Consider the following 72089-nt stretch of genomic DNA (forward strand, 5'->3'; position numbering starts at 1 on the left):
TTCTGTGAAATGGCCCAACGCAAGTATTTTGTTGTTTCATCGCAGCAAAAGACACCAGCTGGGCTTGGGAGCCAGAGTGCAGGCTTATTCTCATGATCTCACCAGACCTGGGGCAGAAGCCATGTTAATGTGATTGTCCACCTGATGGGTATCGTTGTACAAGTCAGTGAGGGGATAAAGGAGATTTCTGAACTTCAGTGTAGGGATTCATCCGTACATCTTCATAATAACACAGTACTATGTACTCACAGTATAATTATGTATTCATAGTATAATTAAACTCCAAAGTGAAATTATGCTGTGAATAATCCTGGCTTCCTACCTGCTGTAGAAGTTGACGTTAATGATTACCATAGCAAGAAACAGCACAACCTGTGAAGCATGATCATGAAATAGCTGTCATAGCCACGTCACTCTCCTCATTCTTTGTGTCTGTTCCAGGAGGGCTGGTGACATCCAAACGTGCCTGAGCAGGGACTTTCACTCTACTCAGGAGCTCATCTTTCCCTGGACAAGCATGGGAGCTGGGGCTGTTGCAGGGAAATGGCTTAGCAGGAGGTCTGCATTTTGCCAATGTTGCTGAGGTTGGTATCCCGAAGTGAGGAAGAGGAGTGTGCTGACCGGGGGGATCTGCCACTGTTTCCATAGAAAATTGATAAATCTTGCGAATCGAACAACTTTCAGTGTGGGTTTTTTAAAGGCATCTTTGAGAGTTACACCACCTACTTTGCATGGCTGTTGAAGAGAGCTAGAGACCAAACTCTTAGATGTATTCTAAAATCTCAGTCTCTGTATCCAAACCCCAAACATTTACTAATTCACCCACTGCCATGGGTTTTACATGACAGAAACACAACTCTGAATAACCCTAACAGGGTGTTCTGCCCATGTAAAGACAATGATAGTTAAATCTTTTTAATTGCATCCTAAAAGCCAGGGTGAGGAGGGATCCCTGCCACGCCACTGAGGCAGCTGAGCTGGGATCTTAGTGATGGGAAATGAGTGTGACTCAGAACATCTGCCCCCAGATTGTCCCAGTGAGATCCAATCTCCTTCCATCCACTCTGCTGGGAGCCCACAACACTCATAACTGAGGAACCCTGGCAAAATGTACAGAGCTAAAGTTAATTTTCCCAGCACCTGCTCCCCTCCCCAGTGGTACCTGGCTGGTGGTGAGTGTTTGACAGCAGGAAAAAGTGTCTTCCAGCCTGGGAGTGCTATGGAACAGCCCAGCTCTGTCAGAGATACTCTCTATCCAGAAAGATGCTAGTACTGAACAGTAACTTGATTCAAGTGATGAAACAAAGTGGGAGTGATTTTACCCTTTCCCTTGCTTTCTACGGAAGGTTGCACTCATACAATGGGAGGGGAAAGCATAGGTGGGCACAGCTGTGGTCAGAATGGTGAGACAGGTTGTGACTGCGCCGTGAGTGCAGCCCGCAAGGAACTCTGCTTACCTCTCCTGGTAAACTCAAACTGCATAAGGAGGAATGGTTCCTGTGCACCTCAGATTTTTCTCCCTCACTCTTTGGAGGAGGATGTGGCCTAGAAACCTCTGGTACACACCATGGGTGAAGGATGTGCACTAGTGCCACTCTGTGAGTCAATGGGGGTGCACAACAGACACTACACTGTTTACCTGTGGTCCATCAGAGGGTGAAAGGTGGACAGGTACCAAAACCCCTTATGTGCCCTCACTCCCGTTGAGCTGGTCTGTATGTGCTTTCCAGCAGGCTGTCCCAGCCTGCCAAGCCACCCATTTATCAGACATCCTCTCCCTGTGGCACTTCCAGCATCCAGGATCAACCACCTAATCCACAAGTGGGTTTGGTTTGCTTCTTCAGGATGCTTTGGAAGTCCACAGAACAAAGATTCACTGACACACACAAACCGGAAACTGGTTTCTTGTGTCCTTAAAAATCTGGGAACACCCTTTCCCACTCAGACAAATATTTAGTAGCTACTTGGGAAACCAGCACGCACTGTCAGGGATTTTCTGGGTGAAGGACAAAGCACAAGGTCAGAGCTGCTCTAGGATGTGGATGGCAGTAGGCTGGTCCAAGCTATGCATAAAGTAAAACGCTTTCATACGGAGACAGACAGGACAGAGTTAGAATTAAAATGTATGGAAAACCTGCTGGATACGTGCTGCCTCCCTCACTTCTTCATGAGCCGCTTCCTACCCCAGGACCTGTTTAGTCCTTCTCCCGAACTTAAATTACAAAGAGAATAAATGAGTACAGAGCAGAAAAGCACAAGGAGGAGAAGAGGGGACATCCTCAACCCCCTTTAATCTCCATCACGCACCTTTTGGAGACAGAGGCTTTTGGCCTAGGTGCCAAACACCCATCCACCAGAGATCTTCAGTTTTGCTCTTGTGCTCTGCTTTGCTGTTAAGGTCTAAAAAGCAGATGCCTTTTGGGAGGCACTATTTTGGGGGGTGGGGGAGGAAGAAGGATTATGACAACACTTCTGCACTTTTTCAGATTGTGCACTTTTTATCCCCCTGCACAGATCAGGCTATAAAATAGAGAAGAGCAGTCCTCAGAGGTAATAAATAGAATATGGATTTGATCCAGCATTTTAAGAAGAGATAGTTACACTTACTGCAATGGAGAACAACAGTGCCAGGATGAGATACAAATAGCTGCAATAATTTTTGTGTTTTTAAGACTTTAGAAGAGAATAATCATAAATCAGGCTTTGAAAACTCAAGTATTTTTACCCATAGAAAACTATTCCACAACAGCAAGAAGACCTGAGGGGAGATCGCACAAGCTGGGTTTGGCTTATAAAGTGAATGTCAAATTTGAGTCTACATCCTCTTACACATACCATCTGCAGATACATTTTCTCCAGTCTGTCTCTGTACTCTGTGTTTAAGGAAAGCAACTGTATAGGAATACTGTGAATTATCCCTGTTGTGTGGAGAGGCTACACCCATCATTTATCTTGTTCACTTTGATCCTTCCTGCTGATCACTGTCTTGGTATGACGGCTCATTCTCAGCTATAGAATCATAGAATGGTTTGGGTTGGAAAGGACCTTAAAGCTTCTCCAGTTCCATCCCACTGCCACTGGCAGGGACCCCTTCCACTAGAGCAGCTTGCTCCAAGCCCCTATGTCCAACCTGGCCTTGAGCACTGCCAGGGATGGGGCAGCCACAGCTTCTCTGGGCACCCTGTGCCAGCGCCTCAGCACCCTCCCAGGGAAGAGCTTCTGCCTCTAGATCTAAAGTGAACTTCCCCTGTTTCAGTTTGAACCTATCACCCCTTGTCCTATCACTGCAGTCCCTGATGAAGAGTCCCTCTCCAGCATCCTTGTAGCCCCCTTCAGACACTGGAAGCTGCTATGAGGTCTCCACGCAGCCTTCTCTTCTCCAGGCTGAACAACCTCAGTGCTCCCAGCGTGCCTCCATTCGGGAGGTGCTCCAGTCCCTGATCATCCTCTTGGCCTCCTCTGGTCTTGCTCCAACAGCCCCATGTCCTTCTTAATTTGGGGCCACCAGAACATGTATTTCTTAAGGCTAATGCTCAGATTGGCATCTAAGGGAGGAGGTATAGCTTTGATTCTCCATTGCTCTGCAGCTGGTTTGGTCACCTCCACCCGTGCAAACTCGCCATGAACCACCACTCAGGCAGAACAGTAAGTGGTTATACGAGGTGCATTGGCAGTGGAGGACAAAATGCTAGGAGCATTTATTTAGCATACCATGAGTGAGTTTTCATTGTTTCTTTTAGAGATGTTCACAAAATTTGGTGCCAAGAGCAAAGAGAAACAAATTTATCACCAGTGGTGGAAAAGGAAAAAAAAAATCACCACTCTGGAAACTCAGTTTTACAAGTTTTTGTAGTATTAAACATCAAGGGATAAAGGGAGCAATATTCATTTTGTTCCTTGCTATGGTGGTGGACATATATTAGCTACTGGAAGCCTCACAGCACTACTTAAGGGATTAAAGACTGTGCATGCAGCTCAGCAGTCACTAAACTATTGCCACCCCTGTGCTGCAGCCAGGCAGTCATTAACATGGTCTTGAATACTGATTGGGATTTTCTGGCAATTATTTTAAATTGAAAAATACCAGTTGATGGAAATCACAAGTGGTTGATCTGAATGTCTTACTGTGGGAGGAAGGGAATTGAAGAGGAACATTTTTGCTTTCAAATTTACTGTGATTAATACTTCAAAAGCAAACATTTTGAAACAACACAAAAATACTTTAAATTTATACACTAAAATATACAAAAAAAAAGTTCAGAAAATTTATTTGGTTGATACAATCTGAATCCTTCTGAGTTTCAGATTTCCCTCTTTCACTCAGTATTAGGATAGGAAAACTCTAAATCAAGGATTGATTGTGGATGGGAAAAAGTTTCCTGCCCACCTCTCTTGGCAAACCACGACTTTTCTATTTTGCTGCTACAACTTCAAAAAGCAACAGGCAATGTCTGGATCAGAGTTTGTCTTCCAGCAAATAAGAAATCCTTCCAGGATATACATTTATTCAGCAGTAGCATGGTCATGGCCATGGGAATGTTTTGAAAGGTGAGGTTTCTGTAATAACTGCTGTGGCTTCTTCACCGTGGGAAGGTAGGCGAGTGATAAACATGCCCTCTTAGTCCCTTCCGCATTTGTGTTTGCTCTTCTGCAGGAGGAAAACATCTTTCTGACTGATTTTCAAATGGGAAAGGGCCATACTATGTGATGCACAGCCATGTGATGCAGCTGTGGGGACTCTCGGCACACTGTGGTTTCAGGTGCTCTCTACCCTCTGTGGTGTCTTGGGTCCATCTTTACCTTCTTCCCTGGTGAAGAAAGAGAGATCCTATGAAAACTAAAATCCAAAATGGCAGCAAAACACCCTTCCTGACAAAGTCTAGAAAACCCATGGAAAAGTGTGCTCAGAGGAGACGACCTCAAACCAGAACTGTGTCTCCACTATCTGCAGAAAAAGGCTGAACTCAGATATCTGGATGAGTCCTGAGAAGACCTCAGCAAGGTTATTATTTCTACTCCCAGAGCTCTTTTGAAACCAAAAACTCTGTTCCCTGATCTGAAAGGACTGAATGAGGACCATCTTTGCTAATCATCTTGCTATGGTGGAGATGGTCCTCACTAGTATAGTCCCAATATGCTTCACTGATCCCATTAGGAAAAATTGAGCAAAGCCTTGGCATCTGCCTTGGGTTGTCATGTAGCATCTATCCTCGCAGTAATCAAAGGCAATGGCCACAGTCATATTGGGAAACTAAAAAATAGCCAAGAATTGCATTCTTTTTGGAGAAGTAGAAACTATACTAGGGGAAAAAGTGGAGAAGGAAAGTTCAACATGGTCCTTTGAGCTCTCTAGTGTCCCTAAAGAGAATGAAAAGACAAGACTTGCTCTTCTGAACAGGCAAGGCCTCTTTGAGGAGATATTTGACCTAATGTTAAATGCCTCCAAAACCCAGTGTGCTCTAGAAATCTCTAGAGCTCTGATTCCGAGCTTGATTCTCAGGTTTTCAGTAATTCGCACAAAACACAACCTGTTTATTTGCAGACCAGGCCTGGAAATGAACATACTATTCGATGAGGATGTTCTAAGTTAGCTCATGTTTGCAAGACACTCTGGAAAGCAGGATCTGTACAGCACAGAGAAATCCGGGTGAGGAAGGACTTCCTTCTTCAAATGGAGCTTGACACCAGCACACCTACCCGGCTGGCTTGGATATCAGGGCTGTTTAGCCAGTTTGCTCATCTGACTGCTGATCAAATCAGCAAAGAGCTGTACCAGGAGATGAAAGGAAGCACAGCTTTATCAGGTGGTTTAATTTCTCCTTACCCATAACCAGTTCATGCATGTGTCTTTGTTCTCCCTCTGCCCCACAAGTGCAGAAAGCATCAGTCCCAGAAAGGTTTAGAAGGGACTTATTTTTTCCCTCTTTTGCCATCCCAGGATTTCAGACTGGGGGGAAAGGAAGAGGGGATGCAGGGTGTCAACAACAATAAGCAGGAGGGGAAAAGATGCCTGGCACTCGGAGAGTTCAGGCTGGGACAGTTTGATCTCTCCCAGAGCACTCTCAGTGCTTGAAGATCACTGCTTTTGACACGTTTCTCCAGCTGCTGAATGAGAGGATTTACTTGGGTGAAATTTAGGCCCGAGGGGGACATGAAAATCATATTCATAATTTGAAGTGACATGTGATTCAGGATTAAAAAGCTGGCTGGCAGAGAAAAGAGCTGAGGTTATCCTTTTGAGCTGTGCTAATGCAGAAAACTGTGTTTTTAATCCTGTTTTAAAAAGGCCTAGAAGGTTTCCAGCTGGGGCAGTTAGAATATAAAGGAGCCATAAAGATGAGGAATCCCTTTTTCAAAAGGAGGGGAAAAAAAGAACCCAAAACAACAACAAAAGATCAAGTTCTGCTTTTGTTTTTCTCTGATAGCAAGTGGTTGAAAGCCAATACAGGAGGGTTTTTTGTAACCACCCTTCCTTTGTCTGACTCCTCAAAACAGCGCATGAATCAAGAGCAGTCAGTGGGACAAGGCAGAGGTGACTGCAGAAGGAGACACTGGTGCTAAGGAGAGGGCTCCGAGGAGCAGGACTGCAGATTTCCTCAATCTGTGCATTCCTCTGGGGAACTGAGGTTCCAGCAGTAGGTTCTCATTTTCCTTCAGTGTCCAGGAGCTCCTTGTCCCCTGCACAAAGAAAGGTGGCCCCATCCTTGAGTTTAGGGTTCTGTAAATAACCTCTACTCCTTCTCACGTCCCTTTTCCCACAAGGATCTTTGTAGCAAGAGAGTGAACCAACATTGCTGCTTATTGTGCTTGTTATATTATGGGTTTAGTTTATCTTTCTCTAGGTCCTTATTTTTATTTTTTGCTTACCAGTTTAGCTCTCTTTCCTTCTTCTCTGACCATACTATTTGACTTGTTTAATTAATTCTCAGTACTCCGGGGCAAGAACTCAGTTTTCAGTATAGCTGAAAAGGGATAGTAAATAACAAATAGGCAGTAAATGATGATCCATATTCCAACGAGTATCTTAAAACATGACATACTGGAAGTTAATAAAATCCATCCCGATACAGTGTGCAGAATGAACGGCAACTTACACAGTCACCAATGAGCATGTTAAAAATGTGTTTTCCTATATTTACCTCAATAGTTTCTGAGTTACTCAGGTTATTTCTTCTGTAATTTTGCAAAACTGTGCTTTACAGAGGAACTTTAGTCTTAGCTGAAACACTGATACACTTGAGTTGATTTGGGTGAGATTTTTTGGCTTTTCTATGTTTTACTATTTCTCCATTTCAAAACATGAGTTTGAATGGAATGAAAAAGCCAAGTCACTGTGCTTCAAAAACTAAAACATTATTTTCCTGATATTCATAGAGGACGTTCACTCTTTCATCTCCTTGAAAAAAGGCCTTTTTAATTGAGATAGCATGTTCTAATAAAAATCACCCCTGACACAAATAAGGCAAACTTCTGCCCAGCTCTGTTCAAAGTCTATCAGTGGAACAAATCACAAGAGACCAAGGTTTCAACTTCCCTGTCCCTCAAGGTACAATTATTTCCTACAGTTCTTTTACCCTCTCTGGTAAACTCCTCAGCTAAGACAAAAAGAAATGATCCAAAGCTAGAGGAAGTCAATGAGAGCTCTTGTATGTATTGACTTTGGGTTTGGAGAAAGCTCGGGATCAATAGGGTGCTATTATTAATCTAATAGCCTATATATAGAATTCAAGTGTGCCATCATATAAGGTCTTTAAATCATCCTGTGGAAGCCAGTAGCAGCTTATTCCATTACATTTTCATGACTAAAAATGAATACTTACTATTTTATCCCTTGTTCACCCTGTTGAGGTGATACAGCTTAGGCAGACACACAGCCCCTCTCTCCAGCATCATCACTGGATGCTTCCATCACCATTTCTATCTCACAGGATTAGCAGTCAGGGCAGAGGGAAAACAACCTCTGTCCCAGAACTGGTTTCACTCGTGAGCTGAATACATCAGACCCTGGATCATTAAAACACCATAAACATGAAACCAAATGATGCTGTTTTTTACTGAGACACTTTTCAGGGTAGAAGATCACTTTCAGTGTGACAGGTCTGGCTGCAGGCCAGTGGACAACGCAATCCTCAGGGCAGTTTCATTACCATCGCTGGGTACACTAAGAGTACATAGTGCATATTGTATGTAATCAGGGGAGCAACTTCTCCCTTGGGTTCTTAATAGATTTTCCTGCCTTAACAGCTTCATTGGTGGTTTTTGTTTGTTTTCTTGCTTCAAGTGTTGGCACATCACAAACCAGATGTATTTGCCAATTGCTATCTGTATCGCTGTCTCCAAAAGAAACTGTTGTGGGGGACTGAAGGAAAATGACTGATTAGGTTGTATAGTCTAATTCTGTGCCAGAAAAAGATAGCATGTACTGCACAATGCTGCATTGACTAAAGAGATTTTACTATAGGTGCTCAGCCAGCAAGGTATAGCTGAAAATGCTGTCCGGGGCACAGCAGAGGAAGTGCTCTCTTCCAGGATGTCTAATTGATTATTTGCATGTATGATTACCACAACTGTGGTCACAATTACAGTAATTATATGGGCAAATGAAACATGCAATTGCATGTGCCTAGTTCTAAAAATCTGGGCAAAGGTAATTGCCAAAGACCACAGGGAGACTGTTCAGAAACAGAGAATGAGCATCATCCCAAGGCCGTGCTGGAGGATGTGCTTGCCTCCTGCCTGGTGCCTTGTGTTTTCTATCTCCTCATTGTCTATCTTGGAGTAAAGTAGGCTGAATGCTGTCCTGAGTACCTCCTCTTGGGCTGTATACCTAACCTAGGTTTCTGAACTGCTTTTGAAACCCAAAACAAAGATTAACAAAAATGAGGCCAGCATCTTTGGATATCGTTGCATGGATCTGCACAGGGAAGACACTATAAATAGGATCATCACACATTATTAACTGCATTCTCTGAGAAACCCAAAACCAGCTGAGGTCATCTTTATTCATAGGAAAAAGTCCTAGGCATATTTGCAGAGCATTTCTCTAGGTTACTCTGGCTAGCATTACTTAACAGTTGTTATTTCACTGTGTGTACGGGAGTTGACTTTATTTCTGACAGCTTCAAAGATGAGATTGAAAAGTTGATTCTAAGATTTAAAGAAGCATCAAAAATTACCTTAAAATAGAAAAAAACCAAAAGCTTAATAAAAGTCAACCATAAGACTTTTTAAGAAAAATATTTTGGGAAATAGACTCACAATTCCATTGGTAAAAATACATTTAACATTTTTATCTTGTTTTTTCATTAATATTATCGGAGTTTATAAAAACTGAATTAAAAATGTGATTTAAAAACCCTTCTTATATTGTGTTGCTGTTGCTGAGAGAAATCATGCAATCATTGCAAAAAAAAATCACACAGACGCACAAACACAATTGTAGACATAGGTTGTGAAAACAACCATGAATCTGTTTGTAGATTGTTTTAAGTGTCCATGGTGATCAGAGTGCAATAAAGCAAAAAAGACCAATGAAAAATGATTGAATAAAAAGCACTCTGCTTTTGTAAGTATACAGTTATAAGACAGACCATTTTTTCTGAGTATGTAATTTTTATTCTGTTTCTTTAATTTACATGAATAATTAAATTATATTCAAGCAATCCTATGCTCCTATGGGTTAGAAGAAAATGTACTATAAAACAAGATCAATGAATTAAATGCTGAAAATCATAATAGGGAGCCTGATTTGGGAGGAATGACTAACCTGATTTTCCGACAAATATTGAAGGAAATACCTGAATGTCAATTTATTTTTCATCCCAAACTTTGAATTATACAAATATCAAAATGAAATCTACAGTGAGGAAAAAGAATATGAGGGGTAAAAGTCTTAGAAGTTCAGATTTTAATCCTAATAATTGAGCTCAGCTTCCAGTGTCAATAATGGTTTCAGAGTGAATGTTTTTAAACAAAATTAGATAATTTGCTGCTCACTTCACAAAATATTGTGCACAGATACTTAAAAACTTAGTAATATGTTATGTGCATACATACACACTTTAATTAGATTAATGAAATGATATTTCATGTGGCCATGAGCCATCAGGTAATGTAGTCTAATGGAGACTTTCAGAAAGCTTTTCTCCTCCTATTGCTTGTTTCTCCACCCACTCATGTCCATCTGGCCAGCAGCACTAGGAAATGTTCTGCATCCCCTTCTGGGCTCAGGGACTTGCCTACAGACAGCTTTTGCAGGGAAATGCAATGTTAAATAACTGGAAAGCTCTTTGATATGAGATCTTGATGGTGCCCTTGAGCACACCCAGGAGTCCCACCAGTGTTGCCTAAGGCTGGACAGCTTGGGCTTTGTCTCTCCAGGGTTTGGGGTGTACCAGTCTGGGTGCCACCTCAAAGATCCTTCTCCAAGCTTCAGGAAGTTCAGACTTTCTCTGGAGAAGTATTGTCCGAGGTGGACTCTTCCCACCTATTTCAGGACAGGATGGATCATGCTTTGGAACTGTTGACCCCTCCTCTTTCGAGTTTGCATAGGTGAATAACTTTAAATAACCTGCAGACAGTGGAGCCAGGGGAGGTGAGTCCCAGCCAGGGATTCTCCTGTCACTCCCCTGCTGAAGCAGCAGTTGGGGTCCCCTGCAGAGACCAGCGCAAGGGGCTGTACCCACCCCTTTGCCCTCCTGTGAAGGAAGGGCTCTGTATGGAGGTTGCAGTTAAGTTACACCGTTCGACGTTAGAACCTGGCCTGGTTTTCTGGCACATGGCTTCTCCATCCAGCCGGAGATATGAGTCACCAGCTAAGCCCTGAAGTTACTAACGCAGCTCCATGTACAATCAAGTTGCATATTTTGCAGCATATTATCCTTTTTGGGTTTGGCAAAGCAAATCATCTCCATCGCAGGCAGAGTAGGAATTAGGATGAGCTTTTCCCAGCTGGACATCTTGTAATCATAGCAGGGATAAAGAGTTCCTTGAGACTCCAGATCTTTCCCTGTCAGGCTCTAAGCCTGTCTCCAGCTCTGTTGAGCTTGTCAGGGTATTTATTTACAAGATTCAGCTAAAAATCTGTCCTGCTAGACTAAGCCAGGCTGTTTCTGCTTGTTCCTTAATCTCCAGGCTGCCTCCCTCCACATGTTAAGGGACACTTAGTTTGTTTAAGGCCTGAGGCAGGCGTAATTACAAAATTTAGGCAGAATCCTCAACTGACCCCAAAGGTCTTCCTCCTCAGACAGAAATCATTTGTCATAATGAGCCTACTCGTAACCTGCTGACCCTGGGAGCTCAATTAATTTCAGGCAGAAAAGCTGTTCACAGCCTCTGGACCCTGCTGCAGGAGGGATTTGCACAGTGGTGTCTCCCACTCACACAAGCCCAAGTGAGCAAATGGGATTAGAAATTTCTCCAGAGAGAACAATGAACAGTGATAGGGCATTGTTGTTAAAGCAGGATGATAAAATGTGGTATTTCTGTGATCGGCTGCAGAGTAAATGTGTGCTTCTTAAAATAACCAATTAAATATGCAGAACAGCAGCTTGTGGGCACATGTCTTAATTTTGTGTGCCTTAAAACTCTTTAAAACATAGTCCTCTCTATTGAGAAGTGGTTCATCAAATGGGCCTGATCTGCCAGCCTGGTAGGTCTATCTGCCAGGGTACATCACTGGGACAGAGGATGGGAGATCCAGTAAGGGCATGGGAGACAATATGAATGGCCCACAGTGGAAATAACTAGCTTGGGCAAAATGCTGCAGCAAAATGGGCAGACTGCTTCCTGCAGGCAGAGCCAGGGCTTTTCTGCATCACACTGCAGTGAGTCAAGCAAACCCAGAACACATTTTGGAGTCGGACTGTTACTAGCTGAACATGAACTGCTTGGATGTGAGCTCTTGTTCTTTCCCAGGTACTGCCATAACCTCTGGATTTTTGTATTGTTTTGCCTAAGCAACAAACAATTACAGCAAAAATAGAGCTTGGATCTCAGTATTTTTATATATGTTTTCTGGTCTTTGTCATCTCAAGTACTTCAAAGGAATGTCTGTGCAGTTCAGCAAGTGAAATTAAAATCTGTCTAAACTACCTAAAATTGGCTTTCTTGTGTAAGATGGGTGTGGGGATGACAGGGAACAGATGAAAAGAGGGTTGAAAGCTTTTAGATCAGTAGATATGCAGTCAGATCCCATAGCAGGCTGTGGTTTTGGTTATATGAGGGGGTTGCACTGGGCTCACTTCTGTTGGAATAGATGTTAGTAGCCATACTAATAAAAATCTGGCATATTCTACCTCTTGGCATGGTCCAGCCAGCCTATTTCATTAAGATGAAAAGCGCAGTCAAGAAGATAATTCAAGAGACATCAGTCATTTTAGACAATGCGAGGCAGTGATTTTTTTGTGACAAATCACTGAACCTGCTTATGCATTTGCGGGAATGCATGTGGCTGGACTGGATAATCCAAGAGGATCTTTCCAACAGCCATAACTATTTGCACTTACATAGCACCTCTTGGCCAAGGATCCTAATGTCTATAAATCTGTAGTCTTGTAGGTGAGAACTCAGTAATGAATTTGAGAGCCATGTAATAAATTGTGTTTATTATGCACTTTCTTTATACAATGCTCATAATAGACTTGCACTAGAAACAACTCCTGGACTGTGCAAGCTCTGTTGTGAGCTCAGCTGCTCTCACCTGAAGCAGCCAGAAAGCTGTCTTAAGGAAATCCCCAGATGGCACAAATTGGCATTTCCTGTTCTTTACCACACAGTCTTTTGGCACAGGAGGAGGTAAGGGGGTAAAGCACAGTGCAGAGTGACTAAGCCATGCCAGTCAGTAGCTGCAAGCACTTTCTTAGGGAAATCCAGTCAAACTTCTTTAAGTTATGCAAGAATGGGCTTTGGATGCTACTGGGCTACAGCCTCTGAGAGCAGGATGGTGGCAGTGGCCTCTCCTTTCTCTTCCTCCCATTTTGCACAGTGAATAGGCTCACCATTTTGGACAGACCCCCTAGGGTTATATGTAGCATATTAAATAGTGCAAGTGTACAACAGCTTCAACACAGACCACTGTCCCTGGCTTGATATATTCCTGTTGTTTAGATTGTTTAACCGATGACACATTTTTTCCCCTGGTTTGTGCACAGCCTGACAACATTCAGAAACTGCTTTTCACCTAAATTGTTGTCTCAAGTGCTTCCACTCCTGAATATCATGGAAGATAAAAATAATGCATGTTGAGTGTGTGTGTGTGTATATATATATGATACATGATTGCTGAGCATTTATGACATTAATCTTCACTCACAAAGACAGAAGAGATAACTCATAAGTTATCCCTCTGCTCAACCATGAATATGAATGTCAGGCTCCTAATGGAGATGTTGTCTAATGAAATATCATGAATTATTGAATCTCCTGAGCCATGTGCAAATTCCATTTCTTCTTCCCTTTTGGGTTCAGATTGGGTATTTTTGAGGTGATGCTATCAGCACTGTGAAGAGCGGATGGAAAGATTCTCAATGTAGCATTAAGTATCTAATCTCCACATTGTGGGATGCCTGGGGGGATGCTGGCTGCCCACTCCCATGGCATCCATAATTAAATGCATTCCAAATTCACATTAAAAACAAATATTTTGGAGACCTCTTCCCTTACGAAGCCAATTCAAAGGTGAAGCTAAGGCTGTAAGAGACAACAGCACGGTCTATAAATCACAGTGGTGTAATTAAATCAATGTAAAGTGGATCAAGTTACTTTGGTGCCAACTCAACACACTTAAAATGGTTTAAGCCTTGTTTAAATAGGTTTAGCTTCATTTAGTAAATTAATATAGACAAGCCAAAAATTCTTTGCAATTTACCATTGCTTCTGGCCTCGTCAGCTTGTATGCCACATTGGCTCGTATCATCTCCAAGACACACTTACCAAGGAGCAACTTATATGCTTATTCTTCCTTCTTGCTTTGATCTACAAGATGGGGAGTTCATGAGCACTACGATTTGCATACAGGGAGAAAGCCCATTCAGCAGTGCTGTGCCTAAGGACAGATGTGCACCTCGGAAACCTTGGTGGAAGCTCCTAGAAGAACTTCCACTTTTCTTCCTAGAAACTCCCAGCTCAGACCAACAGTTGTTACCAGCAACAGTCTTATGTGCTCACTGACCTGCTCATGTTTTACTCCCAGGACCATTTCAGTCTAAATTGCACTTGTTCATGCTATTGAGATCAGAGATTATTGTTAACCTGACACATCTGAACTGAAAGAAGTTAAAATGCCTTCCCACAACCAGCTCTGCCGGCAGACCTAATGCGGCAGAAAGCTCATCAGAAGCAGCTGATGCTGGTACATGAAGTTTCTTCACTCACTTCAGCCTATCCCTCTTTACTTGTCTGCTTGAGAAACACATCATTTAATTTTGCTGAACCCCGTCGTCTCCTGCAGGGCTGATCTCTTGCTTTCAGTGGAGAATTGTAACTTGCTGCAATCCCATCACTGTGCAGAATGTCTTGGTACGTGTAAAACCTGTGACAGATAAAGCTGAAGTTTCAGCTTAAGTCTTTACAAGGTACAGATAAGCAGACAGATGATCATTCAGAGGGCTGTGCGGCTCACAGGGAGTGCTTAGGGACAGTAATCCCCCTAGCCCACCAACACATTATGCAATAGTTGCACTGATACCATCATGCTTATCCTCACATTTGCCCTATGATGTAAAGATCTGTTATTATCCCCACTTACAGCTGCAGCACAAAGGATGAGGGTAGAATAAATGACTTGCCAGAAGGCAGATGGGGAGTCTATGGCACAGAAGATTATAGGAGCCGGGTGACCTGTGTCTTGGTTTGGCTCAATGCCCAGAAAACCTCCTTTTCTTCCTGCAGTTATTGTGCCTTTCTTCTGCAAAATGGAAACCCCTATTGAAATCTCTAGCCCTTTAAGGGTACAGAAAAATAAAATCATCTAATTCTTGGGTTCAGAAAGATACAAAGGAGCACTTACTTACCCTGTAGGCATAGGCATATTGCATGATTGTGCTATATTTAAGAAATGATCCAGCATGAGTAATGCCTGTATTGTGATGTGGTGCAATTTGGGCCAGAACATTACCGCCAGTCTCTTTTTCCCATTGCCATGAGTCAGCTCAGTATTGTATACCCAGGACACTGATGGTGTTAGTGGGTGCTGATCCTGATCCCCTGAAGAAACCTGATGGCTGAGGCACACCATTTGTGTATCAGGTTGCCCTCTCCCTGCAGCAGAGATTTTTAATGACAGAGTGTGAGCTCCATCACATCATCATCATCCACTGACACAGGGGCTGCACTGGGTTGTTAAATTCCTTAAGTATTTATTGAAGCCAGTAGTGCCTCAGGCTCCATCCCCCCTCCACATACCTAGCTGAAAATTACTGCCAGCCTTTGCCACTGACCCTTACAGGAAGCACTGAACAGATCCCCCCTGACAAACACAGAGCAATGGCTCAGCCTTGCCAAATGACCCCAGTGAGGGTGGCTTGACACTGTAGGCAAGGATTGATTGCAGGTAGCAGGTGAGACCCTTTCACTTGACAGCCTCTGGGACCTGGCCAAACGCTCCATGCTTCGGGCAAGACACACCGTGCATGGGGATAGGAGCCCCAGCTACTTTTATTAGGGCTGTCTGGCCACTCATGTTTTTAGGCTTATAATTGCTGGGTGCGTTGATGCTTTTCCTTGAGCGCAGTTACTGGGGAGCAGCAGAAGTGTTCTGTGCTTCTCTGGGCAAAAATGGAAAATGAGCGCAATCCCTCTGCTTATCACCCCCCTCCTCCCTGACTGCCTCTGCTGCGACTCCATCGATCTCTCATGAAGATACTCCCCATTTACACCACCGTCCAGAAAGAGAGAATTTGATTTGAGGTAATTGTTGTCCGATGCAGTCAATCGGGCCTCTATCCAGTGCTTTATGGGAGCAATATTACAGCGGTAGTGATTCTGCTGTTGCAGTGGATTGCATCAATATACGCTGGAACTGATGTGTTAAGATCAGGAAAGTGACATTTACTGCGGTAAAGGGAGTACGTATTTGGCCCCAAATTTAGCTGGGAGTCGAGAGACATAATTCTATCTTCAGCTGGAATCATTTATCCCAGCTCTGGCTTTTGCCAAGATAAATAAGCGCTTCTTCATTCTCACATGTTAATGCTGTTCTGATGAGCAAAGGGTTCGTTTATTTTTTAATCGCTGTTTGAATTAAGCTGGTGAAATCAGGGAGAAACCCAAACTGTAGGGACCCGAGTTTGCTTGATACAGTTCTTTATCTGCTCTCTGGAGGCTAATGGGGGGGGTGTGGGGGGGTGTGTGTGTGTACATTTCTTCCTAATCTATATTAAAATTAGATGGAGGACAAAGAAAAAGAGAGAAAGAAAATGCTTGGTCTAAATCTGGTTGAGGTTCTGAATCCCAAATCAAAGGAGTGAGGCATCCTCTGCAATAAATGTTTTATGAAGAGCACACACAGCATGGTAATGCCCACAGAAATCTGACAGTTTTCTCTGCTTTCCCTCTCTCTGCTCTACTTTCCCATCTGTGCCTGAGGTCACACAATTGAGCCTTGTTGCTCCTGTCCTTGCCTGTGGTCCCTGATTCATCATTTTTCAGACATCACTTCGCTCTGTCTGGAAGAAACAAGCAGGAGAGACACAACTTTCCCCTATCTCCTTGTCTCTGTTTGTATTTCTGCTTCCAATTTACTTGCTGCTTTTTCCCTTTGTTCGCCGTGGTTTTCCCTTTGTGTTTCTTTTCTCTGCTACCTTTTCATTGTTTAGTGTCGCTTGGGTGGAAAATGGCCTCACAGTGTGTTGGGAAGGAGGAATCCTCATACTGAGCAAGCCTCACTTTTGCAAAAGTCTGTACATTTCCCCATGGTAGGAAATTTGTGGGTTTGAGGTGCCTGGAAATACCCTCAAGAGTTCAAATGCCTCTTGAAACAGGGCCTATAGCTACCCCCCATGTGTTTGGTTTTGCTCACGGTAAAACTTTGGAGAGGGAACAGCTCACTGCTTCTGTGGACCTCCAGTGTATCATTATCCAGCAATCTCCTGACTTTGTTTAGGCATCTGGAGCAAGCCTTGGCTTTGTTGGCTTTTAACATGCTTTTCTAGGCCCAGAAACACTGTTTTGTTTCTTTTTTTTCAACACAAAGAATAGCAAAGGATGGAGAATTGCCCCATCCCTGGGTAGGTGGGTCCTGTGATGAATTGTCTTTCCTGTCAGAAATGTGCTTCTGTTTCCCTGCTGGAGTAGGCCAAGTCATAGTTATTACTTTTAATTTTAATTCAGCTTTATAGGAACCCTTTCATCACAGCTAATTGAAAAAGATGAGGACTCTTCCAAGTTTCTTCCCTCAGCCACTTAACCCCGCAGTGTAGAGTGGCAGAGCACAGAGAGGGCTCTCCATTGCAGTTCTGCCCTTTCTGGAGTTTTGCTTTCACTCTTCCCCTTTTCTGCATCAGAGGAGGATACAGATTGCACAGACCAAGTTGCATATAAACGCCTTTGCAATAAACCTACCTCTGCCACCAGGCCAGGAAATCTCATGTTGTAAATATTCCCTCAGCATGGCAGGGTCCTGAGTCACTGCCTGACCTTGGCTCCCTCCCCAGGCCCCCAGCCCAATTCACATTAGTTCCACAGTAAGCTAATGCAGCCTTCTGGACATATATTTGCAAAGAAATAGAAATGTAAACTCAGTGTATTTACTGCAAATGACACGAGTATAAAGCTGAGTAGAGAAATTAGCCAGGAAAAAAGAAAGATGCATCCTCCAGGAATCAGATCATATTTGACTCTATAACTGGATCAGACAACCACAGCCAACAAAACTGCAGAAATCCATTGTGCACTGAAGAGCTGTAAGATACGGACCTGTGGCTGCTCTACCCAGCCTCTCCTGCGTACTCTCTCCTTGGCCTCTGAAACATGCATTGTGCTGTCCTTCAATTTGGAGCTAAATGAGTTTTAAAGAGAATGCAGTGTGAGTATGCTTGTCCCAAACATTGCCATGCTAGAAATGGCATGTTATTATGAAAGCTGACTTTCAACACGTGAGCAAGGTCTGGGGCAGCCTGTCCAAACGATTTATTGACGGGTCAACATCTCCACAGCTGGCACTGCAGAGCGGAGATTCTCAGGCTATTGAATATTTTATATGCACTTGATGAATTACATTTTTGCATGAATTATACCAAAAGGATCAACTAATATCAGCCTGTGTTAGGTTCTTGTCTCTGCCTTGAGATCTGCTCTGTGAGACTGCATCTCTCAGCTTTTCAGCTCTATTTCCCAGTGTGAGACATTGATTTTTCCATTCCTCTGTACTTTGTCTCACCTGCTCAGATTAGTCTGGGCTTTGACAATGTTTTATATAAATATCAGCAAGATGTTGTCCTGTGGTCTGTCTCAACCTCCAAAAAACCCACAACAAAATCCCAGTAATACCTATGAAGGGATATTTTTTGCCATCTTAGGGATTGTTTCGTTTCTGGCTTGTGTTACTCATTATTCTTCATAGGAAATCAGTGCCTTAGCTAACAAAGAAGTTGCAAAGATTTTCATTTTTAGTTTTGTTGTAATTAATAAAAGCCATACTATATATATGAGCAGCTCTCTTCAGTGAGCTGAAAATGTGATTGCAGTAGGAGCTCACAAGGCCATGGGCTGAAGAAGCCAATAAACTGGGATATGAGGATGGAGGAATCTGAAAAGTGGAAAAGTGGAAGGAAAGCAGTGCTTGCTGAAACAGAGAAGAAAAATGTTTGTCCATTCTTTGCACTGAGACCGATGAGAACCCCTAATATTTATCTGCAAGTCAAATGGGCTTTGCAATCAAAAAAATGAGAAAGTCCTTGCAACCACAATGGACTGAAAACCCCAAAACAGGGTTAGGACTGGGCACTGAAAACGCACCATGCCATGAGGTAATGCTCACAGAGGTTTCCTCAGAAGTGTCTTTTAAAGTCATTGTCTGTGAGAGGGAATAGTGAGCATTATGGAAGGTGAAAAAGTACAGGAAAGGATATAGGAAGAGTGGAATGTAGGTATTCAGGAGGTGGGAAAAGAGGAGATATGATCACTCAGGAACTGCAGATATAAGGAGAAAATTTGTCAATTGACGCAAAACAGTAAAAGGAATAAAACTGAGATGAATCACAGAGAAGCCGGGCACAGATTAAATAAAACAGTGTAAAAATTTTAAGAAGATTTGAGGGAGTTTTGACCTAAATGGGAATCGGTGAGAAGGCTGAAGGGAAGCCTGAACCATCCTAATTCTTCTCTCTGCTTCTGGGCTTCTACAATAAGCTGACTACAGATGGGTTCCTACAACATGTGGGTATTGGTTTTCTCTGGAATTTATGAGATTTTCGACTTACTGTCAGAGCACGATTTCCCTGTGCTTTTTATAATTTCTTATTTTTTACTTTTTCTCAGAGCTGACTGGGTGCATGAAGGGCACATAAAGGTTTATTGAGTAAAAGCCCTAAATGCTTGCAAACTTTTACTATTCTTCCAGGGCCTATAAATATTTTTCTCAATCCTTCTCTTCAAGGCAATAAAAAATTAGTTTAGAGGTTAGCTGTGGGACACTTGACATGAGTCTGGCTCTAATCTCATTTTGAGGTTAAGGAAAGAAGTAGAACTGAAACAGCCCAGGCTGCCAAAGTATTGAAGTAGGTATTAACATGCTGCTGTCTATAGGCCATCCATAACTGTGACATAGCAAGTTGTATAGATGGTGAAGAGACCAAGTGCATTAGATAGGCACTGCCCTCTCTCACAGGCATTGCTGAGGTTTGCATTTTCAGTGGAGTGGTCTCCTTTTTAAAGAGCATGTCTTGTACCCCAAAACGTGGCCACACTCTGAACAAACCTCACAGAATTGAGTGCCAGTTGCTGGGTGTCTGGGGTGCAACTGAGGAGTCTGAGGTTCAGACACTCAGCTTTGGAGCCAGGGATTATTTTCTGAGTGCAAAGATACACAAAAATGAAGTTTAAAAAAACAAAAAATTATTAAAATTTCCTCTACTTATTCCACTAGCAAGCCAGGTCTTACTACTCCAAATATTGAGAGTATAAGGAGGTACCTTCACACCAAGACTATCTTAGTCAGGTTGATAACAACCTGATTCCTAGATTTTCACTTCTGTTTGGCCCCTAGGTATCTGTACAGTTTGCTCCGAGCCTTCAGATAGGGCTCTGCTTAGCTGTGCGTCCTTACGGCAAATTTAGGAGATATTAGGAAAGCACCTGAGGATAATTAGTCCATGACCAAAAGGTACAGATCCATTGCACAAGACCCTTCACTTCCATATGAGGGATTTATGTGATGGATATCCATGTGGCATCTCATAACCACTCCCCATGTAGCTGTGCTAATTCCTTGTCAGTGTACAGCAAATGAATTAATGCATGTTGACTTACAACTGCGTGAAAGCTGTTCCTGGCCCTAGAGCAGACATCTCTGTCTCCTTTCCCTTTCCCCTCCCTCTGGGTCTATCTCTTCTTGGTTTGCAGCCCTAACCTGGCAGAACAGGAACTGTCCTTTCTGTCTGGCAGGTAACCAGCGATACCAGAGCTCTGGCAGCAGTAACGGTGTCTGCCACTGCCTGTGGGGCAGGAGGCTTCACTCGGGTGCCTCCAAGAGAGGGGACTACGCTCAGGACCGGGATGTGCCCGTTGGAAGTGAGCTCAGCTTTCCCTGGTGCGTAAGTCAGCAAGTCCACCACCCACGCAGGAAGCAGAGCTCTGCAGCAGCGCAGCCGTGTGAATCTCAGCAGTTCTGGTCTGCGAGGGTACATAGGAAAGCACTGTTGGTGTCAGTTTTCCTGGACTATCCCAGCTCGTGAAAACCGAAGGCAGGCACTGACGTTCCTGCTCCGGAGCGGCTGGTGCTGGAATGTCTGCAGCTTCCCCTTTCGTCAGCGTTTCACAAAAGGACCATGAAAACAGGAGAATTTCATGGGAAAGCTCCTGAGGCCTCTCAGTCTGGAGGTGGTGGGAGGCTTGCAACAACATTCATTCATCTAAAATATTGTTTTGGAGGTAAACCCATTTCCTATGTAGATGTCTACACTGAGGCAGAAAGAGGAGAAAAGTGTCTACCTCACAGGGGGCTTTTAATATAAGAAAGCCCATTTTTAGCGAGAAAAAATCCAGTTATCTTTGAGTACCATGCATTCCTCTAGGAAAGCTGATGTAAACACACGTAGCTGTTAAACATTTAATGAGATCCCACCAGTATGTGTTGTGCATTTATCTAATGAGATCACACAGGTTCTCCTCTCAGCACCTCTTCCTATACTGAAATCAGGCACCTTCCCCGCTTCAGCTAGGCCCCCAGATTAATATTGCCTTGACGTAATTGTTCATTCAACACGACTGCTAATTTGTCAGTGGAGCTATCCCAGAGTCTTGCTCCAAGAGATATGAAAACAATAACCTTGTGACCAAGAGACAGGCTTAATGTTTTCACTGCTAAACTGTTGAAAGGGTGTTTTATGTGAAGGAGAAGGGAATGAGTCATCCAGCAAGGGGGTACAGGGCTAGTACTTGTGAAATGAAAGGAGTAAAAAAAAAAACACCCAAGTTATCCCTCTTCCCTAATACAAATCAGAGAATTGATAGGGGAGAAAAAAAGCAAATATATATAAACTGCACCAGAGGTATGCATCAATCTGCACATCAAATTAGTTCTGGGCATTATTATTAAAGGTCTGCTCACAAGCACACCTATGCGCACACTTTGGCGCACAGGAATGCATCTTTGAAGCACTGATGTGCAGCTTCCAAATAATTACCTTTTAATAAAAAAATGTGCCATTCCATTAATGACAACTGGGATTCAATCAAAACCAACTGCTGCTAAAAACTAAAAATCATATTTCAAAGAAGCATTGAAGGTCAGCCCATGGTTCTCACTAAACTGTGTGTCTCTGATTCCTGCTGGGTAGCCCAATGGGCTGGCTTAACACAGCCTGGCCTCTGAACTCAGCCATACAAGTCTTGGTTCCCTAAAACAGCACCCTCACTATATCAGATTTTCAAAGCTACACATATTCTGCACAACATAAAATATCCTCTCCTTTCTCTGCCCCATTTGTCTGTGGTACATTTGTATGCCCCATCTCCCTATTTTTTATAAATGTTGTTGGAGTCTTTTGTGTGTGTATCCCTTTCAACATCTGCAAAAGAAATCATTTCTCTCAGAAACAGTGTAAGGATTGGGGAGTATACACAATAGCTGGAAATACTGTTTAAGACCCAGAGGGGAGAACTTTTTTTCTGCTATGAAAATGTGCTTTTGCAATGCAACACAATACTCAAATTTAGGTCCTTTCCCTCTTAGGCCCCCCATTCTCCCCCAAGAAAAAAAATGCAGAAGGTGGAACAGGCTCATCTAAAGCAAAATATACTTGAGAGAACAGATGTGGCAAAACAAACCCCGTAGGTTTCCATGAAGAGCTGCCAAAAATAACATTGGCTCGGCAGGCATGTGATCTTCAGAGGAGTTTGCTACTTGAATGAGTCAGAATGGTGATTCCATTTTTACCTCATCAGTGAATAGGAAACACATTCTCCTTGAGCACCAAATTCTCCTGCAATGGCCCACTCACCCTGGATTATATCATTAGGCTTTGCAGGTGCTGAGACAAAGTGGAAAGTGTGTAATGGTTTCCTCTAGTTTGGGAAGTTGTGCTTAATTGAGGCAAAACCCAAAAGGTCATCTACAAGTATATGGGAAAGCAGCTACCTGTGTATGCATATCTGAAATGAGGAGCTGGAAGAGGAAGGGGGAAGTAATCTAAAATATCCTTTTCCATAAAGAAAGAATTGGGCTCTGCCCAGAAAATGTTTTATTCTAGGTTGCAGAACTTGCAGATTTGATGAGAAGTCTATGATGTGGCTGATCTCACTAACTCAGGATGTGTCCTTCAGCTCATTGCTCTTAAATGAAAATACATTCATTTAGATTTTTTTACAGAAAAATGGACTGCCAATGGCCTCAGAAAGCTTCAGGTTTTAGAATCCAACTCTTGGAGGTTGGGATTTTCCAAATACACATCTTTGATCTAGTTCTGTCATTCTATTTTGAAGAAGGAAAATATATTTTGATTTGTGTGTCTGAGGAGGAGTTTCCAGAACTTCTGTTTGAGTACCAATCCTTTCCCTGCAAAATCAGAAAACATGGAACTGGTGTTGATAAGAGTCACTCAACTGAGTCTTTGCAGCCTCTTTTTCTTTAAGAACTGTATTTAAATGATAAAAAAACAGAAGGTTCCTTGAAAACCTGTTACTCTCCCAAATGCCTTCCATATCTCTAGGAAGAATCATTTTAATTTTGCAATAACTGAGCATATGATACTGTGGCTCCCCTGAGGGAACCACAGTGATCTTATTTGCGAGTTCTACAAGACCCACAGTGATCTTATTTGCATCTTCCCATTCGAGTATTGTCAGGTATCCTGTGACATATTTGGCAAACAGTTCCTGATGTTCCTGAAAAATGTTGCCCATGTTGTCCAGTGCAATCCAAACTGAGTAGAAGGAAGTGCAATTGCATGGCTGATTGATTGTAGGCCTGGTAGATATTTCACCCAGTACAAAGATGAAGTGGGAGCTGAGTATTGGTGAGTTGGGTCCTGGGAAAATTTCCTGTCATTAATTAGGGGAAAAAAAAGTATTGAAATACCTTGGATGCAAGTACAAAAACCAGCAGAGTAATGGATCATTTGCCAACTCCATACAAATGCAGTCTCTCATCAGACTTCTGAAGTCATGTCATTTCTGTTGGAGATTTCAACAACTTGAGTTGAAGTCCATTGCTAAGACTTTCAAAACCAACTTTTAGGGAGAGGAGTTCCAAGGCTTTAGCAGGGCCCAGAGTGTGGATATTCAGCAGTTTCTTAAAAGCAGGCCAAGATATTTTCAAATTGAGAAAACACATCTGACAATTCATGACTGGAAAATGCGATCAGCATAGGACTGTAGATGCTTCAAAAAATCAGTCCAAGACTCCCTCAAGTCAGAAAGCTGAAGCTTCCAGAATGAAGCCTCTCTGGAAAATGTTAGCCTCAAATGCTGCTTTAGCTTTTGTAGTTATTAACGTGGGAAGAAAAATATTGTATAATGACTAAATATGATTATTATGTAGTGGTTCATTGAGCTGAGAAAGTGGAATAATATGTGGGAAATAATAGTGTCGCACTAGAGGTGAGGCACAGTTCATTTATGAAAAGGCAGTGACAAAGTTGTCTACTACTGGCTTTCTAATGTAAGGCAGCCTCTTGATATAAGAAATAGTAGCTGTTCTCTGATACTGTGACTTTGCATCTCCTTATTGCAAGATTTGTGTGACTTTTTAATTGTTAAAATACAAAGCTAATCTTTCAGCACTCAGATGAGAGAAAAGAAATCAGAAAGCATCAAGGATTTCCAAGCTGGTTAGTCCTTCTTGCCCACAAAATTCCATTTGAACTTAGCTTCTTCTTATTTTCATTTTCAGATTTAAGAACTGACTTAAGCTATAAAAAAAAAAAAAAAAAAGAAAATACAAAAAAAAAAAAGGAAAGCCATTTCTGACAAAATCTCAGTGATAGGTATCTGCAGTGCATGATTTCATATCTAAACAATGTAAATGCAACTTCTTTTCACTTTGCTAAAGCGCCTGGAAATGAAGCCTAGGCTTACTGAGCAACTACTGTGTCATGAAACACCAGTTCTTTCATCGTTTTCATGGTCTTGCTTTTCAGTATTGGTATACCTTCCCCTTTCAGTTCAGTACTGCCCAGATGGTTTCACTGCCCCATTCTTGTGTTGAAGCCAGCAGTCCACCTTGGGCATTTCAATAGACCTTCATTTCCATGAAAACAGAAGAAGGCAAGACCAAAGACCAGCCTTGGAGACAATGCACCAGGGTTTGTGGGCTTCTTTCTCAGAAAATCTGTGGCCCAGCATCTTTTTCCGGATCACAATCAGTGGGAGCTGCCTATGGAAGAAAATATCATAGAACTCCTATATACACATGATTTGATAACAGATGCATTCTTTATATCACTGATTTCGTCCTGTTCGGTTTAAAATTAAAATGAACCAGAAAGTTGCTCTGTCTCCCAGTTTTTCAAACACAAATGGGTGTTGTAATTTACCCCTCTATGTTACACGGCTGCTGGGATATTTTTATACAGCATTTAAATTATTACATAATGTTCTGACACATAGTGACTGACTCTGTACTGGAGCCTGAGTACGCCACTGAACACTTGGGTGGCATCAGCTGATTGCTGAGACACTCAAGCTCTTAATTTTCTTTTTAAAGGTGGATCCTTTTAGTTTATGCCAGGGCTTTGGTTCTCCTCTCACCTTCAGAGGCCATAGAGCTTTTTTGTAGGTTGGTTCTTCTTTGTTTTCCCCTGTAAAAGAGAAATCTTCTAACAAATCATTTTCTATTAAATTTTATAGCCCCAAATCTTGGCAACTTCAAGGCCATATTTTGCCACAGAAATGAATCAAAAGATGACTGAGAGATGACCCAGAAGAGCAGACTCCCGAAGGGCTGCTATCATGACAGAGCGTTAGTAAGAACTATTTTTCTGGCTCTGGTGCAAGGCTCTGTCTTCCAGTCAAAAGTTTGACTGAGTTTTATTATTGTTGGTCTTTGGATTTTTGAAAGCTCTGATTTTCCTGCCCCTATTTTACATTCACAGAAAACCCAATTGGTGTGTTTTTCGGAAAGTATCACTATGAGGTTGGTGTATCTGAAGACATCTATATCATATACCCAAATATACTGTTTTCACACTATCAAGGTGATGAAGAACCATGTTTCTCCCCTCTTCTCCTAACTGCATACTTAGTTGCAGCCCACATGGCAGCTGGGTGGTAGATGAACCTCTGGGTAGCCAGAAGGAGCTGCATTCCTGGAAAATGATGAAACCAAGGATTCATTTTTCATTCCCACCACTCTCATTAGTAGATAGCAACCACTTTTATCACTCTGAATCTATTAGTCAGGAGGCTTTCACCGCACTGGGGCTTCACAGTGCTGGATGCTATACAAACACTCAATGTGTGCATTCCTTCCATGCAAAGGACAAGAAAATCATTACAGCCTTGCTTCAAGCACCTCCCCATTCCTAAGGCACTCTCTCCACTCCCTGTGTGCATCTCGTGTTAATCACACAGTAGATCGCAGCAACTGGTGGAAATTCAATAAACACAAGTCTGATGCATGTTGATAAGAGAGACTCACAAACCTAAGCAAGCAAAGAGGAGAAAAACTCTCTTCCTCTTTAACCCCCCCCCAGCTTTCCTCAAAGGAAGTTTCACACACTTGATGATGCAATTGCTTTTCAAGCCCCAACATGCAATTTTCTGCCCCACTATGAGCCACAGACCCCAGCACTGTTCCCCCCCCCCCAAATTCAACTGAACCAAGCATCAGAAAATCCAGAGTTGTACTGTTACTAATGAAAACAAGAACATGAAATGGTTTATTGTTTTCACTCAAAGTTTTGAGGACAAAGTGACATTAGGAATTCAGTGGTAGGGCTGGAAAACTAAGGGGGAGGATTGACTTTTACAGGAAAACTGAAGTTCCTTTGTAGTTAATTAATTGTATCTCTGGGAGTCAGGATTAAATCCAGTCTGCAGGTTAATGCAAGGCATATCCTCAAGCTGAGGGAGCTGCAAGATGGAGGTTATCATGCAAGGAAAACCCCCTTCTGCTCATACCAAATTATCCTTTTTCAACCCCAAAAGGCCTGATTTGCACAATGCTGCCTGCTGACAACCAGCCACCTCTTGCAGCTGCCCTTTTATATCGCTTCCCAGGAGGAGACAGACCCAGACATGTTCTGGGAGGAGCAGGCTGTAGTCTGTCTCTGACACCTCCCTGAAATACAGAGCTTCGATGAGCACCTCCGCCGCAGGGCATTGCTGGTTTTCCTGATGCAGCCAGCACGTTCTAGGAACACCACACCCCACCCACAGGATCAGCCTCTTCCAGCACCCACTGGTGCCATCCAGGTAATTGCCATCTCAGAGGCAGGTTGTGCCTCATCTGCCACGCAGGGCTCCTTCTGCAGTCTACAGGGCAGTGATGCCTGTTCAATGGACAACCTGTACTGCGAAAGGAGTTTCTTGTGTTTTATCAATGTCTCGTTTTTAAAACGTGTATTTATTTGTGTTTCCAGAGGGAAAGAACGATGGTGTGGAGCTGAGGAAACCAAGGTTGGGTTTGTCTTTCTAAAAAAGTCTTCTTGGGCGACCCTGAAATGGCATAGTATCTCTGTACCCTAATTTTCTATCTCTAAAATGAGAATAGTAGCTGCCTTGACTGAGAGATGTGCTGGGAGGACACACAATAACGTTTATGAAGTGTTTGAAGACCACATTCTGGAAGGAAGGGGAGCATAGAAGCACATTCCATGACAGATTTATGTTTCCTTTACAGTTACAGAATGGGCTGTTCTTTATGCCATGCTTCTTCTATTGAACCCAAGAGTAAAAATTCAAAGGAACCAAATTCTTTCCTAAAATGAGTGAGATGACATGCAAATCCCTTAATAGCTCAGGATAGTATTGTGCTTCCTGATGGACAGGGCAAAAAAGCAAAAGCAAGTGGAACAAGTTTGGATGATACCAAGCTATGATATGAGTGATAATGATATGTGTGACGGTGTCATTAAACAAAGTTGTGCTTCTAGAAGCTCCACCTGGGTAGTTATTCTTTGGGAGGAAAAAAGAAGAAATAAATTAAAGGAACCTAAACCTGCAGCTTCTTCATCTGGCAGTATTCAGGCTGGTGGGTTATAGATTGATCAGAGTATGTGTCTTTCCAGAGAGATGTTGAAAAGGTCTCAATTTCATTCTGGCAAGAAACAAAAGCAGAAAATAGTCATGAAATGAAACACTTGGAGTTTTGCCAATGCAGATTTTAGGGGGTTGGGGAAGAATTTAAGTTCTCACAGGGAGGCTAGCAGGCAAAGATCAGCTGTGATAGAATCAGATGTTACATATACAGAATCATCCTTTGAAAAACAGAAACGTCCCATTCCCTGTACAGCTTTGCCTTGATGCATCCTGACAGAGGCCCAGAAGCACCCTCAGCACAAGGCAAGGCAAGGCCCGACAGAAGTGCACTTGGCCAGGAGGACAGAATAATTTTTCCTTGATTTCAGTGGGAGCTGCATCCACTTGCAGCCCGGTAAGTCTGGTCCTGAGTAATGCACTGCATATGGCTGGGTATGCTTCTCTTCTTCTCTCACACACACCTACATACACAAACACAGACATTTGCTCACTGACTCACTGGCTTCCCAGCAATTGGTGCTCCTTTCCTAGTTCAAACATGCGGCTGATACTCTCTCAACCCTGTGGATTAACCCCTGTCTCCTTTATACGCCATCACCTATTGCTCAGCAACAGAAAATAGATTCTGATTTGGGCCTGATGGGCACTCTTAGGGGTGATGCATGGAGACAGACAGACTTTTTTATAAACTCACTTGACCCTTCAGGGTAAGAAGTGGAAATACTTGTTGTGTAGTAAATTGAGCAAACATGACATGGACAGTAAGAGAGAGAGACAAGGAGAGAAGGCACAAATAACTGTGAGTGCTCTACTTATTCCCATGTAGCAGGAGGCTGGGATGGCACCAATAAAGGGAAGGAGTCTCCCTTGCATCACCCAGAGCTGAGTTTGTACGTGCAAAATCAACCCAGAGGTTTGAATGAAGACAGCTGTTGATCTAAAATGAAACAACCTCCAATACAGTTGGCTTCCTAACGTTCAGTTGTTCAAAAACCCCAGGCTTTTAGGCCTCTGAATAGCACATGGGAGTGTTTTCACAGATCCCCAGGCTGGTTTGGGTTGGTCTCACAAACCCCATTTTCCTAGTGCAAGGGAACCTGCAAAGTATGTTTGCAACACTTGCCAGGGCACATAAATGGCACAACAGTCTGCTATTATTGCACAAAAGCAAAAGCGTATCACTGAAATGAATGACAGAGATGGGATTAGAACTTTTAAAATGCTTTGAATTGTAACCTGATCAAACTCAATAACCTGTTTTACAGATACAATGTTAGATCATGCGACTTCATTCTACACTGAGTCTTGCTCTTGTATATAAGGTAGATGTCTCTGCTCATAAATTCACAGCAGGAAGAAGTGTCCAGGAACTTTCAGTTTGCAGCAACGGGATCTGGCCATGTTCTGGGATTGGACTTCCCTGTGCTTTCTTCCCTTAGGGGTACAGAGCATGTAGAATTTTGTCCTGATAAATTAATTTTCCAAAATGGGCATTATTTCATCTTGATGCCTTGCCAAGAAGCAGTACGTGGGACTGATTTGAAGCTGCTATATTCAAATCTCCCATCCCCACACAGTTGCTCCATCTTGAACTTCTGTTTAATAATTGGTTTAACACAAAGGGAAGGTGGTGTCATCTGGGTCTATTAGCCTGTTGCTAGTTAATGGCACTTCAGACATCAGCGTAGGAGCATCCCAAAGTTTTATTAGTACCCTTGGTAGTTTGATGGGAGGGAAGCTGCTGCCTTGGATACGCCTTAGTGAAAAGTTGGTTCCAGAGTTTAATGTTTATGTGAGCATCCTGCTTCAAAATAGAGGGGACACCTACAGCTTCCCAGGGCTTAAGCATGAGGGATTGGAGAGGCTCCATTTCAGAGACTGCCAGTGCTGGGTTTTCCTTCCCTGTGTTTCGTTTGTGCTGATGTTCTTCACTAAGCAGCAGACCTCCTGGGTGTTTACACCTCTGGGAGATGCATTCAGCAGATAAAGGTTGCAATCCCATGTTGTGCAAGGAGGTAGAGCTTAGCCTGACAAGCAGGGAGTAGGTTGGCTGATACAGACGGCTCGAACAAAGCACTTCTGTCCCCATCTGAAACTTCCTTCCATCACTATCACTGCAATCACACATGCACCCCTGCCGTATTGCTCCAGCCATTTAAACTGAGGCTGACAATTAATCTAAACTGGTGGCTATCACAAAATAAGCTGCTTGACCTGGAAGGTTACATCTGTTGCAAAGGGAATTGTCTGTCCAGACATGTAAACTGGACAATACATTCTACTACTTTTTTTGGTACTCTGGTTTATGACGGTTTCCCAGCAGAAATACATTTTATTAGGAAAGGCAGTTTTGGGGGATTGTCTGACATATATTTGCATCGACCTAGGACTGTTGTGATATGAAAATACCACTGAGAATTGCATCTAGCTATCCTGGCTGTATTATCAATAGATCATAGAATCGTAGGATGGTCTGGGCTGGAAGGGACCTGAAAGTCCATCCAGCCCCAACCCCTGCCACGGGCAGGGACACCTTCCACTAGAGCAGCTTGCTCCAAGCCCCTGTGTCCAACCTGCCCTTGAACACTGCCAGGGATGGGGCAGCCACAGCTTCTCTGGGCACCCTGTGCCAGCGCCTCAGCACCCTCCCAGGGAAGAGCTTCTGCCTCAGAGCTCATCTCGGTCTCCCCTCGGGCAAGTTAAAGCCATTCCCCTTGGCCTGTCCCTACATCCCTTGTCCCAAGCCCCTCTCCAGCTTTCCTGCAGCCCCTTCAGACACTGGAGCTGCTCTCAGGTCTCCCCTTCAGGAGCCTTCTCTTGTCCAGGCTGACCCAGCCCAGCTCTCTCAGCCTGGCTCCAGAGCAGAGCTGCTCCAGCCCTCGCAGCATCTCCATGGCCTCCTCTGGCCTCGCTCCAACAGCTCCACATCCCTCTTGTGCTGCTGCCCCAGAGCTGGATCAGGGCTGCAGGGGCTGTCCCCAGAGCACATCAGAGGGGCAGGATCCCCTCCCTGAGCTGCTGCTCACGCTCTGGGGGTGCAGCCCGGCACACGAGGGGAGGGAGTCTGGGCTATGAGAGCACACAGATGGGTCATGGGGGGCTTTGAGTCTGTGGCTAAGACCTGGCCCAAAGGCAAATTACTGCACTTGCCAAAGCTTAAACATATATTTAACCCAATTCTGTAAAACAAGAGAAGTTGGTGATTTAATCCACCAGCACCTTATCAGTCAGATAAATGAAAAGCCTGGAAGGAGCAGCATGAAGTAATCTGGCTATTTCATTCCCACTGAACACCAATTTCCAACGGCTAGAAACAAAAGGCATGGAAAAATATCCTAATGTAAACTGGCACGACAGCCAGAGCACAAGCAGTTAACATTCATTATGTATTGCCAGAGCACTATAGATAGCATCAAACAGGAAGGGAAAAGCTCATAAAGCTATTACTAATGAACATAAAATTTGTAAACTTGTTATGAGGAATAATTTGCATAGCAATATAAACATGGTCTCTAATACTGAGAAGCTGGAGACAGTACTCTGGTAAAAAAAAAAAGTCATTATATGTTTAAAACTGTAGTTCTATTTACTTATAAGCATGTCCTATGGTCTGTAATTCACAGGTTCTTGACTGTATAGAACATACCCCTTTGTTACTGCAGACATTTCTACTTGCTGGGCATGCACAATAAGAAATCTGGAGTATTTGTTTTGCAGTGGTCTCCATGACCAGTGGGCAGTGATCACCTGAACGTGGCTGTGCTTGTTTGAAGACATCGATTGGTCAAGAGTGCCACAATCTAGGAGACTTGCTTTCTTACTCCATCCTTGTGTTTTTATTTGCCTTATGAGATGTCATTTCATTGGGTTGTATCTTATCAAAGGAGTCAGATATCTGTTAGAGTCAGCTCTTCACTTCTCAATGAAATAAGGAAACAGTAGCAGTGATTTTTACCTTCCCCATCTCCTTGAAGAGCTTACATGGTTGTTTCTGATGGTGTCATCCTGAAGCTTGCTGAAAATAATCTTCAGCACTTTGGTGGGCACAAAATTCATGCAATATGGGTGCACTTTGTAGAATGTTTCAAGGATGACATGGCGTATGGATTAAAAACTTATCAGTTACCAGGGGCCATCAATGTCCTGACCTGGCTGTGCTGGAGGTCTTTATCATGAGCAAGACGCCGGTTCTCTCATCATTGTTATGACTAACCTCAGGCTGTTATGTTTTATCATGGGAAAAAGATGCCAACTTGCATTTATTCTAATCAGAATGGTTTCAAAATAATCAGAATTACTGAAAACATGTGAAAACAAATGCCATTTGTTATCCAATCCGCAGGGTTCTCCGGGCTCCTCTGGAACTGCTTAGGCTAATGCAAGAGACAGCAGGAGCAATACAAAGCATGATGGCATTTGTCCGACCTAGGAAACCACAGGATTAATTTGTCCAGTGACTCCAGTGGAGAAACCTTTTCCCTTTTCCTTGCTTTCCACTGAGCTTGAGCAGCAGAGTGCTGGTAACCTGCACCTCAGGATATGATAGAAATTTCCCTGTAATCCAGCAGGACAAACCAGTGAGTGCGTTAGCACCCAGGGCTGGGCTGGGCTGATCTCTTTCCATATCCAAGTTGACACAGAGCAGCCTTGCTCTGCTTCTGCACCTCACTTCTGAGCCTCATCTCTGCCTACTCGGCTTGGCTGGGGAAGCTTCCCGTGGCCATGCTAAGCTCTTCACAGCTGGAGGTTGCTTTTGCATATATCACAGACAGCTCTCAGTAGGTTGTGATTGGATTTTCCAGAGAGGCCTCCTGGGAGCATGTCTCAGGAAGAGTGTATGGGGGAGGAGGGGAAGGATGTGGTCGCATGCTTGATCAGAAAAGCAATAATGAAAAGTGGATGGAGAAGGGTAGAGAGCAGTGGGAGTTTTCTCATCAATCCTGGGTCCTGTTGGGCCAGCAGCCCCTCTGGTATGTTTAGGGATGCTGTGTGCCTTAACAGCCTCCATTTACTAATGCAGTAATGACCTGCTGGAGGAGGAGTTGGCCGCTGTGCTAATTGCATTCCTCTGCTGCACAATAACTTAACACGTTATTAAGATTCCAAAGAAGAGGGTCAGGGAATTCATCTCTCTCCAGTGCTCTCCTGACCCCAGCGCCATCACACACGCACACAGTGTCCTTTCCTCTTTTTCATAAGTCCAAATGGATGCTATCAAAGGCTGGAAAGGAAATACTCCATCATGTGTAAAACTGGGATAGCCACAATTTTTTCTTCATATTCCACATTTTCCGCCTAATTGTGCATAGCTGCAAGAGTCAGCTCTCGTGCTTTACACTGCTCTTGTAGAGCAAAAAGGCTCAGAGATGGAATCCGTGGAGTAAGATGGCCACAACTTCATGTGGTGCATATACTATGTGTTGAAGGTAAGACTCCTTTACCACAGCACAGGTTTTCACAAGCTCACCCAGCTCTGAGGGGTGGACCAAAGCACAGCAGAGATGTTTTTCCCTTGGGAGTTTTGATTTAGTTTGTTCTGGGGCTGGCTATTACACAGCCTGACCCAATATTGTTCCTCCACTGGATATGAGACCGTCAGATAAGACTGTAAGGAGGCAATGATCATCCCAGTGTGTACATTTATAGCTGCCAGTTGGCCAAGACAATACAGAACAGCTCTCAACCTGATTTGCTGGTGCAAGGTGGGGGCCTGAGCGACCCTCTCACTGCACTCCTCGTATGTCACCACAGTGAGGACAAGCAAGTAGCTCATCTTGCAACCTGGCATTAATGGTGCTGTGGATTGCCCATCACAAATTTCCTCCTCTTTCTCCTCATTTTTTGGTCCTTTCTCCTTGCCTCCCGGACAAAGGGTACGAGGCTAAATTGTACCTTCTTCAGAGGCAATATCTCTCTTGCATGGCAGTCTTGATGAAGAGGCTGGATTCACCACACTGGTTTGCCAGTAAAATCACCTACTTGGCTCTGAGCATTGTCCTAACTCAACAGCAAGGCTTGGACCAGCCCTTCTCCTCCCCATGCCTGCCCTCAACCCTGCCTCATGTCCCCTGCACACTCCAGATTGCACATCTTCAGCCTGTGCATATGCCTGCAGCAGCTTTCCTATTAATGTATGTCAGCATCCTTCAGTTTCTTCCTTCAGAGATCTTCTTAAAAGACTCCTCTGTACTACACCATTTTCAGGCTGTAATGATTTTATCAGGTTGTGCAAGATCTAGTTAGTATCCTGCCACTTTTAGAATATTAGATTTGGAGGGGGAAGAGATTGTTTATTTTATTGACACTTGCCAGGATAACATGTTCACTCAGCTCACTAAACAAATTAATGGTAGTAATCATCATAAATAATAATTATAAATGAAAGCGTGTGGAAGGTTAAAACTCTCTTGATAGAAGCTTTCCTCTGCCTGGTTTGAACCACAATTTGTTTTATAATCTAGCCGCTTCTGCTTTTCTTTACTTGCTTGTATCCTCACAGATCTATGTAAAAGAGCAAATAGAAGGCAACAGGTTATTTCTACTGCCGAAGTACCACAAAGCTTCACTGAGGCACTCACCTGGGTTGAACCATGGTGAGCTAGCCTGAAAGCCAAGAGCACGCCTGTAAGCATCCTCCAAAGGACCCATTCCCAGCTGCATCAAGCTGGAGGAAGGCTGGGAGCTCATGCCTATGCGAGCACAGATCCCAGCTCTCACCATCCTCTTATCCCCTCCTCTCAAGGTCACAGCAGACATGGTAGCTGGATCCAGCCTGGTGCACAACAGCACCTGGAAGGGTTTCTGCTGTTGTAAATAAGAGGCTGTCAGGTTATTAAAGTGAAGTCAAACATTAAAAAATCCCTACGAGTGTTGTGGGATTTTTTCCTTCTCTGCTGCTAGGAGTGGGTTGGTTTTAATGCCCACTCCTGCTTTAGTGTGACCATAGAATCATAGAATCACTTAGGTTGGGAAAGACCTGCAAGATTATAGAGTTCAACTGTTAACCCAGTTCTGCCAAGTCCACCACTAGGCACCCTGTTCCAATGCTTGACAATGCTTTCGGTGAAGAAATTGTTCCTAACAACCAGTCTAAACCTCCCTTGGCACAACCTGAAGCCATTTCCTCTCATCCCATCCTTTGTTCCTTGGGAGCAGAGCCCAGCCCCTCCTGGCTCCATCCTACTGTCAGGCAGTTGTAGGGAGCGATCAGGTCCCCCTGAGCCTTCTCTTCTCCAGACTGAACCCCCCAGGTCCCTCAGCCGTTCCCCATCACACTTGTGCTCCAGCCCCTGCACCAGCTCCACTGCCCTTCTTTGAGCAGGTACCCTTCATGCTCAGGTGCAGAACAAGTTGGTTTTGGATTTTCCCCAAATAAGCTCATTGCTGTATTAGTCACAAACAGACTTCAAGGACACTTGACCTCAGTGTCTCTGCTTTCTTCTCTGATCATCTTCCAGCTTCTGCTTTAGCAACAGAAAACTACAAAGGAAAGAAATGGCAGAGTCAACGAAATGAGGGAAAGCCAAAGATTGCGGCTGTGGTTGGCTCGGAAGAGCCTGTGTGCCATGCTCCCTGTAACTATTTCCAGGTTACTCCCATGGTCTAAACCCAGGTAGTTGTATCAGGAAGGATTTTAATCCTGCAGCAGGGCAATCTTTTTTACACTATCTCTCTTTGTTCAAGTTCACTTTAAAAAGTTGTGTTTAAAAGTCAAGCACGGGCACCTTAAATGGTAGGTATTCTGGTGAATAGAACTATTAATTAATACAACTGGGAAAAGTCTGAGAACAGACAGGGTAAACAGGGAAGAAGGACATACAGAAAGGAAAGGAAAAGAGCAGCAGACAGTATAGAAAATAGAGTCACTTCTGAGCTGAAATTCTTTAACAAAGAGCTTTTCTTCTGCCTTCCCAGCTCTGCCATTCCCCAATTGCATTAAAGCAGTTGGCAAGATGAATAATATTTTTAGATGAAATATACTGGCAGAACAACAGGAACTGCAGCCCCTTTACTGTTCTGCTGGAAATTTCTGCTGCTGTTTCTGGTAAATATGGCTGGTGGCAGGACCTGGCTTGTAGCTTTAACCACATGTGGGAAGTTCATGGGGCAAAGATGCCAAGTCTAAAATTAACCCCCTTGAAAAAGATTAAAACCCAAAGTGCCTGGGGCAGGGTGAGGGTGTTGAGGTCGTTATTTTTAGTCTTTCAGTATATTAAGACATGTAGAGATTTGGAATATTAAGGATTAAAATAAAAATATAAGATCTCAGTGGTTTCTGGACTGAAATGAATAAAACATTTGCATGAAATCCTTAGACAAGAACCAAGAGAGAGTACTAAGGGCAAAGGCTTTTTGAAGCTCCCTGTATTGCTGTAGAGAGTATATCTAAGGTGGTGCCAAGTTTTACTATGAGCATCACATTTCTCTGAGCTCCATTACTGGGACCCCACTGATTTTTGCAAAGACCCAAGACAAAAACGAGTGTGTGTCACCCTTGGGCTTGTGGAGAAGAATTCAGGAATGTAACATGAAAGGACCAAAATCTGTAAAGCAGAAAAATGGTGCAGCACCAACATGGTGGTGTTGCCTCATTTTTATGTGTTTGGTTTTGTTTCTTTCTGAACTCTTTGAACACATCTCATTTAAGGGAAAACTTGAGTTTTCAACTAAGGAGTATGATATCACAGCTGATGCTGGACACACTGGTAAACATTTTTAAATAACTGTATTAACATCACCAGTATCACCAGCAAATTAAGGCCAATCACAAAATAACTACTGTTTCATCTTTCACTTCATGTAAAGTATTGGGATTCATCCCTTCTTTGGAAATAACATGCTTTTATCCACACTGCATTCTTGGCTGAGTTTTTTTATTCCTTGTTTTAGGACACATTCAGTTCTGTTGGCTCCTTGTTATTGCTTTCTTGTTATTGCTACTTTGTCCTTTGAAACATAAATACAAGAGCTGTTGTAAAATAGAGGTCTGTGCTAATAAGGGAGCAGTGTGGAGCTGGTTGAGTACATTGTGTGATGCAAAGAAATGTTAACATGGAACTACTGATAAATCATTATTCATCAGCTGCTCCATGAATTCCCACCTTCAGAAATGATCAGAAATAGAATCACGGAATCATAGTCTGCTTTGTGTTGGAAGGGACCTGAAAGCTCATCCGGCTCCAACCCCTGCCACGGGCAGGGACCCCTTCCACTGGAGCAGCTTGCTCCAAGCCCCTGTGTCCAACCTGCCCTTGAACACTGCCAGGGATGGGGCAGCCACAGCTTCTCTGGGCACCCTGTGCCAGCGCCTCAGCACCCTCCCAGGGAAGAGCTTCTGCCTAAGAGCTCACCTCAGTCTCCCCTCGGGCAGGTTAAAGCCATTCCCCTTGGCCTGTCCCTACAAGCCCTTGTCCGAAGCCCCTCTCCAATTTATTAATATTTATTTATTTGTATTTAATTTATTCATTAGTATTTAATAGTATTTATCCCCTATTAGTCAGGGCAGAATGTCTAAGGGACACTGGGGCTAATGCTGGAATGCTGTGCCCTCACCTACCTAGTCCTGTCCTGAAAGAGGACTCAAAGATTTATTAACACTGGGGCTTGGCACCTCTGCACATACTCTACCACTTTCTTCATGGCTCAGTCCTCCATGTCCCACACCTAGTGGCTTTTCAAGCTTTACTCAAAATAACACTGTCAATTTGCAATCTTGTGGGTTTTTATTTAATTAATATGACCCTGGTAAATATTTTCTTCTGCCAGCAGGTATGGACAGTACTGCAAAAAGTACTATATATATAAATCCTGTTAGAAAGAGTTACTGGTCCCAAAAATGTATGGACCATATTAATAACAAAATTATATCTTTATTTTTGCCATATAAATGCATGTATGTTTGTTCATATATGTTAGTTCAGGCACAAATATTTCACAAAAGTTACACAAGGAGCTTTTACATCTCAGGATCTGAATGCAGCTCTCTGCAATCCTTGCTCAGACCTCAGCCTCTCTTGGCAGGAAGCAGACTTGGATGAGGAAGGATAGAATAAAATACAAATCAAAACCCCCTGACTCATCTAGGACAGACAACATGGGAATCCCGTGTAGAGCATCTTGTGATTGATTGGCTATGGAAATATGAGAGAAATAATCCTCTTCCTGGGCTGGGGGTTCCTGTTGTCATTCGATAAGAAAAATCAGCTCAGTGGACAATTCCTGGAATAAGACAATGGTGATCAATAACAAATTCCCAGTTGCTGCTGGAAAAGGTTTCTGAGCTATTGCAGACAGGACAAAAGTGTTCTCAGTACCATTACTGAAAGTGAAGTTTTAGACCTGAAAGCTAAAATGAAACAAAGCAAGCTTTCAATTAACTTCTCAGAGTGCTCTCATTTCCCAGGTCATGGCAGATGAAAAGATAAATATTGAACAAAGGGGGTTGTTCTGTATCTGAAGCATCTTCATGAATACAAAAAGTTATACAACATACTCGAGGAGTGCTTTTGCCTTGTATCAACTGCTCCTTTCTCCAAGCCAATGATGAGACCATGGCCCCTCATGGGTGATCAATTCTTTAGAGTGATATTAGATGATTTATTGCATGCCCAGAGGCAAGGTGGATTTTCCCCTTGAACTCAGGATAATCAACATTGTCACTGATATGAGAGGGAAAAATCCTCATTAGAAATTCTGTACTTGTCTGAGAAAATATCCACTACTAGATGGTTTTATGACTTTTGCTACTGACTTCTGTGACATGAGCAGATCACACAAGTACCCCTGGTTTCTTTCCTTCTCCTGTCTGCTAAGGACCTTCTTAACCATTGTGAGAAATTGAGAGGTACTGCAGGTGTTAACTTTGGCATTACACTGCTCACGATATTTAGAGATGTTGCTGCTTGTGACCGGTCAGTATTATCATCACGTGTGGTCCCATCTTGACCACTTCATTAAGAAAGGAAAAAACCCAAACCTGATCACTGAGAAAGTTGCTGTTGTTCATCAATGACCAAGGCTTGTCAGAGTCTGAAGAAGACATCTGCAGCTTCTCCAAAGATTATTCACTCTCTGTCTATATCCGGCAGTGCCACAAACTCAAGAAGAATGTGTGGTGTTGCGGGGAGAAATTAAGTGCTTTGAAATAATATTTGAGCCTGTCTTTCTAAGGCCAGAGAGGGATTACTGCAGGCAGCCCAGTTAGTGCAGGTCCTGGGGGTTTAAGGAATCCCTTAGGTTTTGCTTTAGTAAATTTTTTTGGGGAAAAAAATTGATTGATCCTATTACATGGATTAAATAAGCATGTTTTCAATTTATCTATGGTGTATTCTGATGAAGTGTTACAGACTCTTGAATACTGCATAATGGAGTCATACCAGCTCGAATAGGAGAATCAGATGTTTGTGGATCTGAGCCAAAAGTTCATTGACATCAACTAGTAGTAAGGGAAGCTTACTAGTGTTTTCAGTGAGCTGTAACTAAGACTCCATAAATACAGGAAAGCTTTTTTATGGTTAGTTCTGCAAAACCAGTGAAACTTCGGAGAATTCTGGCTTGTGCCTCATGCATCATTAGCACACACATGAGCTAAATTGTGACTACTACTTAGCCAGAAAGAGTAGGGCTCAGCTTCTAGATCCCCAACTGTTTAAAGAGCAGTCACAAAAACTGATTTGGGCTTCAGGTCTGCAGGGACAAAAGAAATACCAAACACTGTTACTCTCTGTATAACTTTTTATTCTTGCAGCCATTGTTTATTCCTTCCTAATGACCAAACACACAACCCCAATATTTCTCCTTAATGTACACAAAACTTCAAAAGACATCCAGAGTACAAGTAATTCATGGCACTAAAATGCCGTGAGCTGAAACCTTGAAGCTGCATGAGCTTTGCTACTGACTTCATTGGGCTAGAATTTCATCCAAAGATGATTAATTACCACAACTTTCAATCTCCATAAATGCTATTTTGCAATGTTGGATTGTTTAAGCCAGCTCTTACAAATGAAGTAAGTAGAATAATGATTAGAGGAACTGGAAACAGAAGTGGTGGGAGAGAAGACAACAGTAACACTAAACCAGTTATGTTTTTAGAAGCAACCTGCTAAGACCTGGTATCAAATGAGAGTCTTGCATACAATTTCAGTATAATTTTACCAACAGTATTAAAACAAATCTGATTTTCTTTATTCTGTTTCCGCAGAAAAATGTCCCAAGCAGAGCTATACCAAGGAATGACACATTGACCACAAGAAGAGAAAGAATGACTCTGCACTTTCCTCTCACATCCAGCCTGTTCCTTTTCTCTCTCCATGTAACTATTCCATTTAGTAAGAACTGAAAATGAAATCTCACATTGCGTTCATAGTTAAGTCTCTTTGATGTGCATGTGCAAGACACTTCATGCATGGGTGCATGGAGAGGTAGATCAGGAAAGTCAACTTTTCATCCTTGTCTTCCACTCTTTTTATTATCTTCTTTTGGTTTAATGCTTTGCATGTGAATGTTTCATGTTTTGCTCCAGTGAGTGAGAGTGAAAAAGAGAAAAAGGGGAAGGACATGGAGATCCCTTTTAAAATATCTCAAAATGAGCAACATTTTCTTCCTCAAGGAAAACAAAACAAAAAGACAAAGAAAACAACACAAACCAATTCACAGCTTCATGCACTGTGCAGGCTGAAAACTGGGCTTCTAAGTGCCTACTACTTCTCGCTCCTCCCATGTCACAACAGAAAGAGAATCTTATCTACAACGACCAAAGCCAATCAGAGAGCTTAAACCTAAGCCAGTGCTGTTGAACTGTCCAAACCCCATTAAAATCAATATAAACCCTTTGTCTAAAGTACCCTTTCTAAAGTCTAAAGCTTTTTCAAACCATGCCTTTGCTGCAGTAAGCTCATTTTACTTGCCTGCTTTTCACACAGTCTCATCTAGATCTGGGTTGCATGTTAGTCACCTGCATGGGGAGCCCAGGTTATCCCTTTTTCTCTGCAGTAGGAACCTGATGATGTAGATCCCCTGCTCTTTAATCTTATTTTATAGACAAAAATGAACTGTTATTTCTACATGTTGCTTTGCCCAGTGTGATGCCATGGGCAAAGAAAGAGCAGCCCATGTAATCACAGTTGGATATGAACAGAACCCAAATGACTTAATGAATTTTGGCACCATGAGGAGCCTAAGAAAAGATCAAGACCCTTCCTGTCTTTTTGAGGGGCTGCACTAGCACAGAGCAAAAGACAATCTTTGCCTTGAAGGGCTCATGGAACTAGAAAGCAGCAATATCTGCATGTATTTTAAAGCATCAGTATTGCCTCCACTGGGCTACTCCAAGCAGCTTCACATGAAATGAGCAGTGATGAACGTCAGGAAAGTTCTGCGCCAGAGCATCTGCAAAGAGAGCATTCCGAACCGTATCCCAGGGCCTCATGGTACGAGTCAGTACTCAGAATATAGGGGAAAGATGTTGACAACAATAATTGATCAGAAATGAGACAATCAGTTGACTGGAGTGGCTACGTGATTAATTGTCAGGGTCCAAAAACGTGATTAAAAGCTGCAAATTATGTGAAAATTTGAAGTGAATTTTAAACAAGTATACATTTCTTGACTCAAAAGCACTTTAGCCCTATAGCCTGCAGCTTAGAGACATCTATCTGGCTTCCTTCCCATCAATCGATACCATTAAAGCCCTAAAAAAAAATAAAAATCCTTTCTCCATATAGTTATAAAATATCAATTACATACATTTTCATTAGCTGAATGCAGTGATCAGGGCTGATACCTTGGTTGTTTGTTTCTCAGCAAGACATTGTTGGCACTCTCCCAGTCACAGTCTTCTCCACTGGGAGCATCCTCTAATCACACTGATGGGGACCCGCACTTGGCACACCAGCCATGTACCTAATACCGTATCACAAGCTGTCAGTCACAGAGCACAAAATGGGGGTGCCCAGCTTTGCTTTCTCCTGCCCGTCACCCCTACAGTGCATTAACCACCAGAGCCTGCAGAGGATATTCTGCTGCAGGATTTAAAAGCTCCAAGGAAACATTAATGAGTTATGCTAAACTCACTGATACTCTAGTGGAAGGTACTTTTGCCTCTGTTTCACTGATGCAGACGTTTAGATAAAGATAAGTCACTTGCCCGAGGCCATGCACTGATTGAGTATCAGAGACCAAATTAAACTGACATTTCTTGGTCCTTAGCTCCATGTTGTGGAAGTACTTCTGAAGAAACTGTTTAAAGAGAAACTAACAATATCAGCCCTACATTAAATAATGCCACCTCCTCTCTGCTCTCCAATTCCTTTGCTTTTAAATGCCACCCTGTCAGCACCAGCATGCAGACACTTCTTCCATCCCTGACAGCTCAGCATTTTCATATATCCATGAGTACGCATTGCTGTTCAGCTCATCTTTATGTGGCCCAACACTCCACTGGGGATCTTTTCTCAACAAAGCAGGAGCTGAACATGTCTAGAAGCATAGAGATATTTTTAAACCAAGCACAAATGTACATAGCCACGCTGAATGTCATTTTGGAAAATCATAGGATCACAGAATGGTTTGGGTTGGAAGGGACCTTCAAATCTCATTTAGTCCAACCCCCTGCATGAGCAGGGACATCTTTAACTGGATCAGGTCACCCAGAACCACATCCAGCCTGGCCTGGAATGTCTCCAGGGATGGGGCATCCACCACCTCTCTGGGCAACCTGTGCCAGTATTTTACCACCCTCATTGGGCAAAATTTCTCCTTCACATCCAGCCTGAATCCCCCTCTTTAAATTTAAAACCAAAACCAAAATGCAGCTTTCTCTTTTCATTCAGCACTTCTCAGAAACAGCACAGGAAAGGGAAGGTGGTGGAAGGCAACTGAGTTTGTTCTTTAGAAGGAACATGTTAGATGACTGCATTAATGGTTACTGGATTTTATCCTCAAGAGAAAAAAAAAACACAGATAAGCAAGTAAACAAACAGAAAAGATGACATACCTCTTACACAACCTGCTGGACCTTATGGCCCTGCATCTCAGACATCCTCTGAAACAGAAACCATCAGCCACATCCTGGATATTTTCTAACAAAAGAAATGGAACATACACACCTTCTTAAAGAACCTGAATGGGGCTAGAAAAAGTGAGGCTCTGTATAAATTCAGTGGACTCTAAGTCATCCAGCCTCATTTTCTTGTCTCCTTTCCTGTCAGTTCCAATTGGTAGGCTCTTGGGCTCAGTCTCCCCATTTGATAATTTTGGCCTTTGCAGAACTAGGTTTTGTGAGGGTATTAGAGCAAGCAGACTGAGAACTTCTTGCCCTGCATTTCTTGCCCTTCACTCTGTGGCAGAGGGCAGTGGGTGCTGACACCAGCATTGCAAGGCTCAGTGTTACAAAACACCATCACCCAGCAAGCCTCCTGCAAGGGAGCTCTGCCTTACCCCACACATAAAGGTGCCTTGTGCAAACTTCTCATGCTTCAGAGGGTAGCACATGTAAGACCTCATTTCCAGTGATAGCCCTCTCCATGGCATGCTTGCTGGCAACCTCCTTAGGGGTAAAAAGGTCTCTCTAGTCCTCAGGTCAATCCTACATGAGTCCAGAACTGGTAATTGCAGCTGAAATCACAATGGGAAGGGAGAGGATCATAAGCAAAGCGCTGCAGAGGGAAAATGGAAAGCCTGTATTTTACTGCTGTAGTGCTGGACACAAAAGGGGTCAAGTAAATTCTCCCCTGCTGCAAAACTGTTGAGTGTGCACAAACTAAGAATATTTTTCATTGCAAGAAGAAAAATCCATTGATTTTTTCCCCCCAGTTTTCAGCAACTGAAGAAGCTATCCAGTTGAATCTTGCAGGAAATATCTGCATGACAGACTGCACACTTCCATTTCTCAGTTGTTAGAGAAATGTTTCCCTTGTTGACTAATGCAAAATGAATTCTCTCAATTACCAGGGGTTTATTTCTTTGGAATTAATTAAAAAAACTGACATTTTTCCTTGAGGTTTCCTTCCCTCTTAATGTGGAAAATATATCCAATGGTAAATTTCAAGTAGCTCTTCTTCAGAGATCTCTATAACTTCCACGATCAACAGACCTACAGGCAAAACACGTCTTAAATAGACCCCAAAACTGCTTCCTCGTGCAGTTATACATGAGGTTACGCAAGGTTACATGGGCATGTATGCTTGAGGTGTGACTTTGGGAGGACCCAAGTCCAAAACAAAATGGACCTTCTCACTGCAATCCAGGGCTAAGCTGGTGCACAGCTGCCCAGCTGTGCTGGGAAGTGCTGCAAGGACAGTGTGTGGCAGCTCTTCCACACTGCCCACATGGTCAGTAGCGGTCTTTCCCCAGCAAATCCATCACGTCCTCACCACTGCTCAAGCACCGTTGAAGTCTGTTTGACTGTTCCAGGAGAGAGTGCGGTTTAGATCTCCTCTGTCTCTTGGCTTCTGCTCTACACCTGCCAGGAACTGCACATGCTGGGGTTACATCCACACAGGGATATGCGCTTATAGGCAAGCCCACTGCATAGAGCCATAAAGGAACTGAGTCAGCCTGGTCTGCTGTATCTGGCCCTCCAAGGCTTGCAAGTTCTTCCAAGCCCATGTCTCACTGGAGTGTTTCTGGCCAGATGGGAAGAAGTGAGGTGTTTAGTGGTAAAAATGACACGGCTTTTGATTAAGGAAAACAGTGAAATTTCTCTCAAGGGCAAAAAAATGTAAATTCCCATGAAAATATATCTTCCCTGTGAGAACCTACTAACTAAAAGAAAGAGCTTTACAGGGCTTTTGTTTGCCAAGGAGCTGTGCAGATGTGACTCATTTGCTTTCCCCAGGCCAAATATTGGTTGGTGCCTAGAAGGAGGCATAAACCTCCCTACAGATGCACTGAGACTCTCCACTAGAAACAGCACCACAGGCCAGGTTCCAACTGAGAGAAACCCTCTTCACAGCTTCCTTGGGCTGTCTGGTTACCACCAGGGACAACACAGGCAAAGGACTATCTGCAAAGCTCATTGCACGTCCTTTGAGCCAGCAGCTGTGTTTGGTCAAATCTGACAGGGGGAAAGAGGCCTTGAAGACATCACATTTCTCCAAGGCTTGCAGAAAGACTCCACCACAGTCTTGCCCCATTCTGCTTTTGCACAGGGGAAAGAGGGAAAGTTTCCACTGAGGAGGACTGCCTCCTCCCACTGGGGTGGAAGGGATTAGGAACGTTGGGTTCCCTGCTCACGTGCTGCACACAGGCACACACGTTGCAATCAGAGCATCATGGTCATTTTCACAAGCAGACCAACTCTTGACCAGATTAATTTTTCTTTTAACACCTAACTTTCAAATTATGGATATTATTTTATGATCAGAACAAATGATTCATCAACACGAAGATCTTTCACCACATATGTTTTAGAGCTGATTCTTTGTCTGTATAGTCCCATTACGCATTATTTTTATTATTAAGGTTATTATTATTACTGCTGTGAAGCACTGATACTTCTATCATGTTTTGGTTTTATTATTGTTTCCTTAGATGTTTTCTGTGCTTTGCCATATGCTTTCTTTAAAATACTTCCAGGCAGCTTCCAACAACAAAATCCACCTTCTTCTCTAACATGACTAAGTTTGTTAGAAAGCAACACTTTTTCCCATACAGAGAAACCTGCATTCCTGTTACCTAGGCCATTAGCACACGTTTAATTTCTATTAGAGGTGACAGCAATAAAACTCTTGTTGAAAATGCATTATGCAATCCAATACATCTAAGCTGTTCTTGTTCACTTTATAAGAAAAGGGGTTATTTACTTATTGTCCTGAAAGAGTGGTGAGAAGCATAGTACAAAAGGATTTTAATCTGGTGAGACAAGAAGTCAGATGTCCTTCTTGTTGCCCCTGATGGTGATTTCATTTCTCTAGGGCCTTATTACTGTTGGAAGCATTTAATGTTTTGGATATGAAAGCAGATGTGATCAGACATTTGAGTCTGAGGGCTTCAGCTCATTACCAGCTTTCCAGGTAGTTTAGATACCTGTCAGGCTAGGGCATCTGTCCTGGTGCTCATGCTCCTGCTCTGGCCGGCCATTATGAATCAGAAGATCTCAGATCTGTACTTCACTGTGGTCTTTATAGTCAAGGTGAAGGGAGAGATAGACAATGCATTTTGTATTTGATTCCAGCACTTAGGTGGATTCAGCAAACTCTAGAACACACAGCACCATTGGAGCAATCCTCTCAATAGCATAAAACTGTGTTTGGTCTCCCCTTTGCTTCCAAGGAGGGTTTTGCAGCCTGGATGTCTGAGATGAGGATTTCTGCCAACTGTTACTCAGGAAAAGAATTTAAATGTGATGGCCTGAGCCTAAGTCCTTGGTGTAATATTTGTCCACATCATAAAACCACTGGACACAATATGGAAATGCAATTGACAATAAACCAAATGATATAATCCCATCTAATGGTATTATAATAAATCCCAAGTGAACTAAACATGATTGGGCAAGTATTTCAAAGTGTTACTGAAAGAGTTTTTATAGTGTGAAGATTTGCAGTTGCCAGGCAGTGGCCAGACGCACAGAACAGGCTCTAAGTTAGCCAATTCCCACCCTGTAAACCTGTGGCTGTTTCTTACAGAAACATCTTTCTTTAATTAGTGCTTTTACTTTTTGAAGGATTCAGAGGAGTTTTCTGAAGTGTGCTTCATTCTTTTAAATACCTTGCTCCTATTCCCAATCAGCTATTTCTGGTTTGTAGTGAAATCCCCTAACGAGTAGAAGGGGATTAAGTTTCTGTAAACCTACCCTTTATGAACTTGTGAGTTGCTAAATAATGTTTGCCTTTCACCTAATGGCTGCTTGTGCCTTACATGTCTGTATGGTTTGCTGTGTTATACCTCTGCTCTGGTGTTACTGTTTTCATTCTGTTATAGTTCTGAAAATGTGATTGTCCTGGATTCAGCAGTAGCAGTCATTTTTCTCCTTCTTAGTAGCTGGTGCAGTGCTGTGTTTTTGACTTTCAGCCAGGGAACAATGCTGATAACACTGATGTTTTTAGTTTAAACCAGTTCTAGTTTAGCTTAAACTGTGACAATGATCCAAATGGTGCTGAGCACAGCTGACCGTCTGCTTAACTGAATGTCTGATAACTGCCATTTTCAAATCTTCTCTCCTCTGGAGAAAAGGGAAGAGAGAGACCTTTCCCTCCCTTCTGGGAGAGCATCTTCATTTTTGAGCAGACTGAGAAATCCCTACAAACAAAAAGGTAGCTTGACGCTACCCAAAAGATTGCATGTTCTTGAAAGGGCCTCCACTCATCCTTGGTTCTGGGAGAAAGCAAAAAAGACCCAGCCAAAAAATGACACTGCCCTCTGTGATCTGTACAGGGCTGTGTAGTACATTGAACAAACATGGTGGCAGAGGACTTTTAAAACACTTCCCTACTGACACAGAACGTCAAGTTCAAGACTTGCTCTGCAAATATCCTGGAGACTCTGAGCTGATCAAGGTGAGGGTAGCTGCTGCCACCTATTCTGAACCTGCTGTCAGCATGCTTGCCTGCCTGGACCAAAGGCTCATGAGAATTAAAATGCAAGAATCCAGAGTCAGAAATCAAAATGAGCCCTTTTGGCCCTGAAACACCCCAATTCTTCTGCAATTTCAAAGGTCCCTGTAGCTAGCAATGGATGAGAAGTGTCTCTAGTAGGCACAACAGCAGGCAGGTTGAAATCATCTCAATGAAACTTGCAGAACCAGTTACGTTTCCATACCAGAGTAACACCTTCACTAAGACTGCTGGAAGTCATTTGAGTGCTGTAACTATTTATATCCAGTGAAGATTTCCCCAGAAAAGAGAACATGAAATATGATCTTGTCCCAAAATGCCTGAGTTCAATGGAAAATGAGCAATTAGCATTTTCTCGGCAAAACAAAGGATTTGCAATCTTCACAGGCAATTTGGGTCCATTCATGATGTATTCAACAGAACATTTCTGGTCAGGCATTTTATAACGCTTTTGACTGTCATGATGATGTAAGTGGTAAAAGACAAAATCAGACTGATAACTGTATTAGCCTTGAAAATAAAACTCATCCCTGGTAACCCTGCTTGCAAATTTCAAGAACCAATTTAGCCACACCAGTTGATATTTAAACTACTGTAGCCAAGAACAGAGCACAGTGCAGTAGTAAGAAAAACTTTAAGAACCGAGTCCTAAATCTCTGTGAAAGGACAAATTCAAAGAACCTTACTTGTTTTTTCCTGATTGCAGTTATTCATTGTACTTCTGCTTTGTCCCTTGGAGTACAAATCCAGTATATTTTAGTAGGAGAGTAAGCAATTTTCAAGGGCACTTTTCCGCCAAACTGAAGAGCAAAGTGTGCGATTACTCACATATATATATCATGTTACTAAAATGTCTGCGTTTGCCGTAGGGATTGACTACCCCATGATTTTCACCTGTGCCTTATGGGTTAGCATGTCTGTGTGTGGAGGGGAATGAGAGCAACCAACCATCACACAGCTGTAGTATTTTCAACAACAGAAAAAGGCATCCTGCCTTAGAGGAAAATAATAAACCAGAAGCAGGCAACAGTCAGATGGTTTGAGCTTTCTCTTGGGTAAAGTGCTGTGGCTACAGATTAACTTTGTTTGTTCAATATTTACTGTATTTTCCTTTTACCTGCTCTGAAACGAGGACTGGAAGCACTTTGCTAAATGGATGGAAATTATCCCAGCTTCACAGCATGCCTTGTAAGTGCCCTGGTACTGCTTTTGGCTGTGCTGTTTTGCAAGTACGTACAGCAATCCCCTGTCAAGGGTTTCCATAGATTCCCCTGCCCCTGCTATGGCAACAGCACACTCTCAGCTCCACTTCTTAGCACTGGAGGTCTGTTTGTATCAGAAAGATGTTGCTTTTGGGGGAATCAGGACATCCTGATGAGTCTGAAAGCTCAGACCTGCCCAGGAGCAGAGTCCCTTCAAGAGCTCATAGAATCACAGACCTGAAAGCTCCTCCAGCTCCAACCCCTGCCATGGGCAGGGACACCTTCCACTAGAGCAGCTTGCTCCAAGTCCCTGTGTCCAACCTGGTCTTGGACAATACAAGGGATGGTTGTTCCACCCACGTGACCCAAAAGCAAAGAGTTAATGGGACCCCAAAGCAACCACTGCCTGGTGTATGAGGCACCTGAGCTTTGGCATCCCATTCGCAAAGCCGAGTTTGCCCTGGGACTATGGAGCAGGCCACTGTGAATCTTTTCACGGAACTTTGCCTGCCTGTGCCACTTTCCTCTATGCAGCATAGTCTTCAGGTAGGGGTTTCCTTGTCCTAAAAAAGGCAGTGCTGACATTATGGAAGCTGGAAAAGATACTGCAGCCTTTCCATGGCATGAACTCTACTGTTCTCGGTGACAGAGGCAGAAGCATGCAGTGACCTCCTGTAGATCAGCTACACCTCTCTCCATTTATTGTCTCAGCTCATTGATTTTAGCATCTGGTAAAAAAAAAAAAATCTAAACTCCAGCCATAGACGTTTTGTCCCATTTCCCAACAATTTGTCAGGTTTTTTGCTGTGTTTAGGACTTAATTAAGCACTGATTGCACAGCACCAGTAGGCTATTACCTCCTCTGTCCCCAGCAAATAATCCCTGTGACAATCTTTTCCTGGGAGTCATTGGCAAAGCAGTACTGATATTTTCTTAGACTTTGGAATCTGGTAGATACTTAAGGGGACAAACTGCACACCTTTACTCTGCTCTCCATCCCAAATAAATGAAGAAAGTTCCCATCTAATCCAGGGGAGCAAGAGCAGATGGTCAGAGACCTCATTGCTGTTGCACCCATGCTCTGTCCTCCTAGGAACTTCTTTACAGTTTAGGGCCCTGAGATGGAATGACTTTTGCATTCACAGAATTCTAAGTCAATGTGTATAAATATTTGTTGATTTAATGTTCCTCTTTCTATGGAGGGAAGCTGCCTGAGGCAAATACAGTACTTAGAGGTGCAGTATTACAGCAAATCTCTAGCCAGGCAGCTGCGCATTTGCTTGGGCCAGCATCCTCCCTAGCAAACATCTCTTATTTCTTTATCCCCTCACTGCCTTGAGTTTGATGTGTGCTGTCATTGTTTATGGTATCAAAATCACTGATGAAGACAAATATTGGAAAGAGGAGATGGGAGAGATGCGAAGGTAGCATTTGGCCAATCCTCAGAGAGCCTACACCTTCCCTCTAACCTTCACACGATATTGATGGTTTCATAATGGACATGCAGGAATATGGGATCAAAGGGAATATCTGAGTGTTATTGGTTCTAACTACCCAAGCTTAGCCAGGCTTTTAACTTTAAAAGCCTTGGAGAAACAGATTCTGTTTTGGTTTACATTTCATCTGATACAGCTTGCCTTAGAAACCAATTAGCATTTGGTGATTGCATGTATTAGTCCTGCATGCTCAGGCTTCGTGTTCAGTGTATTCTTGAAAGCCCTACGTCAGGCTGCGGTGTCACACTGGCACTGTGATCTTGGCCCTGTCATCTTCAAAACACCATGTGTCAGGTCATCACCATTAGGTAAGCCCTCAGGTGTTCAGTCCAGTACAAGTTGATTTTTGTTTGGTTTTATTGTTGTTTTTTTTTAATTACTATATTGAAAAAAATACAGGATCTTTATTCTGTAGAGATCTTTAGTAGATGACATACTGAGAAGTATGTTTTTTTCAGACCAGAAGCTAAGATGCTTTTATAGTAATGGATGGAAGAGAAAAGGGGAAGATTAAAGGGGTTATGGCTTTTTTATTAGTGTCCAGCTTGTAAGACTCTACTTTGTGTGCCTATAGCCATAACAGTTGAGGACATGCTTTATTTCACTGTCATATCTCAGTATTATAGATAGTGATCACTAAACTCTCCAGAAATTAATAAAGTTTGCTAACCACTTACAAAGCAGTTGTTGAAATGAGCAAGTGATAAATTAGCAAAAACATGCGCCAAAACCAGTGTTTATTTCTGGTCCTGCATTTAATTCCTCTTCTTCATTCCCCTTGCTACAGAAAATGGTGGTGGTGATGGATACCGTCTGCATGCAAGGAGAAAGGAGCAAGTCCCCGCATCCCTGGCTGCAAAGCTGACACGCAGAAAGTGTCTCCCTGCCCTCCTATTCAATGGAGCTGATGTGTAGCTGTCAGCCAGCCCGCAGGACAGCTTGTACCCCCAGAGCTGGGAGCCTGTTTGCTTTCCAGCTGCTGCCTGCCCTCCAGCAAGCTGCTGATGTACCACAGCAGGCTATGCTCCTGCCAGTCCCAACAGGAGCTGGGCTCAGAGCTGCCAGGTTGCATCCGCATCGCTGCAGGTGGGTAAGCAGAGCGAGACAGGGGGGACCAGGCTTTCCAGATAAAGGCAGGAAATCTAGACAAGGAGGGAGTGTAAATGCAGGCTGGAGTATAAGCGCTGTCCCTGACTGGGAGGAATCAAAGGGAAGTGGCTGTTTTGAATAAAGAGCAATGCTGAAATGGTTGTCAAGTGGCTTGAGTTAACCAGAGAAGGGGGTAACGCTGGTTGCAGGCAGTGGCAACTTCGCAGGTTCCAAAAAGCAACTATTTCCATGTTTTGCTCCCTGTCCTTTGGGATGCAGAATAGATCTGCATATCGTGTCTTTTCTTCTTTCTTTGTTTTATCTTTTTCTTTTGATGTCCAGGTTTGAACCCATTTTGGCTCAGCCTGTGGCACTGCCTGCCTGGAGGGTGGCTCTGAAGCAGGGCTAAAGACTAAAAACCTGGTACTTGCATTTCCAAGTGAGCAGGACAGCTTCCTCCCTCCGAGCTGTGAGCAGAGGTGTAAACTCTCACAGCAGCAAGGTAAACAGCTGAAGGGTTTAGGGAGCTGTCTTGGAGCATGAACCTGACCCCTGAGCTCACACAGCAGCAGAGGAGTCCCCAGGGACCCTTGTAGGACCAGATGTCAGCCTGTGGAAATCATTCTTATACTGATTTTCAAACATCTGCAGCATGTCTGGTTAATTGCAAGTGGATGTATTTTATGCTTTTCAGGCTACCTGTTGTTAGAGTTTCTTTATTTGCTGTATTAGTATGGAGATGGATATGAAACAAACATAGATGTCTTTGTGGACAACCTGCCTACAGGTAGAAATGTTACTTCAGTTGAACCCCTGTCTTGCAGTGACTAATTCATCCATCCATAACTATATCTGTCTTTAACGATGGCTAGAACTCATCACTGCCTTCTGTCAGCATTCGGCTATTAAAAATAGCAACAATATATAGCAACTTGAGCCAGCTTTATATTTACCTATGTATGGTTTATAAGGGATATTCATTGAACAGTTTCTGGTGGTCAACAACTACTGTAAATAATGGTCAGGGTCTGTCTCATTCATGAGCAATCGTCTCTTGACTTTGCCTGAATCATGAATGAAAGAAATTTACTTTATGGTCCCCTGAACGCTGTTGTGTGGTGCAGTGCACTGGCCCTTAGGACTGCTTTCGCTGTAAGACATCACTCTCAGCTCTGACAGCTCTGTGCCTTACCTGCACACGTGTGCTGATGCACAGAGATTTCTCCATGCTCAATGCCACTGATCACCAAGCCAAAGGCTGCTGCAAAGCTGATGCTGTGCAGAATGTGGATGGTTTACTTGTGGTGCAGAGATTTTCTGGAAAGGGCATTCAGGAAAAGTACTTTTAGTTTGCATTTACAGAAAACCTGGGAAACAGGAATGCTGAGATCTAACAGTGCCTTTACCTGAGCTGTCTGAGCACTGAGGAGTCTTATCTGGTCCAATATAGAGAAAGAAAACTGTGGGTATTCCCATGATAGTACCTGAAAGCCACTGGACAGATAGGATAAGAGGATCCTTTCAGGGCTTCTTTCAGCATAAGAGAAATAGTACAGATAGGCTGTCCTTCCTCTTAAGCATATCCCATAGCTGTCCCCAGGAGTATAGAGCTGAGGTGAGATCTATATTTTACTTTGCTTCCAGCTTACTGTGCTCCTTGACCAAATCATTTAACTCGCTTGTATTTCAGCTCAGCTATCTAAGGAAATGCGTACTTACCAGAAATGTGCAAGGGCTTTAATTGAAGTGCTGGTGATGAGCATGATATAGAATTTTAAACCTTATACACATATAGACTTAAAATAACTGCAAACCAATGTTTGGAATGGTGCATGTGAAACGCTGTTCCAGAAAACACTTCAGGTAACTATCACGTACATAATTTCCTCACACTTGTTCTTGAAAACAGCATCATGGAAGTTGCTAGTTCCTGCTGTAAAGGTTGTCAGAAATGAGTCCAAAGTGCTTGCTGCCAGTGGAAGGTGTCCGTGTCCATAGCAGGCGGGTTGGAACCAGGTGGTCTTTAAGGTCCCTTCCAACCCAAACAGTTCTGTGATTCTGTGAAATATTAGAAGTAGAAATGTTATGTGTATTTCTGTCTATTTGATACAAATAAAACTAAATGACAAGATGATAGCTGCAAAATCTGTTTGGAAACAGAGAATTATCTCTCTAAAAACGGTTCAATTTCCTATAAGGAAGGTTCGGCTTATTCCTGTGTCTTCAGTTTATTTTGCATTTCTGCTCTGCTCTTAAACACCTCTTTCACCAAGCTGATTGCTGAGCCTTCAACTGAGAGAATTTGAGAGCACCCTTTGCCATCCTCACAGTGTCTTTTGCAACAGCTAAAACTTGCAGTAAGCAATATCTTCAGCTTAATCAAAGGCCAGTTTCTCCATTAATACTTCCCCATGACACTGAATGCAGTGGAGGAGTTTTGACGGCTCCTGAGGTATATGCATCAGGAACAAATGCAAAACTGCCGAAAGTGCCGTGCTCCTCGCAGGATCGATCGTGTACCCTTTCAGAGGGAACATTTCCAATTATTTTTTTTTCCAAATGATTAAAGTGTAATATTTTACAGCCTGATAAAATTTACAGGGACCCTTGGCAAGTAATTATAGTGCTTCTTTAAAAGAGGCCCCATAAAAGATGCATGATTAGAAAGTTAAGGATCTGGATAGAATTACAACGATGTGACAAATAATTTACAAGCGATAAACCATCCCAAGGAGAGGGGGATGGTGATTAAAACAAAAAGGAGGAGAGACACATTAAACTAACCAGTGATGAAGACTCACAATAAAAATAATAAATTCCCCCCATACCTGTGTTTAGAGTTAAGTTTTTGTAACTACAAGTTGCTGTACTTTGGCTAGAGAAAAGATTCTCTCTGGCTAGAAAAGCTCTAGCTTAATGTTGATGTGAGGCATTTCTTTTCATCAGAGGTTGTTCTGAATTTGGCACAGTAGCTTTCATTTTATTATACGCTTAAGATAAATATTCTGTATAGACATTCTGCAGTGCTAATGATCCCTAAGATTGTGGAACAGTAGCTTGGAGGATTTTTATCTGCCTCCAGATGTTGGCTGAGCTCATTTTTTATAGAGCACATTTATTAGGTTCTAGCTGAAGAAGAAATAGAAATAAAAAAGTAAGTGATGGATTCCAGCTCAAAACACCCCCAGATTTGGGGAAAATGCAGGTTTGGGTGTGGATTTGAGTTCTGATCATAGGGCCCATATTTAAAGAAGATGAAAGTCAGCTGTGACAGAGTGAATAAGGGAAAAAAAGTCTTCTTCATTTTATTCTCACCTAAATCACCCCTCTTTATAAAAATATCAAAGTCAAGGAGTATATTTGTCCCAGTGCTAACAGTATCAGCACCGCACCTACAACAAACGAATGCTGCAGCCATGACCCATGAACATCTGCTGTGCTGAACTGGGCAGGTCATGGGGGATTACAGCTGATCAAGTCCAGAGGAGGCCATGGAGATGCTGCGAGGGCTGGAGCAGCTCTGCTCTGGAGCCAGGCTGAGAGAGCTGGGCTGGGTCAGCCTGGAGAAGAGAAGGCTCCTGAAGGGGAGACCTGAGAGCAGCTCCAGGGCCTAAAGTGGCTGCAGGAAAGCTGGAGAGGGGCTTGGGACAAGGGATGTAGGGACAGGCCAAGGGGAATGGCTTGAACCTGCCCGAGGGGAGACTGAGATGAGCTCTTAGGCAGAAGCTCTTCCCTGTGAGGGTGCTGAGGCGCTGGCACAGGGTGCCCAGAGAAGCTGTGGCTGCCCCATCCCTGGCAGTGTTCAAGGGCAGGTTGGACACAGGGGCTTGGAGCAAGCTGCTCTAGTGGAAGGGGTCCCTGCCCGTGGCAGGGGTTGGAGCTGGAGGAGCTTTAAAAAAGTGATGCAGAACATGACACCGGCGAACATGAAAGTCTTTTCACAACACAGGGCATTGTGAATAGCACCTTACACTAGGCTAAGGTAAGCAGCAGAGGGTCCTGTAAGGAAGATGTGAATTTTCCCACTCACCTTTCCCTTCATGTGGACATCAAAATAAGTTATAACTAAATCTGTAAAGAACACTCCACTACTTTCAATTCCTATGTTGCCTCTGTCTCCTGGAGCAGCAGGAGCCACAAAGAAAACAGCAGTATGTTGTTGTTCTCCACTAGATAATCAGTTGCATCCCTCACTGCTTTAAGAAAGGTTCATGTCCTTTGAATCAGTCTGTATTTTTATATTTTATATATTTTTCATTTTTATAACTATACGTATTTATATTTTGCTTTGACAACTCCAATTACTATCTCAGATGCTTGAGTAACTATGAGAAAGGGTCCCTTCTGCCCTGTTAAGACATGAGATAGCCTGCAGCCTATTCAAAGATTTGCTGCATTTTGTCATTGCAGTCCCAAACGGACACTTCTAGTTAGTGGTAACTCCACACCACATCATCAGAAATGCTCCGTGTCCTGGCACTGTGGGTTTTACTTTACCCCTTTTGTATCTAAAGGAGTTTCACAACGCAAAAATCTAATTGAAGTCAGGCTGAACACTGAAGGTGTAGCAGGATAAATTTGACACCAGGTTGATTTTAGCGCGCTGCTGATTTATCCCGCAGTAATTGCAGAATCAAGCACATTAATCAGATTGATTTGTGCACATCTGTTTTTCAAAAAAAAAGCAGATGTTGATCAGATGAAAAAGAAATGCAATTCTCCTTACAACAACTGATGTAAATCAGGAGTCAAATAATTGAATGTACCTGCAATAGATGCCCTTGGCAAAGAGAGAAGAATGATACCTGAGTCCTCGTGTTCCTTAAGAAGCCCATTTGGGGGCTCACTTTATTTTATTAAATCACCCATGCGAGTCTCCCCAATTTCTGTACTTTATTGACAGCAGAAAGGGCATTCAATGATTTTGTGAGACTCCCAGGGAAACCTAGCCATTGCTTCTCCTATCCTGTAGTGGCAAAAGTGGAAAGAACATTATAAAATCTTTCACTTATGAGCATATCTGATAATTCTTCTTTAAACCCATTTATTGGGGCAGGTTCTAATTTATTCACAAGTAACAGGATTAACAGGAATTGGAATAAAGTGGATTTCTGCAAATAAAAGTCAAAATGGCTCTACTTCTCTAGAACTAGCAAAATGCTGTGGGCTTAACACCTCTTGAAGATGAACTGAGGAAATAATTTCAAGGCCTCAGTTGTCACTTGCAATATCAATCAGATTTTACCTTCCCTATGGCCTGAGTTAAGTACAGTCAGCGAATAAAATCAGAAAGAGAGAAACTACAGGAGAAACTACAGAGATTTCCCAATGAAACACCTTTCTCTGCTTCTCTCATTCTAGCCCTAGGATCCAAACATTGTAACCCTGCTGCCATATCCTTGCGGTTTGTTGAGTGGAAAATGCACATGTGTTCAAACAGCTGTATTGTTAGAGGCTCAATCCTAAATGTAATGCAACATCTGTAGGACAAGGGAGAGGTGTCAACTGAAGTGTATAAACCTCGAGCTAATGATATGGCACTGTGTTGACAAAGCCTTCTGTTGGAGCTGAGATTTGCCTCAGCACAGAGTGGCAGGCAGTTTGACATTTTCCAGACGTTCCAAGGAACACCTTCTGTGGGATTTCTTGTGCTTCCCTGCCTGTGCTTCACACACTGAGATGCCCGGGACTTGAGAACCGGCTTTTCAGCTGCTCCACAACAGCAGATTGCAAGATCTCCCCTTTTGGGAGCTGTTTGTTAGCACCATGTCTTCTGAACAGCTTGAAAGTGGAATTTTGTTACTCTTCAGTCCTATTCTTTGAAGGATTCATCCAAGGGCAAGCTGCGGGGCAGCGCATGCCTGAGAAGCTCTCACTGCAGTCATGGTGCCACATCCCGCGCTGAAAGGCTCTGGTAGTCAGGGCACTGGAATTGTGTCCAGAATTTTATGAATGAGACACAACTGTCATCTGAAACCAAAAAGCCTCTTGTGTATCCAATAGGCAAATTCAAAAGAAGATGCTTTCCCAGTTGAAATATACATGCACACACTCACATCTCTTTTTTTCTTGTTTATTCTTGTTTGCAAGAACTGGGAAGGTACAATTCGGAGCTAAAAAGGCACTTGTTATACACCAGCTATGGAAGAAAATAAAGAATAAGCTAACGCAGGGACAGTATTTCATCCTTGAAACCTGTGATTGATATGATCCCAGCATCAAATACGAGCTCTGAGCTTCCCCATATTCTGGGAATGTTCTGATCCACAGTTTGGCTATAATCTATGTAAGTGAGAGCCATGTACTAAGCTCAGATCCAGACTGGAGTCTTCCCAAAATCTGAGAAAGTTCAGATCCAGGGTTTTGGCTTTAGCTCGTGGCTAATTCAAACCAAACTGTCATCTAGATTCTAAGTGGAAATGAGTCAGAAGGCCTTATCTTAGCAGCTGAAGGGATGCCCATGCTGCATAATCACCACGTACAGTTTGGCAGCCAGCAAGGGCCCTGTCTCAGGGGAGAAGAGCACGGCTGCTCCTGTGGCTTGCAAAGTTCTCGCAGCCCCCAGGACCCCTCCGTGTGCTCAGCACCCACACCACAAGGGGCGCACTGTGGAGCAGATAATGGTTTGTCCCTCTGCAACACCTGAACTTCATCCAGATTATGTACAACAAGACCTAACGTGTTTAAATGGGGACTCTGGAACACGACAGCCTCCATTCATGGCAGGGACACCTTCATCCTAGAGCCATACACAGTGATCAGTTACTGTGTGTTCCCATCTTTTTACTGGCTCTACCTTCTTGCTGCTGAGAGTCTCCTGTCTGAAGCTGTCATCCCTTGGGAAACATCTATATTCCAGTGCACTGGAAGGACTTGATTAAATGAACAAGATTTGCCTGCATGGCAGTAGGAAGTTTCATTGTGCTGGTTTCAGTGTCAGATTTGAAGAGTGCCTGCCCTGTCCTGTGGCATTTATCCACTGCATCCTTCCTGGCTGGGGACTCCTTTAGACCTGCAGTGGGACTGTGTCTTGTAATATGAAGGAGGTTTCATACCAAACCTGAAACAAACATGTTAAGGATTGCTTCCATACATCCTCATTTGGGTTTTGGAAGCAACACCTCACTATGCATGCAAAGAATTTCTCATCCTAATCTTCATATGCTTGGAAACAGCAATAGCCAATTCTGCCATTCTCATGCAGCACCCAGTAACAGTTTCTTTCTGCTTTCATTATTAGCTATATCTATAACCAGCACTGTAGCAATACAATCAGACCCTTGCTGTGCTAAGTGTTTTGCAAACATGCAGGAAGGCAGTTTTACAAGCTGTTCATCCCAGTGTCCAGAGCCTTTGGTGACCATGTTAGTTGGGCTGCTTCCTCCCAGTAGCAAAGAGGGCTCAGGAAGGGAGAGGACAACTTCCCCTCTAACATACCCAGCCCCCAATATCTCTATACAAAGAAAGAAGGAGGGAAAAACAAGTGTTTTGGGAATAAACCATACACTTGATAGAGAAGTTCAAAGTGGACAGTGCTTCTCTATGTGTGTCGTGTTGTGTCTCCCTCAGTATTTCAAATGTTTTAGAGCAAGAAAAATGTATTTCATCCAACACTCTGTTGCTCCCTTCGTACACTCCTAACATGTATAGGACTAAGATACCAATCATGTAGTTTTAGGGTAGCCAGAGTACTCTGGGCTGGCAAACAGACACTGTGAGGTCAGTGCTCCTGTGTATAGCACCTTATCCTGGAGGGCAGGGGCAGATTTCTTCAGTGCATCTGGTAAAAAGCAGCATAGCTCAAACGCACACAAACTTGACCAGCGCTGCAGCCGTGCAATGCTCCCTCTAGTCCTTCTGGGGCAGAGAAAATCCACCCTGGAGGGTGTGGGATGTGGGCAAATGCTTAGAACTGCCCTGCATGGGTCCCATGGAGAGAGGGTCCCGTATCTGTGGTTTCTTCAGTGCTCTGCCTTCTAGGAAAGAGTTAATGAAAAGTAGCTAGGCATAGAGTAGTGTTTGCTATGGAATCACGTGTTGTGAGAATAATGCAAGCAAACTTTTGCAACGATGCTGAGGTCACTCAACCACAAGCTTCCAGCTCTATTATACATGAGAGAGAGATAGTGGGACAGAATTGTGGGCAAACTCTGGGTCATTCATGGGAATTCTGTCAAACCTCTCTAGGCCTTGGAGACACCTGGAAGAACACGAGCATGATAGCTATTTTCTAAAATAAGGGTCACTTTTGTTCTTTCCCTCCACCCACCCCATAGCAAGTCAGCAGCATGTTGTGGTTTTGTTCCACATGATTCTTTGAAGAGAGACAAAGAAATGCAACATCCTATCGGAGTGAATCACGTAACTTGGAAATGACCTGATTCTCACGTTTTTTCCATTCTCTGTCACTGATGTGAGTCCTAAAACAAAAAAGAAATAATAGGTTCTGCTGTTTAGTCTGTGAGTTGTTGGAGTCTCTGCTCCATTTGCCAGCTCAAGACACAGGAAAACACTTTGTTTTTCTGAAGAGTCCTCTTCTCAGACATGGCTGAATGCCTGTGCAGGGCAGATGCTCAAAGACTTGTCAGGGGTCAGAGAAGCAAAAGGCGACATTTATGTTGGTGTGACTCCAAGATGTGCTCAAGCAGATCCTGGTTGCCCTTTAAACAAGTGGAGGAACTGTGATAACAGGGTACAGAGAGTTTAGCACAGGTTGTGCTCCTGTCTGGATGTTGATAGCAACTGCCTTGCTGCCTCATCCTCTATGACCCACATGAGCCTTTTGTTTCCCGAAGGGCTCTCACCACTACAGTCTGGTTCAAAGGGATCCCCTTCTTTGCAGATCTTTATTGCTGCTTTGGAAAGTCAGCAACAAGCATCACACCGGGCATTCCTCTGGGGCTGAGGCTGTCCTTTTTTCCCTTTTCACAAAGCATCAAGTGTGGCTTCAGGAAAGAGATACTCCACAGGATAAATAATAGATACAAACAAGAAAATGGCATATTTATGTATCTAATTGCATAGAGAAATCTAATTGATTGCTCATTGCACAGAGAAATCTTCCTGACTGTGACACTGAAAGTCAAACGCTGTAGCTTCTTGTGTCTGATGAACATATGACAAAATACTAGTCTTGATAATCAGCTGAAAACTTCCTACTGACTTAAAGCAGAAGGACTCAGGCTCCCTGTAAGTAAAGTTGCATAAGAACCTCATTAGAGGAGTTAGCCTGACAGAGTAAGGGGACACAAAATCTGGAGAACATGCAGAGTGTATGCCAATCGCTGCCTTTGCTTGTCTTCATTTCAGTGGCTCACTCAGCCATTCAGACTGACATACGTGTATTTTAATATATATATATATATATATGAAAATACAAATTTCAAAGCCAGTGGGAGCCCTGCTGCTGGCATCTGCCCAGGTCCAGCGTGCCAGCTGCTGCCAAGTTGCTCTTTTCATGGTTTATTGGAGTCAGTTACGCATGAGTGGGCCAGGAAAACAGGAGGAGGGAGCTATGCGGGAAGAGGGAGAGCGACATTCCCCTCTCCCGGCTTCCCTTCAGTTTGATATTTGTCATTATTACATAACTTTGTTTTGGGCTTTTGTTGGCACTGCCCTGGGTAGCAGCCCTGCCTTGCTTCTGTGGAAAAGCATAGGGTTGCTCCTGGTCTGGGGCCTTTTCTTATTACTATTTTGTTTAAAAATACTTTCTTCTAGGACATGTACCACATGTTTGAAGGAGGAATAGTTCCAGATGTGCTTGAGCTAAAAACCTGAGCCTGAATTAGATGGAAACTTGGAGAATTTGAGATGTGGCTTTGCAGCCCATCTCCAAAAAGTTTTTTTCCTCCCGAAATAGAAATGCTGTCTTTCAGATTCAAAGGTCTGATTGACCCTTTAATTTTAGAGATCACCCAATTCGGGTAACAAAATCACCTGTTGCTTGCTGCAGCTAAGCTGTGCCCAGGCTAGCTGAATAGACAAGAGCTGGATGGAGACACAAGGAGGTAAAAGGGTTTGTCCTATGTTAAGGGGAAATAAGCGCAATCAAAAAGACAGCAATATCTTTGGTATTATGACCTACAGCCTAGTGGTCCAGGCATACTGTTTCTAACCCAAATAGTCACTGTACATCAGTGGCAGCCAGAAAGTCCCAGAATATCCCATCTCTCCCAGGGCACCACTGTAAATAACTCTTGGTTTGTACTGGAACACTGACACTGCATGGGTAAAACTGAGGTCAGACTTTTCAGTATTATCCTAAATTGAACACTTACTGGCTGGAATTTGCTATGCCACAGTATGACTTCTCCATTCTGTAATATTTGGATACTCCATGTTTTAAAGCTAGTTCTTGTGTCAATAGATTCTCAGATCCGTGCTGCATGTGTGACTCACATATTCATGTCTAAAAGAAAGAAAACTAAATAAAGATTCATGCATTTAAGAAAATAAAGCTTGCAATAAGGTAATGAATGTAGGGGGCATAGCACCCCTTGCAGATGACTAAGCATTTATGATTAATGTGCGGTAGTTTACGCATCCTAACAAATATCTTCTGTCTCCCACAAAGAGGGATAAAACTCATGTTGGTCTGCACCATAATCAGCTGTAGATGGGTTCCCACAGTGTCTATTGAAAGACCCACTTAAGTGCAAGGGGCAGGAGACACAGTGGTGGTGTCTCCTCTGAGGTGAGAACACAAGTTTTGCGTAAAATAAGATTTCCAGCATGGTCATGAACATGTGGATTGCAGAGTGGGATGGGATGGGATGGGATGGGATGGGATGGGATGGGATGGGATGGGATGGGATGGGATGGGATGGGATGGGATGGGATGGGATAAGCAGTGGCAAGCAGTTGCACTGGGAGCAGGTGGGTTGTGTTAAGTTTAAGTGTGGCTGGTCACAGTGATGAGCCCAGTGTTTAGAGGTGAAAGCACTGATGATTCAAAGCAGCACACAAGATACAATGAAATTCATGCCATCCTTCAGGCAAGCCTGAGGGAGCAGAGGACTGAAAGGGAAAAATGCTGCATCCAGCTCTATAGCTGACAGTCATGGAGCTTCACTGATTTAGATTCTGAGGTTTGGTTCAGTCTCTTCTCTTGGAGAAGAAGAGGAGCAATAGGCAGATGAATATAACTCATTAAAAGGAACAACACAACTTGTTCAACTTCCCCTTGAGAGCTGCATTAAATGTGGACAAATAACCCAGAGAACCTTGCAGACAGACATCACCGGGAGGGGTTGGGTTGTCCTTCCTGCTCTGATGGACTGTGGTGCGTGTGGCTCTGGGGACTTATATTTTTGTTTCAGGTATTTGTGTTTACTTCTTTTTTCCAAGCACTTTGAGTCACTCAGGGAGCATTTGTGGGGCTGAAATAACATCAGATTGGATCTTCTCACGGTTCTTCAGTTCCCTGGGAGTCAAAACATGGTAGAAGACCAGATCTCACATTATTTTTGGCCACACAGATTGTACCCAGAGGAAGGAAGGGTAAAAGTCCATTGAAAAACATAATCATAAAAATAAATAATGAGTATTCAGGTTTGGGGGGAGTTCCTGTGGAGTCTGATAGACAGGTTAAGGATCAAAGGCTCGTGGCAATTACTTTCCTGGTTCCATACATCTTACCTTCTGTTTCCCAAGCTTTGTGACAGAGATCACCCTCTATTTCAGTACTAAATATCACCAGCTCGAAGCTAGACCCCATTTGTAGGCAAACCCCTGTGTGAAGCTGTGTGTCACTGGCTCCACGTGGCTCAGGAATATTCTGTGCTGTCACAGAATCAGAGAATCAGCTAGGTTGGAAAAGACCTTGAAGATTGTCAGGAAAGTGTAGGCTCACACCCAGTCTCAGGATTAGATCTTTCCATCCTTGCCATGTTAATGCACAAGCCACATAAAGAGGAGTGCTTAGCCCAGCATCACGGTCTGTGGCTGGACCAGCCATAGTACATGCTGGCCTCAGCCTGATCCCTCATACAGGGCAGGAGTGAACCTGGCTGCACCCAGTGTCTGTCTCCAAAGGTCTATGACCTTTCATGGAAGAGCTTTATACCCTGACCATGTGCAATATCTTTCTGCGTCTGAGTGTCCTCAGTGCAGTTGGGGTTCATTAAACCTCAGGTTCCATTAAACCTCAGGTATCTGCTGCTGAGCTAATTGCGGTGTATAATCAAAGGAGAAGAACAAGCATTTCTAGGGTTCCTATCTGCTTCTAAGAAGGACCCTCTAAAGCAGGTCAGAAGAGTCATGCTTTAGCAGCACTCCTCTCTGCCCACTAATAGCTATAAACAAGGCCACACTAGCCAGCTAGCTCAAGTGTTGTGTCTGCACAGAGGCTTACATTGGTTACTCAAATGTATTTAGACACAGGAGATATCAAAGGCTGGGGGAAATCTTTCCTATGCTGTGTGACTGAGCAGTGTGTGTGGAACACACACAGAGAGCTGGACACAACATGCCTAAATCTGTTGTTAACTGGTGGTGTAGACCTACCCCAAGCAGTTCAGTTCCTCTTCTGCATTTTCCTGCAGAGACGGAGCATCCTGACCACCCCACAGGTGTGCAGCTTTCTCCTGTCACCTTTGGGTGCCCCAGTACCAGTGCTGCAAGTATGGAAGACGTACAGCCTCTTTCATACAGATCCCTGCACAGGAGCTTGCTAAGTGCAGCACTGACCTCTAAACACAGAGCTACTGTTTGGGAACAGCTATGTGGCCTTAGAGACAGCCCCTACAGCATCCAGCTTTCACACGATGTTCAGCACGTATGCAAACACTTCTCATTTGCTGAATTTCCATTTGGAACTGGAATAATCTCAAAATGCTCTCTTTGGCTTCTCTGTCACTTGGGTAGGCCTTGCTTCACACAGGGAAACTGCCTTCAGAGTCTTGTTTTCATTATTGTTGTTTACACCCCAAAAGCACATCAAAAGGAAGTAATGGATTTCCACTAAAAACACATGTAGGTGGAAGATGTGATTGAATGCTTTTCCATACAGGACAGAGCAGCTTCAGTGTGGATTTCTAGGAAGATCTACTGTCTGCTCATCTTAGCTTAAAAGAGATGCTGCAAGGGTTTTCAACACCTTTGAAAAGAGCTTCAACTTGCTTTGTTTCCAGTCCTTTCAGTGCTTTGCTACTGAATAAAGCAGGAGGTAAGGCTTGGAGATGCTTTTGCATTTCAGGTGCAGCCTCAGCTGTGTGGACCCTAAAAAAAAATGTACAAGGGAGGGATTTTAAGTAAGAGGCAGTGAAATAGGTTCCCAGCCTGGTTTGCATTGGAAGGGACCTTAAAGCTCCTCCAGTTCCAACCCCTGCCACGGGCAGGGACCCCTTCCACTAGAGCAGCTTGCTCCAAGCTCCTGTGTCCAACCTGGTCTTGAAAACTGCCAGGGATGGGGCAGCCACAGCTTCTCTGGGCACACTGTGCAAGCCCCTCACTAATAAATAAACTAAATACAAATAAATAAATATTAATAAATAAATTGGAGAGGGACTTTGGACAAGGGCCTGTAGGGACAGGACAAAGGGAATGGCTTTAACCTGCCAGAGAGGAGATAGATTGAGATGGGATCTTGGGCGGAAGTTCTTCCCTGGTGGTGAGGTAAGGGGGGACTGGAGCACATCTGAGGAGTCAAAGGCAATTAATTCATGGCAGAAATTATTTGCATTTCAAATTGTTCCTTATCAGAGAAATGCCACTTAATTCTGTAACAACCAGCCCAGACCCAACCTTCTTAAATCTTGGGAAATAACTTCATAATATCTTAATATTCATATTCATAATATCATAAACATCACAAATATTCATAATATCATAAATCAGAAGTTAAGAAACTTCTACTGAAGTGCAATAACCCACTCTGTACAAATGCTCTCACCTCCACAGGGAGCTGACACGGGAACAAAAACCAGAGAAGCAATGCAATGGAGGCAGTTCTGTGCAGTGAAACTGTTGGTGATGAGAACCCAACCTCTGTATCATATTGGTTTTAGGAGGCTATTTTGCAGTAGATCTAGTCTGATACACTGGACTGAAAGCTTACTAGCAGTTGAAGCCCTTTCAATGCACATCTTTTGGTTTTACTTTTCCCCAACATAATCTAGTTTGTGAATTTCAAACGTAAGCATCATAAATGAAGACACTTGAGAGATTTCCCTCAACGGGGAATTATGAAAATGCTAACACAGATGCATCTATGGTATTAATAGGAGGTTAAGAATACAGCTCAAATATCCACAGATTAGAAAAGGAAGGGGTCCTGTCAAGAGATGCACTGAAGTCTGAGCTGGCTGCAGAAAAGAGCCTCCTTTAAATGCCAAGTGTGCTATTTCTGAGAACACAGCCTCATTTAACAAGATCAGGTTGTGAATATAAGTATGAATAATCACCAGAGTCATACCAATAGCACCCTGATTATATTCCTCACATGCAGAAATGATTGTTTCAGGCCTCATTCACCTTGTGCATACACTTATAATGAGTAACTGTTAATTTAATAGTTTCTCTACCAAAAACAGAAGACAGCTTGGTCTCTTCCTTGTTTATTAAAACAAGTATTTCCATGAGCAAGAGAACTAATGAATTTGGGATGCTCATGATGTGTACCATGTGGCTTCCTGACTTGAACTCTAGAAGAGATGCAGCATTAATGTTTTCCTTGTTAATTTTTTATGTGAGAAGAAGAGAGTTTTAAAATTCTTTCAACAGAGGGAAAGGTTTTTCAGACACCTGTCAGAGACAGAAACTTACAGATTTCCCTGAGGAGAAAAAACCTGGGTGAAGTCTGTTGTCTAGGGCTACAGCTGAGGAAGACTGAGCCTCTTGCACAGCATTAGCTGGGACCCTTCCTCTATCCTCTCCCCATTTTTACAAAACCTAAAACCTTTGAGACCTCCACTGTTTTATCAAATTTGGTTGCAATTGGCCAGTAAGCTCAAAAGTTATTAGAGATATCTGACAGATGGATATTGGTACAGAGCAGAGATCCTGCAAACCTTGTATTGTTAGGGATGCACACAGAAAATACACCTAAAGTTTTTAGGTAGGAGACTCGGGGGGGAGTGAGGCTCCCTGTTTCTGGGGAAATAATTCACTTCACTCACTTCAGACTGCTCCAGAGATTCCAGTTTGAACAAAATAACTGTCCTTTTGCACTGAAGCTACACAGATGCTCCTCCATCTGCCCATTGTCGTGGCACCAAAAATGGAAATTCTTTTCTACACCCTCGTGCGTGTTTACTCGCCCTGTGCAGAGCGGAGCTTCAGCAGTGCCTTTTCAGATATGTGGATCAAAGCAGGAGGTCACTGCGGTCAGCAAGCAGCCTTGGTTACCACCACACCCAGCCAAAACATTCTTCCTTCTCTGCTGACAGTCAAGGCTGACTCCCCTCATGTGACTCCCCCGCCATCCCCTCCCCACCACAGGTTTCTGGTCTTGCACAACTGAGGCTACATATTGCGTGGGCAAATCTGTCACACTGCAGAGTCCCAGTCAACATTTCCCCTTTTCCCCTCCCTCTCCCCCCAGCACACAAGTGCACCCCCCCCCCAAGTCTTTCCTGTGCCCTCCTTGCTCTGAGAGCTGCGCACAAACATGTTAAAGGACGTTTTGCAAGATCAGAAGGCTAAAGGTTGCCCCCCTAGGTTTGTGAGAGGCCAAGAAACATGAATTCATTTTTCCAGGAGCATTTGAAAGCTAAGATGAGATTATGTGGAACTTAGAGAGAAGGAAAATTGGTGGGAAGCAAATAGCTCCTTGGAAAATCCTCAAAACGCAATGGATATCAGCAGAATGTTTCTACCACTCTCGGGAAGTATTGCCAGCCCACATCTTTCTGCTAACTCCTAATGGGTCCATTAACTACTCCTAAATAATGATGGAAACCATATGGGTGCACAGGTGGTCTCTCAATAAATACCAAATGAATTCAGTATGATCACCATTAACACAATTAATACCCAGCCAATCTACAATGATGGAACTATTAAAATTAAGCGCTACTATATTTCCTTAGTCCCATGGCAATTTTACAAAGGAAACAAACAAAAGCCTAGAATTAACTTTTTTTTTATTACGGTTATTTGATTTTATTCACTTACAGGCAGGTTTTAGGCTCCTGTGCAATCTGCAGTGTCTTTTCTCAGCTCTATGCATCTTGAGGTAAGTTGTGACTCCGAGAAGAAAGAATCTGGGGGGAAATAATCAAAAACTTCAAACTAAGATAAATGTTTGTTTATTTGGGGGGGGAAATTACATGTATTCGGGTGGTGAAGCGAAGTGCTTCCTACTTTCTGCAGGATGCTGTAAGCACCAGCAATGAATATGAGATCGCCACAGCTGCTCTTTTTATCATCTACACTGTGAGTTCATCACTGTTCCCTGGTGGGGCTATTAGTGTGGTCGGGGTTTTAATTTTAATTTTTTATGTTAGTACTGTTCCAGCCTATATGGTGGTCCACCCAACTGTCAAAGGAAGAGGAACATGGTCATAAGTGACCTGTAATGAAATGCCTGATGTAAGCCCACTGTTAATGTGATATTTTGGTTTTCTAAGAACTAAAAATTTACATTTCTTTTCATTTTTTAGAAGCAGGCCAGTAACCTGGGTTAGTTCAGAGTCAGTCTCCATTTCCATGTTTCCCTTGAAATCCATGGCTAAGCTCCCTGAGCCAAGCAAGACAGTATCACTTCCCAAATCTGTGTGGTCGAGCACAGGTTGAATTGAATGCCCTGGCTTCTATTTGTCCCGACAAGCCATGAAAAAGGGATTCTTTAACTTTAGCAAAATTGCATCTGTTTGGCTCCAAAGGCTATTTTATAGGAATCACTAAAGTGTGGTTTGTGGGAGAAGATCCAGAGATAAAAATTTTGGGTCTTCTAAGGCCTAATAAAGTTGGTCCTGTTCTACAGGGCAGGGGGGTCAGGGAAACATTGTTGATGACAGCAAAAACTGAGTATGGCTAAAGTGTGACTTGAAATCAGTGCATTTCACCATTGGGGCTTTTGTTAGAATAACTAATGTCTCATCAGTTTCATAGGGCAGTTCAATGGGAGTTTCAGGCTTGCTGCAGCTCGTTCCAAGTAATGGAGAGATTTCTCAATGCATGGGTGCAAGTCCTGTTTTGAAAACTACAAAAGATCCTTCTTTGGTGCCACAGTGAATGAGACAGATCCTTTATTCTGCGTCTGGAGGGATCCCAGGACATCTTGACTTTCGGGGCGGGTTTCTGGATCTCCTCTGCTCAGCTGGACCAGGATTTTCAGCCTTAAACTGTCCCTGTGGTGTCCAACTTTCACAACTTCTCTGTACTCAGCTTGAGCCTACCTGGCAAGACCAAAAAGACCCATATGACCCCAAACTGCCTATGATTACACTTGTGTTTGGTATTATTTCTGTCCTTAAACAACACACCCTTATTTCTATTCATTACACCAGATTTACACCCAAAGAAGATGTTACTAGGAACAATCTGTGTGAGGTTTGGTAAGTTGTGTGCTTGAAACTTCCCTAAACTGCAATTCTATGAATTACGTGTGGAACACAAAGCTTACTTCAGGATTCCTTGCTAGCTTTCTTCATAAACTGTCTTGCATATAGATTGCTCTTTAGTAAGTGTTTCTGATTAACTCCAAGTATTGATGTTCCTGTTCTTGAATAGGGAAGTCTGTGTCTCTAATTCGAATGACATAATTTTGAAGTGTGTTAAGGTAAATCGGGACAATGTTCTCTTCTTCCCAAACTCGAATGCCCATGGAGTTATTCATCAATCTCTTTTTCATTTAAATTCACCCCTTACCCTAATTTCAGTTTTAAATGCAGATGAGGCCTTAATTAAATAAAAATTCAGCAGATGGTTTCAAACTCTTCATTCAATTTACATTTCTTGTACCTTTCTAAATTCTGGACTGTATCTTTGGAGCCAGAAGTGCTGCCATTAGACCTCCTCTTTTAAACAAATGCATAACAATTGGTAGGCTGGAACTGTCTATACAGAAATAAATTAAATCTTGATTACCAAATCTTAAAAGCCTGAAGTTCATGTATATGTTTCAATAAATACCCCAAACCTTGTCTAAACCTTCAGAGGTTAATCAAAACTCAAGTAAGTACCAGAGGTGTGGTTCTTTTTCAGTATAACAGAAAATAAATAAAAGAAAGGAATTGCACCAGTGGGCAGCCTTTACCCCTTCATGTGCTTCATCACATCTTTGATCATTGATGGGTCCAAGGAGTTAATTTGGCAAAAATGCCAAATGAGGGGAAAAACTCATTCAACATTTTTGATCTCCAGCAAAAGTTGCTGTATAGTTGTATTCAAGTTCAGCACAGGAGCTGAATGTGTTTTGTTTCATCTGAAGTTGTTCATTATGAAGAACTGTGAAAAAGTAAATGGGAGGGATAAGCAAAATTATAAAAGAAAAAACCCTTCTATTACCTCTGAGTCAGGACTCTGCCTATTGAATAAGTAAATATATCCCATCCTTCTCAGACTGGGTGTTAGGAGTTAATAGTTGTGCTCTACAGCACTTGCCTCCTTCTGAGGAAACTATGAAGGAAAGGACAACACTGCTTGTCCATTTATGTTACACTTGAGGTGTAGACATAAAATACAAAAAGCAGCCTTTCTTCCTCTATTCCCTTATCCTATGCCTCTACTGTTGCCCGCGACCTTACTGGATGCACACTAATAATACTAGGCAGCTTTTCTCCTTCTCGCATTCATTTCCTATTCAGCACTGATTTACAAGCCCGCGTATATTCACTCTGCCATACAGGCTTTTCTATCTCTGCATTGCTAACCATATCACTGTATTACTCAGGGCTAACTCATAAATTGCTTCCTTTCAACTTCCTTCCTTTGCGTGTTGCACAAGGGGAGCAGCCCTGTGGCATGTCCATAGATGGGGATTCCAATTTTACACCCTCCAGCTGTAGATCTCCATCACCATCCAGCCTGCAGGCTGCATCTATTTATTTTGAAATGGCCTCAGCAAATGTGACAATATTTGTGTATTTCAGCAGCCTGGGGAAAAAGAAACCCCTCCTGCTTCTCCTTTTAAAGAGGTTGCCTCTTCTGACTAATAAAACCTTTAATAACGTCATTTGATGTTTTGCAGATGTCTCCAAAAGCTGAAAACTGGGTGGGCACAGTGAAACTAACAGGTACAGGGAGGCAAAACTTGGGTCAGAGAAGTGATTTGATAGCTGCTAGAATTAAATGTGAGCGAGAAGGGTGATGGCAGGATCCAGATGGGGTTTGCGGTTAGGCGAAGATGCAGCATTTCAGTTGTGTGGCTGAAGCAGGACTCTGGTTTATGTTTGCAGTTACTAAACTGTCCTTATTTGTTCTGACTGGAAAAGTATTCCTTCTGAACAGTGGAAATGTTAGCAGTTCACAGTTGTCCTCGTGAGATTTCTAGTATCTGTGGGTATGTGCAAGAAAACATTTCATGAAGCAAGTTCCTCTTTTGGGATCATGGGATTTGAATTGCCTTCTGGGGCCCTAGATGTTCACAACATCTGTTGGTTATATGTTTGAAGTTCCAGTTTGGACCTGCTCTGGGCTCAGATAAAAGAGGAAGAGCACAATGTTATGTACTAAAGGAGGGTGTCTGGCTTGAAATCTTGAGCAGTCACTTATAGCAGGGAGCTGTGCTTTGTCCCTGTCTTAAACAAAAGGAAAAACACACATTTTGGGAGCTCCAGGACTCCAGGTTGCCCAGATGTCCAGGTTTCTAGTAGTGTCAGAAGACTCTAAAAGATTTGTCTCCTTCCTGAGCTGGGATGCTTATGGCATCTTTGTTTTGGTGGCGGGGGACAGGGAAAGTTATTATGTCTTCATAGTAAATTGCTTAAATGTAATAAACTGCACACCAAAATGAATGCTTGCTTCGATTCCAGCGTTCCCCATTTCCCAGTTAGCACAAGAGAAAAAATCAATGTTTTCTCCTCACACGGACTGTAGTATGAATCCAGGCTGCAGGCTCAGGGAGAGCTCACAGAGAGCTGCTGACAACTGTGCTGTAGGTGCCTAAAGGAGGATCAAGACCTGGCTGAAAAGAGATGAAACACTCTGCTGCTCCTTGCCCTTTAGAGAGAACATCAGTGCCCTGCATGGCCAGAAATCCTTCTCTTCCCAGCACATTCCTGTTTGGGTTTAGTTTATTTTGTGGCTGAAATAGTTCCTTTCTTAGTTAAGGATGTAAGATCAGGGACTAGCACTTTATTCCTTGGCCCATAACTGAGTGCTGTGACAGGCCACATGACCTGGTGGGTAGCACATGCATTTTTCATTGACATTTCTTTCGGTGTCTGACTTTTCACTCACCAATATTTTATGTCTTTACAATACTATCAACTGGTTTGGCTTTTTGAGTACATGAAAGTAGAGGAGGAACCATAGGCACCTTCTTATTTCTAAACATAAAAGAAGTCAGCTACTGATACTTTTACCAATTTTCATTCACCCCTTGAGAGCCAAAATTCAAAGCAATTAAATTTGTATGAAAATGAATGGAGAAAACCTGAGAGTAAACTGACTGATTTTGCTCAGTACTGGCCATCTTAAGTTTGGAAACAGAGGCATGAGAGCAATTGTGGTGTCAAGAGAGACCATCATCTGAGATGAAAATACATCATTTTCTTCTCTGTTTTTTTTTTTTTCCATGATCTCTCGAATGATAAAATGTCACCATTTAAGAAAAATGAGAGCAGGTCAGTTATTTGGCTCTTAAAGATGCCATCAGTGCAGACACAGTTAAATTTGCAGGGTGCACTGTTGCAGTAGAAGATTTTGGGAGAGCCATTGATCTACTGAAAAGGGGGAAGTGAAGATGTTTGCTGTTGGATAAAAATAAGATGCTTGAGCAAGCAATG

At 43.1% G+C, this 72089-nt stretch overlaps 1 long non-coding RNA gene across 1 annotated transcript; it reads right to left on the reverse strand.

The window, feature by feature from the left end:
- Positions 1-33894: 33894 nt before the first annotated feature.
- Positions 33895-48206, reverse strand: LOC130610213 (uncharacterized). Its single transcript, XR_008974997.1, has 3 exons — positions 48098-48206; positions 35276-35334; positions 33895-34356 (listed from the first exon to the last, which is right to left on the reverse strand). It is a non-coding gene; the product is annotated as an uncharacterized LOC130610213 (long non-coding RNA).
- Between the last annotated feature and the right edge of the window lie 23883 nt (positions 48207-72089).

Source organism: Pezoporus wallicus, unplaced genomic scaffold, assembly GCF_028554395.1.
Source record: "Pezoporus wallicus isolate ANWC-B61680 ecotype Strahan unplaced genomic scaffold, APGP_CSIRO_Pwel_v1 contig_8170, whole genome shotgun sequence".
NCBI lineage: Eukaryota > Metazoa > Chordata > Aves > Psittaciformes > Psittacidae > Pezoporus > Pezoporus wallicus.